Here is a 72,089-nt window from a genome sequence, read left to right on the forward strand (position 1 = left end):
AAACTGTGAATGCACTCTGAAATCAATTTTGTTCGTTTTTTGTTTTTGTTATTCATTGTTTTGGGCGTTCTAAAAAATAAATTTGACAGTTTTACGAGCATGGTTTTTCTTGTTCAAGCCAATTTCTATAGGCGTTGTTTGAAATGTTTTGTTATCAATTGTTCATAAAATATTAATGAATTCCAATTCTTTTTGTTTCGAAGGCGTTGGTAATGTAATTGCCTCACATTACCAACGCCTTCGAAAATGGGTATATTTTTCTGTTGGAAATTGAAATGAATATTCAATTTTATTCTTATTTTTGTGTAATGTTTTGAAACGATAAAAAGAAATAATTTAAAATAATAATTCTAAAAATATATAGGGTTGATGGTTGGAAAAAAAAACCTTCAGATTGGTGGTCTTGAAAACACTCCAAAAATATTCCTTAAAAATCCATGTGTGGTGGTCTGAAAGTCATTGAAAAAATATTCGTTGAATAATGCAAGATCGGTGTTCCGGAAGACCGTTAAAAATATTCATAAAATAATTCATGTTTGGTGGTCTGAAAAGGACTCAAAAATTTTCTTAAAAAATCCAATTTTGGGGGTCTGATTATTAAACATCCACGTTTGATGTTGGACTATTGAAAATAAATAAAGCATAAAAAATAAAATATAAATACAAACATGTTAAGGTCTTATATTGTTTCTTCCCTTTCCTCGTATGGTGTCAATTAAATTAATTAAATAATTGACAAGTTTAATTATATGTCCTGTACACAACGAATTCCCCCTCAATTTTATTAATTCAAAAAGATGTTTGTTCTTTCCTCAGTTCAGATATATAGAAAAAACCCTTTCTAACCCCAAGTTAATCAAAAAACTTACTACCTAACAAAAATCTCATTAAGAAATTAGGCTTCCTAAATTCAAAACAAATCCTATTACATAATTTATAAACACTTGTTTTCAACATAAGAACGAAGTAGGAAAAAAATCAGAACCCCTTGTCACAAAAAAAATGGACAAAAATCCTCAATCAAGACCGTGCCAAAACAAAAAACATAAGATGACATGACATGAATCTTTTGATTTTTTTAATAAAAAATACAGAACACAAACTCGAAACACAAATCACCGTTTAAGCAACATCAAGTTAAAGAGTTTAAAGACAACAAACACAGCCACTTTCAACAACAACATCAACGAGATGTTTTCTTAACAAAAATTACAAAAAGACTAATCTTCAATTTTTGGAGTTGAAGCCAAAAATTCCAAAAACAAAAACACAAACAACAACAATAAACCAAACCTCGACGCAACAAGGCAGCAAAAAACCAAAGATTTTGCAAAAACAGATTGAAGACTGTACTGGCAAAACACACAGCATTAAACGATGCAACGAATTGTCGCAGATTTCAAAACAGGGAAGGATTTGTACGAGGTTCACTATGAGATTGGATTTTTAAAGAATATTTCATGAACGACCTTCACACAAGCAAACGTGAAGTTTTTTAAAAATATTTCTTGGGCGACCTTCAGAGAAGAAAACGTTTATTTTTTATGAATATTTCTTAAGCGACTTCAGGTAGGAAAACGTGGATTTTTGGAATATTTCTTGAGCAACCTTCAACCTTCTTCTCTAAAAAGAAAACGTGCATTTTAAGAATATTTCTTGGACGACCTACAGATAGGAAAACGTGCATTTTAAGAATATTTCTTGAGCGACCTTCAGATAAGAAAACGTGGATTTTTTAAGAATATTTCTTGAGCAACCTTCAAGTAAGAAAACGTGGATTTTTTATGAATATTTCTTGAGCAACCTTCAAGTAAGAAAACGTGGATTTTTTAAGAGTATTTCTTGAGCGACCTTCAGGTAAGAAAAGCCTGTTATTTTAAGAATATTTCTTGAGCGACGTTCAGGTAGGAAAACGTGGATTTTAAAGGATATTTCTTGGGCGACCTTCAGAAAAGAAAACGTAAAGTTTTTAAGAATATTTATTGCACGACCTACAGGTAAGAAAACGTAGATTTTTAAGAATATTTCTTGAGCGACCTTCAGATAAGGAAACGTGGATTTTTTTAAAGAATATTTCTTAAGCGACCTCCAGGTAAGAAAATGTACTTTCTTTAAGAATATTTCTTGAGCGACCTTCAGGTAAGAAAAGTGAATTTTTAAGAAAATTTCTTGGGTGACCTTCAGGAAAGAAAACGTGGATTTTTTTTAAATATTTCTTGATCAACCTTCCGATAAGAAAACATGGATTTTTTAAGAATATTTCTTGAGCGACCTTCAGATAAGAAAACCTGGATCTTTTAAGCATTTTTCTTCAGGTACTTTCAGATAAGAAAAAGTGCATTTAAGAATATTTCTTGAGCGACCTTCAGGTAGGAAAACGTGGTTTTTAAAAAATATTTCTTGGATGACCTTCAGGAAAGAAAACGTGGATTTTTTTAAATATTTCTTGATCAACCTTCGGATAAGAAAACGTGCATTCTTTAAAAATATTTCTTGAGCGACCTTCAGTTAAGAAAACGTGGATTTTTTAAGAATATTTTTTGAGTGAATTTCAGGTAAGAAAACGTGGATTTTTTAAGAATATTTCTTGAGCGACCTTCAGTTAAGAAAACGTGGATTTTTAAGAATATTTCTGGAGCGACTTCAGATAAGAAAACGTGGATTTTTAGGAATATTTCTTGAGTGAATTTCAGACAAGAAAACGTTGAATTTTAAAAATATTTCTTGAGTAAATTTCAGGTAAGAAAACGTGGATTTTTTAAGAATATTTCTTGAGTGAATTTCAGGTAAGAAAACGTGGATTTTTAAGAATATTTCTTGAGTGAATTTCAGGTAAGAAACGTGGATTTTTTTAAGAATATTTCTTGAGCGACTTCAGATAAGAAAATGTGGATTTTTAAGAATATTTCTTGAGCAACCTTCAGATAAGAAAATGTGGATTTTTTTAAAAATATTTCTTTAGCTACTTTCAGACATGAAAACGTGGATTTTTAAAAATATTTCTTCAGCGACCTTCAGGTAAAAAACGTGTTTTTTTAAGAATATTTCTTGAGTGACCTTCAGCTAAGAAAACGTGCATTCTTTAAGAATATTTCTTAAAGCAACTCCAGAAAAGAAAACGTGAATTTGTTAAGAATATCTCTTAAACGAACTTCAGAAAAGAAGACGTGGATTTTTTAAGAATATTTATTGCACGACCTTTAGATAAGAAAACGTTGATTTTTAAGAATATTTCTTGAGCATCCTTCAGATAAGAAAACATGGATTTTTAAGAATATTTCTTGAGTGACCTTCAAGTAAAAAACGTACATTCTTTAAGAATATTTCTTGAGCGACCTTCAGGTAAGAAAAATGTGGATTTTTTAAGAATATTTCTAGAGCGACCTTCAGGTAAGAAAACGTGACGTTTAAAGAATATTTGTTGAAAAGAAAACTTGAATTTTTAAGAATATTTCTTGGACAACCTACAGATAAGAAAACGTAGATTTTTAAGAATATTTCTTGAGCGACCTTCAGGTAAGAAAACGTGGATTTTTAAGAATATTTCTAGAGCGACTTTCACCTTAAAACGTGATTTTTTAAGAATATGTCTTGAGCGACCTTCAGGTAAGAAAAAGTGGAATTTTAAGAAAATTTCTAGAGCGATCTTCAGGTAGAAGAACGTGGATTTTTAGGAATATTTCATGCGCAACCTTTAGATAAGAAAACATCGGTTTTTGAAGAATATTTCTTGGGCGACCTTCAGAAAAGAAAACGTGGATTTTTAAGAATATTTCTTTTACGATCTTCAGATAAGAAAACGTGTTTTTAAGAACATTTCTTGAGCGACCTTCAGGTAAGAAAGCGTACATTCTTTACGAATATGTATTGAGCGACCTTCAGATAAGAAAACGTTTCTTTAAAATATTTCTTGAGCGACCTTTAGGATAGAAAGCGTGGACTTTTAAGTATATTTCTTGGGCGACCTTTAGGTAAGAAAACATGATTTTTATGAATATTTCTTGAGCGACGTTCTGGTAAGAGAGCGTGGATTTTAAAGAATACTTCTTGGACGACCTTCAGATAAGAAAACTTGGAATTTTTAAGAATATTTCTTGGACGACCTTCAGATAAGAAAACTTGGATTTTTTAAGAAGATTCCATATGCGACCTTCAGGTAAGAAAATTTAGCTTTTTAAGAATATTTCTTGAGCGTATGTAGGAAAACGTGGATTTTTTGGAATATTTCTTGAGCAACCTTCAAGTAAGAAACCTTGGATTTTCTTGAATATTTCTTGAGCGACTTTCAGGTAGTAAAAAGGTGGATTTCTTAAGAATATTTTTTGAGCGGCCTTCAGATAAGACAACGTGGATTTTTTTAAGAATATTTTTTGAGCAACCTTCAGATAAGAAAACGTGGATTTTTAAGAATATTTTTGAGCGACCTTAAGGTAGGAAAACGTGCATTCTTTAAGAATATTTCTTGAACGACCTTCAGGAAAGAAAACGTTGATTTTTAAAAATATTTCTTGAGCGATTTTCAGGTAGTAAAAAGGTGGATTTTTAAGAATATTTCTTGAGCAACCTTCAGATAAGAAAGCGTGGATTTTTTAAGAATAATTCTTTAGCTACTTTCAGACATGAAAACGTGGATTTTTAATAATATTTCTTTAGCGACCTTCAGGTAAGGAAACTTTGACTTTTAAAATATTTCTTCAGCGACCGTCAGGTAAAAAACGTGGATTTTTTAAGAATATTTCTTGAGCGACGTTCAGGTAGGACAACATGAATTTTAAAGAACGTTTCTTGTACGACCTTCAGAAATGAAAACGTGGATTTTGTAAGAATAAGAAAACTTTGATTCTTAAAAATATTTCTTGAGCGACCGTGGATTTTTTAAGAATATTTCTTGGACGACCTTCAGAAAAGAAAACGTGGATTTTGTAAGAATAAGAAAACTTTGATTCTTAAAAATATTTCTTAAGCGACCGTGGATTTTTTAAGTATATTTCTTGAGTGACATTCATTTTTAGGAATATTTCTTAAACTACCTTCAGATAAGAAAACGTGGGTTTTTAACAATACTTCTTCAGCGATCTTCAGGTAAAAAGACGTGGTTTTTTAGGAATATTTCTTGAGCGGCCTTCAGATAAGAAGAGAAACTTTCAGACATGGAGACTGTCTTTGAACGTAGGCGTATTCTTCAAGTAAAAAACGTGCACTCTTTCAGGATATTTCTTGAGTGACCTTCAGGTAAGGAAACGTTTATTTTTAAAAATATTTCTTGAGCGACCTTCAGATAAGAAAACGTGGATTTTAAAGAATATTTCTTGAGCGACCTTCAGATAAGAAAACGTGGATTTTCAGAATATTTATTGGGCGACCTTCAGGTAAGAACCCGTGGATTTTAAAGAATACTTCTTGAGCGAGGTAAGGAAACGTTGATTTTTAAAAATATTTCTTGAGCGACCTTCAGGTAAGAAAACGCAGATTTTTAAGAATATTTATTGAGCGACATTCAAGTAGGAAAACGTGGATTTTAAAGAATATTTCTTGATAGACCTTCAGATAAGAAAACGTGGATTTTTGAAAATATTTCTTCAGCGAACTTCAGGTAAGAAAACGTGGATTTTTTAAAGAACATTTCTGGAGTGACCTTCAGGTAAGAAAATGCATTCTTTAAGAATATTTCTTGAGCGACATACAGGTAAAGAAACGTTGATTTTTAAAAATATTTCTTGAGCGACCTTCAGGTACAGAAACGTTGATATTTATAATATTTCTTGAGCGACCTTCAGGTAAGAAAAACGAGGATTTTTTAAAAATATTTCTTGAGAGATCAAAAGCTAAGAAAAACGTGGATTTTTAAGAATATTTCTTAGACGACCTTCATATAGGAAAACGTGGATTTTTTAAGAATATTTCTTGAACGACCTTCAGGTAAGAAAACGTGGAATTTTTAAGAATACTTCTTGAGTGACCTTCATGTAAAAAACGTGCATTCATTAAGAATGTTTCTCGAGCGACCTTCAGATAAAAAAACGTGGATTATTTAAGACTAATTCTTGAGCCACCTGCAGGTAAGAAAACATGGATTTTTTAAGAATATTTCTTGAGCGACGTATTCTTCACTTCCACATGTTACAAATATGGACATTGACAGCGAATTCCTTGATACTGTCGCCAGCAGCTCAAGCTCTTGTGTGACAAAGATAAGTACTGTAGTTATGTGCGGGGACGACATCCCGGGACTAGATGACATGAAAGAGACAGAACAGCAAAGTCTACCAAAGTTTCAATGAAGATATCATTCCGAACGACATTTGGTATAATTTATCACTAACGGATGAGGATGAAGCTACGGACACGACAGCGATCCAGGTCTCCACCTTTCAGTTATGATCCTGCCTCCCAACACATGAGAGTGGATGCTGAACCGACCTGTTCCACTGGACTATTACTTCTTGGGCAGGAAATGTTGGCGGAGCAAAGGGGCAATGAAGAGAAATTCATTAAAAATGCGGATGATTTGCCGACACCCCTGACTTCCAAGAAACCAAGGCAAAAGAAGCAGTGGACAAAAAGTCTCACCGAAGCCCAGTGGCATGCTGCAGTCGCCATTTTAGGGGGGAATTAGACCTGATATTTACTTTTCGCAAATCCTAGAAAAGACACCTGAAATGCAGATCGACACTTTACACCTTTTTATCGACAACAAAAAGACTTAAAGTTATCACAGCCCACAAAACATGGACTATAGAATAAATATTTTGTCCGAAGTTATGTTAAATTCGAAGATGAGTCATATCGGCCCACTCCTTTGGGTACCTCCCCCTCAAAATTTTATCGCTATAATGGTTCTCATAAAAACTCTCGAATGGAGAAACCGGTTTGATTCAAACCGATAAACATCATAACACAGGAATTGGGCATCCAATTAAGTTCCAAGATGGTATATATCGGACATCACCTTATGATACCTCCCTCACAAAAGTTCAAGATGTTTGCTTATGTTTAGTTTAAGGGCTCGAGGAAATTTCGAAGGTCTTTCACGTGTTCCTTCATACATACTTTTTTCCGGGGAAAGTGCTTCCCAATTTTTATAATGTTTGAAACCTAGGACTGAATCACTTTTGTCGTGCTTCCTTTCAATGTATTCTTTGCGTTGGTGTTGTGAAGATGAATAGTACTGCGGTGAATTTGCAGGGCTAATCTGGCGATAGTTTTTGAATTTTTTAGCAATTGGACACGATCTAGGCTTACCGTTATCCTTCCTATTCTATCAGAAGGATCTGCATATTATCTGAAGCTACTTTAGAATGCTTCAGATTGATCTGCACGACCTTAAGTATTATTTTTGTGAGGCTATGATGTGGATAGCCCCTATAGGATGTTTTCAACCATCGTTTTGGTATCGTCGACGTTATCTTCATCGTCTTCTCCATTCAGGCTAGGCAGGCGAAGATTTTGACTTTTGCATCACTTATGCCAAAAAACAGTTTGTTCCTCAACTTCTCTATTGTCTTTAGACCGGCCACTCCTATACGATATTGGAACATACTTGCTCATTTCCGCCAGATATTTACGTATTTTGGGACCGTCGCACTGTATCTAAAACCAAACTCTGACATTAGGTCCCATTGGGATTTTCTCATCATTAGTCTTAGCGAAGCCTGAAGCTTAGCTATGCTTATTTCCAGAATTCCCTCGGAGAACTTGTCGATGGTTTGGATGACCCTGTAGGGCGTAGGAGAATCTTCGTAAGTAAAAATGTATCCAATAACTTGTATAGACAACTTAATTTCAACTTTGCCCTTTTGGGCAGAGGTGATAGATGAGAGTTTTTCCTTCTCACCAGGTTTTTTTTAACGACTTTGTTGAAGGTTCGTTTTGGTGTTGGGCTTTATGTCCTCTGTTTGGGAAGGTTCTCGCTTTTAAGAAGATGAGCGATCGTCAATTTGTGAGATTTTGGCTTTTTCATAACCCTCAATATTTTTTGTGTTTGTGAACTTGTCCGCCTCATCTCATTGGTGAACTCTACCGTTGGCAGCAATCTTGGTAATATTGCCGAGAATTAACGATGCCTTTGGTGAAGGCCTCCCGAACATCGGGCGGACTTATGTTTGTCATTCATGGGTTGTCCACTTTTCTGATGAAGAGGTGAGGTCCTTGTACACTAGAAACGCGAACTTTAAAATGTCCTACATAGGGTTTTAAGAATTTTTCCACATAAGGGCCCACTTGATGCCACTTAAATTCAAATTCGTCTCTGTTCAGATGTAAATGATGTTGTGCAAAAATCAGCAACCGAAGCAACCCGAAACGCATACAAAAAATTCTTCAAGTGATTAAAGTGTCATTGAAAAATATTTCATAATAAATTGAGGACGATACAGCAACAACAACATTTTAACCCCAAAATCACTAAAACCAAAAAACTACAACAAAAAGTCACCAGAAAACGAGAAAAAGGCAACACAAAAACAGGTAAGCAGGTAAAATAACCTGAAACCATTAAAATTGAACAACAACGGCAACTCAAAAAAAGATAAATCTTTTTTCGAATGAAATTTCAAAAAGTGCCACAAGGGAGAGTCGAAAGGATCCTACAATAACAAACGCCAAGATAAAGCATTGCCAAGCAATTTGAAACCCTTAACAAATTGACAGACAGACAAACGAACAAAATATAAAACGAAAAAAGGTCCACTTAAAACTGGTAATGCACAATAACAATAAATCCCAAAAAAGGGACCTGACAAGCAGGTAGAATTCCTTTGCATAACATGACCTGAAAACAGCAACATAGCAGGACAAAGCAAAAACACAAACAACCCCTAAAACTAACTGGCAGAGGGAAAGAGAGAGCAAGTGAAATAACATGATTCAGCAAAAAGGTCCTTTGGCAAGGATCTGGGTATAAATAGCACTCATTGAATACGGAAAAAACATCATTCACTCGTCGCATTTGCAAGCATCAACAGCTCCTGTTTAACCAGCAAAACAAAAACTCTCAAAACTCCAGCAAAATGTCTGCCGTTTACAACACATCCACCAGCTTCAACTCAACCTCATTCTACATCAACAACAAAAGCATGGACAAGTCATCTTTGACTCCTGCCTCCAGCATGAAGAAACTTTTGAAAACTGTACGCAAAATCATTTTCAATAGCAAAAAATCCTCAGGACCCGCACTACCACCCAACAGTGGCTTGAAAGTGACCAGTACACCCATTCGCAAGCCTGTTCCCGCTGTCATCCTTGGTTGTATGACTGAAGAGGAGCACCACAACTGGCTCAATGAACAATTAGAAGCATCTTTCTTGAGCAGTCAACTACAAGAAGAATAGAAGCAGTCCCTTTGAATAGATTTAACCTCAGTTTTCTGGAGGTTTTAGGCGTTTTAACTTCTCATTGCACACAAAGATGAGATCAGCGTTTTAAATGCTCAACTAAACAAATTTTGGCGGGATTTCTACACCAGCAAAATGGCGCATCGCAGTTTGACCTGAAGCAGCTACATTTCTAAAGCAGCAACGGCTTTGCAGGGGCAAAGCACCAAGGGTCTATCTTTGATGGCAGAAAATTAACAACAACAACAAGGGAAAATAGGGCACTGAAATATGTGCAAAAATAGTTACTAAAATGTAATTGTAGTACAAATAATTTAAATAAATACAAAAAATAAATTATTAAAAATTAAACAAATTAAACTGTTATTATTTACCAAGGCTGAAAATATGGGAAACTGAAAAAATGGATGTAGGGAATGCAAAAAAGAGAAAAAAAACAGCATAATTTAGATTTTTTCTTAACATCTTTCATGTCGTCAAGGACTGTTCAAATATTAAGTAAATAAAAATGATAATAGGTCCACTAATTAAATAAATGACATAAGATATGATGATGATATGATGAAGCTCATCATATCTATAATTTCTCATGAGCTACTTTACAGCAAAACTCCTTGCATACTGTTGGGAGCGGTTACCTTTGTATATGAACGAAGAAAATGCTTGCAGGACTAGTAGTATCCCAGAATTTCTTTTCAGGGGATAGAATGGATTCCTCCTGTATGTGTCACAGTGGTGCAATATTAGGCTTGAACATAGAAGGTTTACCTCGGACAGACCACGATTTCATGACCTCATTTCAAGGGGCGCCAATTTGTTCATATGTACATTATGGTTATGACTTTTTTACAAACTCCTACCCCTGTATGATATTTTGATGAGTTTTTACCATTGATTACATAAAATCTTAATTATAATGTGATTCATTAAAAAAGCTTCCGTATACAAATGAAACGTTAACTTTTTGCTGATTCCGACCCCTGCATCTCTAGGTCTCCATCTCCTGCTACATGAAACGTGAACAGGAAATTCAAATGAACACAAATAGCCACATTCACTCAGTTCGTAGAGTATATATGACAAGTAAGAGGGGCTATAATCGGACGGGCCGACCATGTGATACCATACACCACGTGCCTTGAGCATAAATTTTCCACGGAAATGTTTTATATTATTGCGACACGTTATATTTTGTTTTAAATTTGTTTCAGGAAGGGTCTATAGAAGCACCCTTTCTTTCTGAAAGTGTATATAGAAATAACCTTTCTTTCTGAAACGGTCTAAAGAAACACCCTTTCTTTCTGGAATATTCTATAGATCAACACTTTGTTTCTGAAAGGGTCTATAGAAGCTCCCTTTTTTTCAGAAAGGGGGTATAGAAGCACCATTTCTTTCAGAAAGGGTCTATAGAAGAACACTTCCTTCCAGCAAGGGTCTACAGAAGAATACTTCCTCTCAGGAAGGGTCTATAGAAGCACCCTTTCTTTCTGAAAGGGTCTATAGAAGCACCCTTTCTTTCTGAAAGGGTCTATAGAAGCACCCTTTCATTCTGAAAGGGTCTATAGAAGCACCCCTTCTTTCTGAAAGGGTCTATAGAAGCACCCTTTCTTTCTGAAAGGGTCTATAGAAGCGCCCTTTCTTTCTGAAAGGGTCTATAGAAGCACCCTTTCTTTCTGAAAGGGTCTATAGAAGCACCCTTTCTTTCTGAAAGGGTCTATAGAAGCACCCTTTCTTTCTGAAAGGGTCTATAGAAGCAACCTTTCTTTCTGAAAGGGTCTATAGAAGCACCCTTTCTTTCTGAAAGGGTCTATAGAAGCACCCTTTCTTTCTGAAAGGGTCTATAGAAGCACCCTTTCTTTCTGAAAGGGTCTATAGAAGCAACCTTTCTTTCTGAAAGGGTCTATAGAAGCACCCTTTCTTTCTGAAAGGGTCTATAGAAGCACCCTTTCTTTCTGAAAGGGTCTATAGAAGCACCCTTTCTTTCTGAAAGGGTCTATAGAAGCACCCTTTCTTCCTGAAAGGGTCTATAGAAGCACCATTTCTTTCTGAAAGGGTCTATAGAAGCACCCTTTCTTTCTGAAAGGGTCTATAGAAGCACCCTTTCTTTCTGAAAGGGTCTATAGAAGCACCCTTTCTTTCTGAAAGGGTCTATAGAAGCTCCCTCTTCTTCTGGAAGGGGATATAGAAGCAGCATTTTTTCAGAAAGGGTCTATAATAGAACACTTCCTTCCAGCAAGGGGCTACGGAAGAACACTTCCTTTCAGGAAGAGTCTATAGAAGCACCCTTTCTTTCAAGAAGGTTCTATAGAAGCACCCTTTCTTTCAAGAAGGTTCTATAGAAGCACCCTTTCATTCAGGAAGGGTCTAAATAAGCACCCTTTCTTTCAGGAAGGGTCTATACGAGCAGTATTTCTTTCAGGAATCTACGGAGGCAACCTTTCTTTCAGAGAGGGTCTAAAGAAGCATCCTTTGTTTCAGTAAGGGTATCTAGAAGCAACCTTTCTTTCAGTTAGGGTCTACAGAAGCACCCTTTCCTCCAGAAAGGGTCTATAGAAGCACCATTTCTTTAAGAAAGGGTATAGAGAAGAACACTTCCTTTCAGGAAGGGTATATAGAAGCGCCCCCTTTCTTTAAAGAAGGGTCTATAGAAGCACCCTTTCTTTTAGGAAGGGTCTATAGGAGCAGTCTTTCTTTCAGGAATCGTCTACAGAATAACCTTTTCTTCTAAAGAGGGTCTATAGGAGCAACATTTTTCAGTTAGGGTCTATAGAAGCACCCTTTCCTTCAGAAATAGTCTATAGAAGCGCTCTCTCTTTCAGAAATGTATGAAGAAGAGTTCTAGAAGCACATTTTCATTAAGAAACAAGTAAGAACGGCGTTAAGTTCGACCGGGCCGAACTTGTTATACCCTCCACCACAAGTTGTATTGAAGTAAAATGGAATAATTAGTTTCCTTTCGTGTATGAAGAAGACTTAATACTAAATTTCAGCAATTTCGGTAAAACAATGTATGGGGGCTATTTCAAAACGTCGATCTATACCGACAAATTTCTGACGGAAAGTTTTAAGGCTCAAAGAAGACTAAATACCAAATTTCCTATATTTCGGTAAGTGAATGTGGCTAAAACTAAAAAAATACCGAAAATCAAGAAGTAAGCTTCTATGGGGATATAGGAAGACGTGGACCTATACTGATAATACTCTTCTGGAATATTTTATAACTCTTGGAAGACGAAATAACGAATTTCAGCCATTTCGGTTGGATATTGACGTCACAATCTTCAGTATTACGAAAATCCGGAGGTACCGTTCTATTGGTTCTATATGAAGGCGTGGACCTACACCGACAAATTTAAAGAGGAAGTTTGAGTACCCCCAACGAAGTCTAAATACCAAATTTTAGCCATTTCGGTGGAATATTGAGGCCACAATGTTCAAAATACCGAAAACCGGGAGTTACCGTTCTATGGGGGCTATATGAAGGCATGGACCGATACCGACAAAGTTCTGGGGGAAAGTTTTATACCACCAACGTAGACTAAGTACCAAATTTCAGCAATTTCGGGGTGATAATGAAGCTAAAACCTTCAAAATACCAAAAATCGGGAGGTACCGTTCTATATGAAGGTGTACACCGATACAGACAAAATTCTGGGGGAAAGTTTTATACTCTTAAAGAAGACTACGTACCAAATTTCAGCCATTTTGGTAGGATAATGAAGCTAAAACCTTCAAAATACCGAAAATCGGGAGGTACCGTTACATGGGGGCTATATGAAGGTGTGGACCGATATCGACAAAATTTTGGAGGAAAGTTTTGTACCCCTAAAGAAGACTACGTACCAAATTTCAGCCATTTTAGTAGGATAATGAAGCTAAAACTTTAAAAATACCGAAAATCGTGAGGTACCGTTCTATGGGGCTATATGAAGGTGTGGACCGATACCAACAAAATTCTAGGGGAAGTTTTATACCCCTAAAGAAGACTACGTACCAAATTTCAGCCATTTTGGTGGGATAATGAAGCTAAAGCCTTAAAAATACCGAAAATCGGGAGGTACCGTTCTATGGGGGCTATATCGAAACGTGGACCGATATATCCCATTTTCAATACCAACCATCCTGCAAGTAATAAAAACTTCTGTACCAAATTTTGACTCTCTATCTTTAAAATTGCGAGCTGTATCTTGATTTCAACAGACAGACGGACGGACAGACGGACATAATCAAATCGACATAGAATTTTATGCTGATCAATAATATATACACTTTATAGGGTCTCCGATGAATATTTCGATGTGTTACACACGGAATGACAAATTTAATTATACCCTCCATATTGTGGAGGGTATAAAAATGTGTGTTTCAACTTTCTGGAGAAAGGGTCAGAATATGCACCCTTCTCTTTCAGAAGGGGTCTGAATATGCACCCTTCTCTTTCAGAAAGATCTGAATATGCACCCTTCTCTTTCAGAAAGGGACTGCATATGCTCCATTATGTTTAAAAAAGGGCCTATAGAAGTACCCTTTTTTTGAAAGGGACTATAGAAGTACCCTTACTTTCGAAAGGGACTATAGAAATACCCTTTCTTTTGATAGGGACTATAGAAGTACCCTTACTTTCGAAAGGGACTATAGAAGTACCCTTTCTTTTGAAAGGGGCTATAGAAGTACCCTTACTTTCGAAAGGGACTATAGAAATACCCTTTCTTTTCATAGGGACTATAGAAGTACCCTTTCTTTTGAAAGGGGCTATAGAAGTACCCTTTCTTTCGAAAGGGACTATAGAAATACCCTTTCTTTTGATAGGGACTATAGAAGTACCATTTCTTTTGAAAGGGACTAAAGAAGTACCCATTCCTTTGAAAGGGACTATAGAAGTACCCTTTCTTTTGAAAGGGACTATAGAAGTACCCTTTCTTTTGAAAGGGACTATAGAAGTACCCTTTCTTTCGAAAGGGACTATAGAAATACCCTTTCTTTTGATAGGGACTATAGAAGTACCTTTTTTTTTGAAAGGGACTATAGAAGTACCCTTTCTTTTGAAAGGGGCTATAGAAGTACCCTTTCTTTTGAAAGGGACTATAGAAGTACCCTTTCTTTTGAAAGGGTCTATAGAAGTACCCTTTCTTTTGAAAGGGACTATAGAAGTACCCTTTCTTTTAAAAGGGACTATAGAAGTACCCTTTCTTTTGAAAGGGACTATAGAAGTACCCCTTCCTTTGAAAGGGACTATAGAAGTACCCTCTCTTTCTGAAAGGGCACATAGAAGCACCCTTTCTTTCTGAAAGGGTCTATAGAAACATATTTTTTTCTGAAAGGGCCTACAGAAGTAATCATTCTTTCTATAGAAGCACCCTTTCTTTCTGAAAGGGTCTATAGAAGCACAATTTCTTTCTGAAAGGGTCTATAGAAGCATTCTTTCTTTAAGGAAGGGTCTATAGTAGCACTCTTTCTTTCAGAGGGGGTGCTCTTCTTTTAGGAAGGGTCTATAGAAGCACCCTTTCTTTCAGGAAGGGTCTACAGAAGGACTCATTCTTTCAAAAAGGGTCTAAAGAAGTACCCTTTCTTTCAGAAAATGTCTATAGGAGCACCCTTTGGGGTTGTCTTCCATAACAAGGCCAGGAGGTTACCTCAAGGATACCTCCAGAAGACAAGAGGTTTAACTCATGGAAGACGATATTGTTTTTATACCCTCAGCATTTATGCTAACGAGGGTATATGAAGAAAAGACAAAATTTTTTAGTTTTCCATAAAAAAAAAATTAGGAGGATGGGACTCAGACAGCAGCTACACCCACATTTGAGAAATGAATTCTCTTCTCAAAGAAGGTCTTCTTAAGGGAGAATGTCTTCTTGTAGATGACAATCAACATATTTTACAAAAGACCAACAAGTCTCCTAGGAAAAAAATTTATTCATTGTTGTCTTATTAGTGCCAAGGTCATTATACACTCAGCATTTAAGCTAACGAGGTTATATACACTTTCATACGGGCAAAATGTGCCTCATCGAAATAATGGTTTTAGACCCCAAGTATGTTTGGACGAAATGTGTTTCAGACAATTTGGAGTCGATTTAGCAATGTCCGTCCGTCTGTCTGTCTGCCTGTATGGCTGGCTGGTGCGCACTATAACTCTCGAACCCATGAACCGATTTGGTCGTAATATTTTGTGCAAACTTAGTTTAAGTTCGAAGATGGGTTATATCGGTCCACTCCTTCCGGTACTTCGCCCATAAAAGTTAGAAAATGTTCGGGAAATTTGTGCTCACGATAACTCTTGAAGGGAGTAACCGATTTGGTCTATACTGTGCACATCGTGAAATTTCTACCAAACTTAGATTAGGTTCCATTATGGACTCAATCGATCCACGCCTTCGGGTACCTCCCACACAAAATTTCGGAAAAGTTCAATTTAGGACCTGCTCTCGAATCGTTTTGATTTTTGTTGTAACAACTTGTATTCACGACCCCCCATACGGCGGTACCAGTTTCATCAGGGGCAAAACCATACTTCCTGAGAAAATAGCCTGAAAGGTTAAAAAAAACCTATGACACCGTGTGAAGTGGTTGGAGCGCAAGATAACTCTCGAACGCATCTGCCGATTCGATCCAAAATTTGGCCTTCATAATATTTTGTCCAAACTTAGTTTAAGTTCGAAGATAAGCCATATCGGACCACTCCTTCAGGTACCTCCCCCACAAAAGTTCAAAAATGTTCTGAAAAAGTTGTGCACAATAACTCTTGAAGGGACGGACCGAATTGGTCCATACTTTATAATAATTGTTCCACAAACATCCCATACGGGACAAGGGAGACTTCTCTCATATCAATGAGTGCACCCCGATTCATATTAAGCTCAATGATATGGGACCTACTATTTATCGCCGAGTCCGAACGGCGTGTCTAAGACACCACTTGTAGAGAAGTTTTACAAGGCTGAAATACTCAGAAAATGTCGCCAACATTACTGAGGGGTATTTTGCCACCGTTGAAAAGAGTTTGATGTTGACTGGCCGGGGAATCGAACCCACGACCTTCAGCGTGCAAGGCGGGTGTGCATACCATTGCACCAGGGTGGCACCAAGTTGCAACAAACTGTTGCCAAATATCCATTGTGGATAACCTACAAGTGGACACCAGGATGCTGTCAGCCAGTCAACATAATGTGTTGCTGACTGAGTAGTTCCAGCTAGAGTCCTATCTGCCGTGTCATCCCAGCCATCACACTATGATTGAAGATTCACCTCTCGAATTCAAGAAGAGTTTCACTCGCGAGTGAAATTCAAGCGAATTAGAGCGAGTATTCGGAGCTCTGCATCTGGTACTACCTCAAAGACATCCAAAAAGTCATTCCATCGGACGCCATCCGATTGTCGTATCACAATTTTGAAAATCGGATCGAATTTTTATAGCTCCAATATGTATATTTGGTTAATTTTGGGTATTTTGGGCCCTATATTGTTATGTTTATCAAAATCAGATCCGATTTCCAAAATTTGATGTTGAAATCGTTTTTAGCCAAAATAATGAACTGGTAAAGTTTTTTCATTGATCGGACCATATTTGTGGCATTTAGAGAATTTTGGTGAAAATGAAGCTTTGGCCACATAAAAATTACTATGGAAACAATGATCGCTAGGTTGGCAAGACTTATCGTCAACCCATCGTCATAAAAATTTATATATAAGGTCTTTGAACCAAATGAATGGATCACTCTAATGTACATGTATGTTTTGTGTGGTCCCTTTTTTTAAATTTCTACTTTGTTGTCATTGATAGTGAAATTACTTCTTCTACTTCCAGATATTCTTAGAATACCAAGATAATTATTTCCACATTAACATCCTTTTAGATTACTCAGAATTTTGCGCCAATTACAATTAATTTTGTTTTTGTTTAACACTAAACAGGGCCAGTTTAACTGGAAACATAACAAACAACCTTAACAAATAGTACGTGCTACAACTTTACAACACTAACCCAGTTCTTGGATTCGAACTAGAGTATTGTGTCCTCCACATTAAAGACCTAGTTTCCAGATAAATTTTACGGTAACATAAAAAAGAAGTGACAATTTTCAACAAAAAATAAAAGTAAATTTTTGTGTGTGACTCTTTAGTGGAAAAGTGACACAATAAAAAAAAAAAACAATTATTTTTTCTTATAATGAAAAAAAGATTTCAAGTAGAAAATTGTTGCTTGGACAAAAAGTGTCACACGTGCGTAGATGAAAACAAAAAACATAAACTAAAATTCTGGAATTCGCAGAAATCTTTAAGAAAACAATTTAAACAAAAGTAAAGATTTAAATCCAGAGCAGAGAAGGAGATTCCTTTTGACACGCCGCAATTGTAAGATTTAAAGTCACACAATCCGTAAGCCAGCGTGGTGAGATATTGAAACGTTTTATAATTACCTTTATGACAAAATCTTTTGGGGTGGGTGTTAATGTTTAACAAGAATGCCCAAGAATGCCTTAGGGCAGGGCCGAAAGATTTGTATAGGAGATTTAACAAATCTCCACACACATATTTGGGTGTTTTCAAGGCCTGCTTTAGGGTTAGTTTAAGGGAATGCCAAATTAATTGTCACATTCCAAAAGAGGCGAAAATCTTGCAATAACATCTCCGAATGGCTACGTGACATCTTCTTCAGCCATGTCTGTTAAGACATGTTTCTTATAATATGCCATCAGAAAAATGTGTCACTTTTGTATGTCTGTCTGCCTGCCGGTTGTGAAAACATTCCAATTTGCCAAACTGAAAAAAATTTCGTACGATAAAAATTCCCTCATTACGTTCCGTAGCGAAAATTCTTATTGCCACTTAAATTGCGGGTTAATCCCAGCCAGCAACTCACATGTGTGTTAAATATGACTGCAATATGCAGTTTATGAGCGTAACGCATGGAACGTGAGTAGTTTTATGATATGGCGCTTACCAGGAATTTCTTGTTTAGTTGAAGTTCAAGTACTTCCAGACCGGGAGTCTGGCTGGGATGTGTGTTTTGTTATTATTGTTATTACCATTGTTTAGTAAAACGCCTTTAATGAGTCTAATGTATGTGACGTTGTTGTTGTTTAAGGTTTTGATAATAAAATAAGAAAATTACAAACACATTTGGCATACATACGTTGCAGTTAAATAATATTGTGATAATGGCACAGTGGAAGATTTTTAAACATTTTTATCAACTGACCCACTGACAACAAAACGTGGATTTTTTAAAGAATATTTTTCCATCAACCCAAAGTCCACAAAACGTGGATTTTTTAAAGAATATTTTTCCATCAACCCAAAGTCCACAAAACGTGGATTTTTTAAAGAATATTTTTCCATCAACCCAAAGTCCACAAAACGTGGATTTTTTAAAGAATATTTTTCCATCAACCCAAAGTCCACAAAACGTGGATTTTTTAAAGAATATTTTTCCATCACCCAAAGTCCACACAACGTGGATTTTTTAGAAAAATAATTTTATACCGACCCAAACACGGATTTTTTAAAGATAATTTTTTTCCAAACTTGGATTTTTTAAAAATATTTTTTAACAGACGTGGATTTTTTAAAAAATATTTTTCTACCAAACGTGGATTTTATAAACATATTTTTACCAAACGAGGATTTTTAAAAATATTTTTTAATAAACGTGGATTTAGAAAAAATATTTTTTAACAAACGTGGATTTTTTTAAAATTTTTTTAATCAAACGTGGATTTAAAAAAAATATTTTTTAACAAACGTGGATTTTTTAAAATATTTTTTATCAAACCTGGATTTTTTAAAAATTATATTTAACCAAGCGTAGATTTTTTAAAAAATATTTTTAATAAACGTGGATTTTTTACAAAATATTTTTTTAATAAACCTTAATTGTTAAAGAAATATTTTTTAATAATATTTTAACAAATATTTTTAAATAAACCTTGATTTAAAAAATATATATATAAACGTTGATTTAAAAAAAAACAATAATCGTTCCATTGGTTTACCAAACGTGGATTTTTTAAAGAATATTTTTCCAGTGGTCTACCAAACGTGGATTTTTTACAGAATATTTTTCCATTGGTCTACCAAACGTGGATGTTTTAAAGAATATTTTTCCATTGGTCTACCAAACGTGGATTTTTTAAAGAATATTTTTCCATTGGTCTACCAAACGTGGATTTTTTAAGAATATTTTTCCATTGGTCTACCAAACGTGGATTTTTTAAAGAATATTTTTCCATTGGTCTACCAAACGTGGATTTTTTTAAGAATATTTTTCCATTGGTCTATCAAACGTGGATTTTTTAAAGAATAATTTTCCCTTGGTCTACCAAACGTGGATTTTTTAAAGAATAATTTTCCCTTGGTCTACCAAACGTGGATTTTTTAAAGAATAATTTTATATTGGTCTACCAAACGTGGATTTTTTAAAGAATAATTTTCCATTGGTCTACCAAACGTGGATTTTTTAAAGAATAATTTTCCATTGGTCTACCAAACGAGGATTTTTTAAAGAATAATTTTCCATTGGTCTACCAAACGTGGATTTTTTAAAGAATAATTTTCCATTGGTCTACCAAACGTGGATTTTTTAAAGAATAATTTTCCATTGCTCTACCAAACGTGGATTTTTTAAAGAATATTTTTCAATTGCTCTACCAAACGTGGATTTTTTAAAGAATATTTTTCCATTGCTCTACCAAACGTGGATTTTTTAAAGAATATTTTTCCATTGCTCTACCAAACGTGGATTTTTTAAAGAATATTTTTCCATTACTCTACCAAACGTGGATTTTTTAAAGAATATTTTTCCATTGCTCTACCAAACGTGGATTTTTTAAAGAATATTTTTCCATTGCTCTACCAAACGTGGATTTTTTAAAGAATATTTTTCCATTGCTCTACCAAACGTGGATTTTTTAAAGAATATTTTTCCATTGCTCTACCAAACGTGGATTTTTTAAAGAATATTTTTCCATTGCTCTACCAAACGTGGATTTTTTAAAGAATATTTTTCCATTGCTCTACCAAACGTGGATTTTTTAAAGAATATTTTTCCATTGCTCTACCAAACGTGGATTTTTTAAAGAATATTTTTCCATTGCTCTACCAAACGTGGATTTTTTAAAGAATATTTTTCCATTGGACCACCAAATACCCAATAAGAAAACAGCCTTTCCACACATTTTTTTCAAAGTCACCCACTGTTTGTGCCTGTCATACATTCCCGTAGTAATACATGCAAAAACTCTTGTTAATGTGATAATAAGAAAATCACAAATTTGGCCACATGTGGCAGACATGCTGTCAGCATCGGCAGATCATACATCAACAAAAAACTGAAGCAACTAAAAACCATAAAAATCTTCAACAAATTGACAATCAGAAAATTTCAATGGCAAGGAGCACGTTCAAGAGACTAAAATGGTATGGAAATTAAAATAGAAACCCCTTGAAATTCCCTCGAGCAATGGAGAAAGTATTTTCAATGCCAACCCGAACAATTTTATTATCCTTAACATATGATTACCATATTAAAAAAGTTAACGTAAGAAGGATTCAAATAATTATTCCAAGAAATATCCTCAGACTATTATCACGTTTGGTCGTTTCAAAGTGTCTTTGAAGTCCTTTATAAATGCCGTTACAATTCTGGCGAATTTTAAGGTTTCCTATTTTGTATTTACAAAATATTTTTGTTTGTTTTGTAGGCTGACATGCCCTTTGTGCATTTGCGACAATTCTCCCTTTGAGGACGTGTTCAACACAAATTTTGCCGATTATTTTTATGTGAAGCCTTTGTAATGTGAGACAACACAACGCTGTGGCAATGTTGTGTTTTTTATTTTTTTAAGCAGAGTTTGAAAGAGGAATTTCTGCGAAATATTTCGGCACTTCTTTGAGACTTCATATGGTCAACTTGCATAGTATGTGGAGATGAAATTTGAGGTGCTATGTTTTGCATGGGAAAAAATTAAAGATAAGGTCTTCTAAAATAAAGAGACATTTGTAGGGACATCTATTGATAGAGGAACTTTAGAGCGCCCTCTAGAGCCAAATTTGTTTAAAATGTCTGTTAATGTAGACAAAAGGTCTTCTATAAGGGGAGGACCTTAAGAAGGTCTTCTTTATATAACTATACTTTAAAAGGTCTTCTATAGACAGAAAACTTTTGGAACGTCTTCCATAGAAAGGTATTCCATAGACAGAAGACCTTTATAAGATCTTCCCAATACTGAAGATATGAAAAATATCTTCTACGGACAGAAGAGCTCTAACAGGTATTCTATAGGCAGAAAATCTTTACAAGGCCTTCAATAGGTAGACTACATTTAAAATGCTTTCTACAGACTGAATACTTCCAAGAGATGTTCTGAAGATTTTAAAGGTCTTTAATAGGAAAGGTCCGCGAGACTTTTATATGTTTTCTATAGGTGGAATATATTAAAAAATGCTTTCTTAGACAGAATATATTTTGGAAGATCTTTTACAGCCTTGAAATAGGTCATCAAGAAAATGTTTTTTTATACCCTCCACCATAGTATGGAGGGTATATTAAGTTTGTCATTCCGTTTGTAACACATCGAACTAATCATTTGCGACCATATAAAGTATATATATTCTTGATCAGGATAAAATTCTAAGACGATCTAGCCATGTCCGTTCGTCCGTCCGCCTGTCCGTCTGTTGTAATCACTCTAGCGTCCGCAATAATTGAGATAGAGTGCTGAAATTTTGTACCCGAGGGTCTTTTTTCCATAGGCAGGTCAAGTTCGAAGATGGGCTATATCGGTCCACACTTTGGTATAGCTCCCATATAACGGTACCTCCGGATTTGAGGTATTTTGACGATCTTCGCCACATTTGCAGACCGAATTAGCTATAATTTGGCACTAAGGGTTCCTAGTGATCAACAAACTTATATCCCAATGGATATGGGCATAGGTTCATGTTTTGGTATAGTCCCCATATAACGGTACCTCCCGATTTTCGGTATTTTGAGAATTTTAGCCACAATTTTTAACCGAACTATCTGCAATTTGACATTTGAGGTTCTCAGTGGTCATGAAACATCTCCACGAAACATCGTCAACATAGGTTCATGTTTTGGTATAGCTCCCATATATCGGTACCTCCCGATTTTTTGTATTTTGAGAATTTAGCTACAATTTTTAACCGAACTATCTGCAATTTGACATTTGAGGTTCTCAGTGGTCATGAAACATCTCCACGAAGCATCGTCAACATAGGTTCATGTTTTGGTATAGCCCCCATATAAGGGTACCTCCCGATTTTCGGTATTTTGAGAATTTTTGCCACAATTTGTAACCGAACTATCTGCAATTTGACATTTGAGGCTCTCAGTGACCATGAAACATCTCCAGCAAACATGGACAACATAGGTCTATGTTTTGGTATGGCCCCCTTAAAACCGTACCTCCCGATTTTCGGTATTTTGAGCATGTTAGTTACAATTTTTAACCGAACTATCTGCAATTTGACATTTGAGGTTCTCAGTGGTTATGAACATCTCCACGAAAGATTGTCAACATAGGTAGATGTTTTGGTATAGCCCCCATATATCGGTACCTCCCGATTTTCGGTATTTTGAGAATTTTAGCTACAATTTTTAACCGAACTAGCTGTAATTTGCCATTTGAGGTTCTCAGTGGTCAAGAAATATCTTCACTAAACATCGTCGACATAGGTCCATGTTTTGGTATAGCCCCCAAATAACGGCACCTCCCGATTTTCGATATTTTGAGAATTTTAGATACAGTTTTTAACCGAAATAGCTGTAATTTGACACTTGAGGTTCTCAGTGGTCATGAAACATCTCCACGAAACATCGTCAACATAGGCCCATGCTTTGGTATAGCCCCCATATATCTCCACGAAACATCGTCAACATAGGTCCATGCTTTGGTATAGCCCCCATATATCAGTACCTCCCGATTTTCGGAATTTTGAGAAATTTAGCTGCAATTTTTAACCGAACTAGTTGTAATGATCGGTATTTTGGGAATTTTAGCTACAATTTTGTCTATTAAAAAATAATCGTCAATATAGGTCCATGTTTTGGTATATCCCCCCATATAACTGTACCTCCCGATTTTCGGGAATTTTCAGAGGTCACGAAATTTGTTCACTAAAATTTGTCAACATGGGTCTATTTTTGAGGGTCTACATTGTTTTGATGAAACTTCCATCAGTTTGACTCTTGAAGTTCCCTGCAGCTATAAAACTTTTCCGCCAAACAAATTTAAAGATAGGTTGACTATTTGATATAGCCCCGTAGGTGGTACCTTTCACCTAGCTGAACACATTTTTTTAGATTAGATAAAACTGTGCAACAAAATGGAGGTGAACGTCTGGGGCACGGAAAGTTCCTCTTGGGGAAGAAAGTCCTTGGTGACAGATCCGCCGTGAGTCGAACTTCCGCGTTATGGCGTGATTAAATTTTTGTTAGAGATCCTGTGGGCCATCAGGAATTAGCGTTATATCTTTGTTCACTGTTGCTTAAGTGCTCTACAAAAACAACAAACAAAGATATAATCCTAATTCATGATGGCTTACAGGGTCTCTTGCAAAAACTTCATCACGCCATAACGCGGAAGTTCGACTAACGGCGCATCTGTCCTTCGGGGTTTTTAATATACACACAGCAAGGCCTTTCATCTCCAAAAGGAATCATCTCTACCCCAACATTTGTGTTCACAGTGTAATTTAAGCAATAGTGGGAGGCAGTAGGAGTCTATCCATTGTCGAAAAGTTGTTCCACCTAAAATTGTGAAAGGACCTTAATTATTGCACTTTAATTAAGACTATTTTATGGTGGATGGTATAAAAAGTTCGGCCCGGCCGAACTTAACGACTTTTTACTTGTTATTATTTTTAAAGGGTAACGTATAGAAAGAAGAGGTGTACGTGGTCTTCTATTGTCAGGAGAGCGTTTAAAGAACGTCCATTTACTGAACACGTTTAAAAGATCTTCTACATACAGAAAACCGTTGGTAGGTATCAATAAATGGACGACCTTTAACTAGTATTAATTCCTTCCACAGATTCCAAATATTTCCGCAGTCTATCCTTTATTTGACGAAAATTTACGCAGAATATCTTATGGCTACATCACACAATCATGTCTCACTTTACACAAATCCTTGAAGTAGGTGTGCGACTAACCGTTGCCGGCAATAATTTCCTTTCGAAAGAACAAACAAGGAACAAACCCAACATATTTTATAAATACAAAACGAAAAAAGGAATATAATGACAAGTAGAATTCGCAAGAAACTGGGCGGTCAAGCAATGACATCAAAGTCCTGCCTTATCTGGAATTATGAAATAACAATTATTTCACAATTTCAATGAGTATGGAATTCCTGGTGGATATGGTAAGCAAATGTGTGGCGTTGAAATATAAAAAAATGCTTATTCATCTTTTGGATTTGTGGATGACTAAGAACAATGGTTAACTCTTCAAAGAATACTAGCGGATGCGAATTAAAAAATCTTCAAATGGTTACAAATGAGAATTTCCTTCTAGATATCCCCTTGTAGCGATCCGTTTATCGGTGAAAAATATTTGTTTGAAATATAATTGATCAGTGGCCTGAGGAACAATAAATAAAACCATGTTTAGTGGTCGAAGTGGCTGAAAACCTCACGTTACTTTATATGACAGTTCATGAATAAATTGTAAAAATCCTATTTTAATAAATGTCAATTAATAAAATTATTTAAAAACCCAACTTTGTTTACCTGAAGGGTCGTGAAAAATATTTAAAGAAACATTTTTTGCTCCAGTTTAATTATTAATTTTGTTTTTGTTCTGAGACCCACGAAAAAATCTTTTCCAAATCCACATCCTTTTATATTCCATTAGATTTCCTCGTTTGTTGCAACTTATTTTCATTTTTATTAACTCTACATCCCTCCAAACTTAGCCTAATCTGAACCTAATGAAACCCAATAAAATCCGTCACATTTCCTCTGTCCCTCAGTCAATCCAACCGTGTTTCAGATTTTTCCTCGATATCCTCCCTAAGACACTAACAAGTGTAACTTCCCAACTAACAGTCATTGTAATTGAGAAATAATTGTCATTTCATATTTCTCAATAGCAGAAAGAAGGATCCTTTGAAGTCCTTTTACTATGCCGTTTTATTTCTTGCGAATTCAATTTGTCATCGTGTCCTTCCTTTACTATTTACCAAATATTTTGGTTTTGTTATTATTTTTTGTTCTTATTCCGACTCTAATTTCAAAAGAGAGTCATTCTTCCGCCACTCTGTTCTGTTTTGGATTAAAGGATAACAGTTTGTAACAATAATATGTCACACAATTCCTTGGCTACTTTGTGTAATGTGAGAATTATTCGTTGTATTTTAAAGGATACTTGGAATTTGGTTGTTTAAGATGATTCTGTGGAAAAATTTCGGCATCACTAAAGTGGAGTTTTTATAATGCTTTTCATATAAAAAATATCCTAGCCAAATGCCTTTATGTGCCAAGAATTCTCTGGGGACTTCGCTTATCATTGTGGTCCTCCTTAAACAAAAACCATCAAAATGCCCTCTATATACAGGAGACTTCTATAGACAGAAGATTTTTAAAATACTTTTTATAGAAATTAGAACTTCTTTTACAAGGGCGTCTATGTTAAAAAAACCCTTTAAAGGTCTTCTTTATACAAGAGTCTCGTATTGAAAGTAGGCCTTATAAGGTATGTTATAGGCAGCACATCTTTTAGAGATTTTAATGAACTATCTAGGCTACATTCCTGAGTTACTAAAAAAAGGGATCACATACAACGAAACTACGCAACCTAACCCCATTATTCTTCTGGGTAATTTGTAGTCCTTTCCTGTGTTATTGTATCCATAATCTCCTAATGCCAATATTATTAAATTAGTTTTCTATTTTCATATTTGACCTCTTAAATCCTTTGTAGTCTACATGTAAACGATCACACTGGAAAAAAAAACCTTCTTACCTCTGCCTTCATGTTTCTTTGCAGAAAATAATCTTAAAGATTAAGAATTATGAAATTATTAAAATTTGTTATCCATGGAGACAAGGCAAAACAATAAGAAGACAGACAGGTTAAACTGTAATCTGCATTTGGGACAAGGCAAGACATTTGTAGGTAGGCGATTAGGAAATGCAAAATTCATTTTTATTCATTCATTTCATTTTTGGCATCTATGTAGAACAGTTGTACAATTGAAGTTCATCGGACTATTAAAAGCCTCCTGAAATTCTTAAAGAAATTCACGTAATTTGGGTTTCTAGAAGCTTCCTAAAATTCTTTAAAAAACCCATGCCTTTGGGGTTACAAGGAGCCTCCTAAGTTTCCTTAAGAAATCCACGACTTTTGTGCCCATCCTAAAATTCTTTAAGAGACCCCCGCCTTTCGTGCTTTTACAAGCGTGGATTTCTTAAAGAATTTTTTAGAGGCTTCTAGGAGCCCAAAACGCATTGTTTTTTAAAGAATTTTTCGGAGGCTTCTAGAAGACCAAAAGGCGTGGATTTTTAAGACAATTTCAACGGCTTCTAGAAGCCCTAAAGGCGTGGATTTTTAAACAATTTTCAGAGGCTTCTAGAAGGCCAAAAGGCGTGGATTTTCGGAGGCTTTTAAGCCCTGAAGGTGTGGATTTTTTAAAGATTTTTTTCGAAGGCTTCTAAGCCCTATAGGCGTGGATTTCTTAAAGATTTTTATCGGAGGCTTCTAAGACCTAAAGGCGTGGATTTCTTAAAAAATTTTCAGAGGCTTCTAGAAGCCCAAAAAGGTGTGGATTTCTTAAAAATTTTTTCGGAGGTTTCTAGAAGCCCAAACGGAGTGGATTTTTAAAAGATTTTTTTCGGAGGCTTCTAGAAGCCCTAAATTTGTGGATTTTTTTAAACAATTTTCATAGGCTTTTAGAAGCCCAAAAGGCGTGGATTTCTTAAAGATTTTTATCGGAGGCTTCTAAGACCTAAAGGCGTGGATTTCTTAAAAAATTTTCAGAGGCTTCTAGAAGCCCAAAAAGTTGTGGATTTCTTAAAAAAATTTTCGGAGGTTTCTAGAAGCCCAAACGGCGTGGATTTTTAAAAGATTTTTTTCGGAGGCTTCTAGAAGCCCTAAATTTGTGGATTTTTTAAACAATTTTCATAGGCTTCTAGAAGCCCAAAAGGCGTGGATTTCTTAAAGAATATTCAGAGGCTTCTAAAAGCCCAAAAAGGCTTGGATTTTTTAAAGATTTTTTTCGGAGGCTTCTAAGCCCTGGATTTCTTAAACAATTTTCAGAGGCTTCTAGAAGCCCTAAATTTGTGGATTTTTTAAACAATTTTCATAGGCTTCTAGAAGCCCAAAAAGCGTCGATTTCTTAAACAATTTTCAGAGGCTTCTAGAAGCCCAAAAGTCGTGGATTTTTTAAACAATTTTCATAGGCTTCTAGAAGCCCAAAAAGGTGTGGATTTCTTAAAGAATTTTTCGGAGGTTTCTAGACGCCCAGACGGTGTGGATTTTTTAAAGATTTTTTTCGGAGGCTTCTAGAAGCCCAATAGGCGTGGATTTCTTAAACAATTTTCAGAGGCTTCTAGAAGCTAAAAAGGCGTGAATTTTTTAAAGTTTTTTTCGGAGGTTTTTAAGCCCTAAAGGCGTGGATTTTTTAAAGATTTTTTTTCGGGGGCTTCTAAGCCCTAAAGGCGTGGATTTCTTAAACAATTTTCAGAGGTTTCTAGAAGCCCAAAAAGGTGTGGATTTCTTAGACAATTTTCAGAGGCTTCTAGAAGCCCAAGAGGCGTGGATTTTTTAAAGAATTTTTCGGAGGCTTCTAGAAGCCCAAACGGCGTTGATTTTTTAAAGAATTTTCTGAGGCATCTAGAAGTCCAATAGGTGGATTTCTTAAAGTATTTGTCAGAGGCTTCTAGAAAACCAAAAGTGGTGGATTTTTTAAGAGTTTTTTGGAGGTTTCTAGAATCCAAAAGGCGTGGTTTTTTAAAGAATTTTTCGGAGGCTTCTAGAAGCCCAAAAGTGGTAGATTTTTTAAAGAAGATTTTGGAGGCTGCCAGAAGCCCAAAAGGCGTGGATATTTGAAGAACTTTTCGGAGGCTTCTGGAAGCCCAAAAGGCGAGAACTTTTAAAGAATGTTTAGAGGCTCTCAGAAGCCCAAAAGGCGTGGATTTCTTAACGAAAGGCTGTAAGAAGCCCAAAACGGCGTAGATTCCATAAAGCATTTTCAGAGGCTTCTAGAAGCCCTAAAAGATGTGGATTTCTTAAACAATTTTCAGAGGCTTCTAGAAGCCTAAAAAGGTGTGGATTTCTTAAACAATTTTTAGAGGCTTCTAGAAGCCCAAAAAGGATATTACAGTCTTGACCTGCTTGCCTTCTTCTTATATTTCCTGGTCAATATCGAATACAAATTTTAATGACTTCATAATTGCTAATCCGCAAGGTTTGTTTCTTTAAGGAAACACAAAGACAGAGAGGATCATGTTTTACATGATCATTTACATGTAGACTACAAAGGATTTAATGATTTGCAGAGGTTAAATATTAATCCGAGTTATTGTTCGAATATTTTAATAGAAAACTTGTTTAAATATAATTAATATTTAAGTGATTAAACAAGTAAGAGAGGGCTATAGTCGGACGGGGCCGACCATGTGATATCATACACAACTAACCTTGGGTAATAGTTTTTCACTGAATTTATTTTATATAACTGCGACATAGCTTAGCCTCCCGGCCATACGTACATAAGTTATTTCAAAAGGTTAGATCTTTATATCCAGTTTGATTTTTTTGGGCATGTGGGTTAGGCCGTTTTGGCACTGACGCCTCTAGAAATAATTCAAAATTCTTTAAGAAATCCAAGCCTAGAAACCTCCTAAAATTCTTTAAGAAATCCACGCATTTTGGGCCTTTAGAAACCTCCTAAAATTCTTTAAAAAAATTCACGCCTTTTAGGCCTCTAGAAACCTCCTAAAATTCTTAAAGGAATCTTCGCATTTTGTGCCTCTAGAAACCCCCTAAAATTCTTTAAAGAAATTCACGCCTTTTGAGCCTCTAGAAACCATCTAAAATTCTTAAAATAAATCCACGCCTTGTGGGCCTCTAGAAATCCCCTAAAATTCTTGAAAAAATCCTGGTCTTTTGGTCGTCTGGAAACCTCCTACAATTCTTTAAAAAATCCATGCTTTTAAACTTCGTAAAGCCTCTGAAAATTCTTCAAGAAAACTCGGCCTTCTTCTAGAAGTATCCCAAATTATATTAAGAAACACCTCTTTAGTAGTGCCGATATTTTTCCACAGAATCATCTTTAACAACCAAGTTCAAAGTATCCTTTAGAACACTACGAACAAATCTCATGTTACAAAAAGTAACTAAGCAACTGTGCGGCATATTATTGTAACAAAATGTCATCTTTCAACTCAAAACCGGGTAGCGGAAGAATGACTCTCTTTTGAAATAAGAGTCGGAAGAACAAAAAATTATAACAAACCCAAAATATTTGGTAAATAGCTACAGAAAGAGACACGATGACAAATAGAATTCGCAAGAAATAAGGCGGCGGGGCAAAAGGACTTCAAAGGACCCTTAATTCCCATAGAGAAATATGAAATGACAATTACTTCTTAATTACAATGAGTGTTAGTTGGGAAGTGACACTTGTAGGTGTTTTAAAGAGGATATCTAGGGGATAATGCAAGACATACCTATTTTGATTGAAGTATAGGGGAATTGTAAAGGCTTTTAAGGGATTGTGTTGGAAATATTTAGTTATTTTTGGCGAAGAGATAAATATCACCCTCAAATAATATTTTTTTATTAGGAACGACTAGACCAAACCTACAGAAGGCTCAGTACCTATCCAATCCTAAATAGAAGTGGATTCAACATTCATCGAGAAGGATGTATCGACAAAGAGAGGTTTCCCACCGAAAATAAAATATAATAGATCATACCGAAAAAGGTTTGGTCTTATGCTCTCTAAAGAGTAAATCGTTAAAATTGAAAATATTAGGTTCCAAAAAAGGATTTTTAACTATTTCCTAATTATTCATGTGTAGCCAATAAGAAAAATATTTTCCACACATTGTTTAAAAAAGTCGCCCACTGTGTTTCATGTATACATTACTGCGTAGATGCACGCAAAAACTGTAGATAATGTGATAATAAGAAAATCACAAAATCGACCACATGTGGCAGACATGCATACGTCAGTAACGGTGGGTCATACATACAACAACTCGACTTAAGAATCTTTAAAACCATAAAAATCTTTAAAAAAGTGACAATCAGAAAATTTCAAAGTCAATGGGCACGTTCAAGAGAGAGTAACGTGGTATGAATATTAGAATAAAACCCCATTGAGGCAAAAGAGAAAATCTTTCTTAAGGTCAGCAATAACAATTCTTATTATCCTTAACATATGATTACCATATTAGACAATTAACCTTTTTTAAGGATTCAAATAACAATTCTAAGAAATATTCTAAGAATATGATCACGTTTACTCGTTTCAAAGGACCTTTGAAGTAAGCAATCATTGCCGATTTATTTCTGGCGAATTCTATGTTTTCCTTTCGAGCTCTATTTACAAAATATTTTGCTCCGCTCTATAGGCTGACTTGCGTTTTATTTGTCAACACTGGCTGCAAGGATTTGAGACACAAATTTTTGCCGCATCATTTTTATGTGAAGCCTTTGTAACGTGAGACTCAACATTGTGGCAATGTTGTGTTTTAGTTTTTTTAAAGACAGAGTTTAAATGCCAGAATTCTGCGAAATATTTCGGAACTTCTTTTGGGATTTCATTCATATGGTGTTGTTTAGTTCTGAATTTGGGGAGATGCAATATTAGTTTCAGCACTTAGCATGGGAAGATATTTAAGATAAGGATTGAGATTTATAAATTGTGTGTGAAAATAGAAGACCGCTAAAGGCCATTTACAGATATAGGAAAATTAACATTGAAAGATCTTGTTTAAAGTATGAAATAATTTAGAAAATCTTCTAATGGCAAAAAAATATGCAGAACACCCTTACAAGGAGACCTATGAAAGGAACATTAACAAGGTCTGCTATGGATAAAGTTTTGCTAAAGATATAATAACATTAAAATATCTTCTGTAAACAGATGATACTTTAAAGTTCTCCTATTGACAGAAGATTTCTGAAAGTCGTCTGTAGACAACAAACCTAGCTTTAAAGTCTACTACACATAGGAAACCGTTGAAATAAGTTCTAAAAACAGAAGACCCAGGACAGATCCCCTATTGAAATGCATTTATGTGGCCTTTAATAAAATACCAGTTCTATAACTTCAACATCCTTCCACCAAAACTAACCATAACCTCACAGAAACAACTGCATAAGAACCGTCACTTTTCTTCTATCCCTCAATGTATGTCTTACATGTCCTCTTGATATCCTCCTTAAGACACTTACAAGTATCATTTCCCAACTAACACTCATTATAATTGAGAAATAATTGTCATTTCGTATTTCTCAATAGAAGAAAGAAGGGTCCTTTGAAGTCCTTTTGCTATGCCGCCTTATTTCTTGCGAATTCAATTTGTCATCGTGTCCCTTTTCCTTTACTATTTACCAAATATTTTGGATTTGTTATTATTTTTTATTCTTCCGACTCCAATTTCAAAAGAGAGTCATTCTTCCGCCACTCTGTTCTGTTTTGAATTGAAGGATAACAGTTTGTAACAATAATATGTCACACAATTCCTTGGTTACTTTGTGTAATGTGAGAATCATTCGTTGTATTCTAAAGGATACTTGGAATTTGGTTGCTTAAGATGATTCTGTGGAAAAATTTCGGCATCACTAAAGTGGAGTTTTTATAATGCTTTTCAAATAAAAACAAATTCTAGCCAAATGCCTTTATAGGCCAAGAATTGTCTGGGGACTTCGCTTATTATTGTGGTCCTCCTTAAACAAAAACCATCAAAATGCCGTCCATATGCAGTAGACTTCTATGGACAGAAGATCTTGGGAAAATTTTTTATAGAAATTAGAGCTTTAAAAGAAGATATTCTATAGGCAGAATATGTTTACAAGGGCATCTATGTTAAAAATGTCCTTTAAAGATCTTCTTTATACAAGAGTCTTCTATAGAAAGTAGGCCCTATTAGGTATGTTATAGACGGCCGTTTAGGATTTTTAATGAACTATCAAGCTACATTCCTGAGTTACTAAAATAGAGATCACATACAACGAAACTTGGCAACCTAACCCTCTTCTGGGTTATTTGTAGTCCTTTCCTGTGTTACTGTTTGCTAATCTCCTAATACCAATAATATTAATATTTTAATCACTTAAATATTCAACATATTTAAATTAGTTTTCTATTTTGGATTCATATTTGACCTCTGCAAATCCTTAAATCCTTTGTAGTCTTCATGTAAACGCTCATGTAAAACACACACTGAAATAATCATCTTCTTACCTCTGTCTTAATGCTTCCTTACATAAAATAATCTTAAAGATTAACAATTATGAAATTATTAAAATTTGTATTCCTTAAGACAAGGCAAAACAATAGGAAGGCAGGTAGGTCAATGCAATGACATTTGCAGGTAGGCGATTAAGAAATGCAAAATTAATATTTATACTTGGTGTAAACGGTATGATATTCTTCTATGTACAACAGTTGTACAATTTAAGCTAATAGGACTTTTAAAAACCTCCTAAAATTCTTAATGAAATCCACGTCATTTGGTTTTCCTGAAGCTTCCCAAAATTCTTTAAGAAATCCAAGTCTGTTGGGCTTCCAGAAGCCTCTTAAAATTCTTTAAGAAATCCATGCCTGTTGGGCCTCTAGACTTTATTTAAGATTCTTTAAGAAATCCACGTCTTTTGGGCCTCTAGAAACCATTTAAAGTTCTTTAAAAACACGCCTATTGGGCCTCTAGAAACCATTTAAAATTCTTTAAATGGGTTTTCTACAATTCTTAAGAAATCCACGCATTCGGAACCACTAGACACCTCCTAAAATTCTTTAAGAAATCCACTCTTTTTGAACCACTAGAAACCATCAAAAATTCTTTAAAAAATCCACGCCTTTGAGCCTCTAGAAACCATCTAAAATTCTTTAAAAAATCCCCGCCTTTGAGCCTCTAGAAACCATAAAAAATTCTTTAAGAAATCCACGCCTTTTGGACCTCTAGAAACCATAAAAAATTCTTTAAGAAATCCACGCCTTTTGGGCCTCTAGAAACCATAAAAAAATTCTTTAAGAAATCCGCGACTTTTGGGCCTCTAGAAACCATCAAAAATTCTTTAAGAAATCCACGCCTTTTGGGCCTCTAGAAATCATCTAAAATTCCTTAAGAAATCCGCGACTTTTCGGCCTCTAGAAACCATCAAAAATTCTTTAAGAAATCCACGCCTTTTGGGCCTCTAGAAATCATCTAAAATTCTTTAAAAAATCCACGCCTTTTGGGCCTCCAGAAATCATCTAAAATTCTTTAAAAAATCCACGCCTTTTGGGCGTCTAGAAACCATCAAAAGTTCTTTAAGAAATCCACGCCTTTTGGGCCTCTAGAAACCATCAAAAATTCTTTAAGAAATCCACGCATTTGGGCCTCTAAAACCATCAAAAATTCTCTAAGAAATCCACGCTTTTGGGCCTCTAGAAACAATCAAAAATTCTTTAAGAAATCCACGCCTTTTGGGCCTCTAAAAACCATCAAAAATTCTTTAAGAAATCCACGCCTTTTGGGCCTCTAAAAACCATCAAAAATTCTTTAAAAAATCCACGCCTCTGGGCCTCTATAAACCATCTAAAATTCTTTAAAAAATCCACGCCTTTGAGCCTCTAGAAACCTTCTAAAATTCTTTAAAAAATCCACGCCTTTGAGCCTCTAGAAACCTCCTAAAATTCTTTAAAAAGTCCACGACTTTTGGGCTTCTAGAAGCCTCCTAAAATTCTTTAAGAAATCCACGCCTTTTGGGCTTATAGAAGCCTCCTAAAATTCTTTAAGAAATCCCCGCCGTTTGAGCTTCTATAAGCCTCCTAAAATTCTTTAAGAAATCCACGCCTTTTGGGCTTCTAGAAGCCTCCTAAAAATTCTTTAAGAAATCCACGCCTTTTGGGCTTCTAGAAGCCTCCTAAAATTCTTTAAGAAATCCACGCCCTTTGGGCTTCTAGAAGCCTCCTAAATTTTTTTAAGAAATCCACGCCTTTTGGTCTTCTGGAAGCCTTCTACTATTTAGTAATGCCGATATTTTTCCATAGAATCATCTTAAACAACAAGATTCCAAGTATTCTTCAGAACTCAAAGAATAAATCTCACATTACCCAAAGTAAGCAAACAATTGTGTGACATATTATTGTTACAAAATGTTATCCTTCAATCCAAAACAGAGGGGAGAATGACAATGGCGGAAGAATGACTCCTTCCTCCTTTGAAATAAGAGTCGGAAGAACAAAAAATAATAACAAACCCAAAATATTTGGTAAATAGCTAAAGAAAAAGGAATTCGCAAGAAATAAGGCGGCGAGGCAAAGGACTTCAAAGGACCCTTAATTCCCATAGAGAAATATGAAATGACAATTATTTCTTAATTACAATGAGTGTTAGTTGGGAAGTGTCACTTGTAGGTGTCTTAAAGAGGATATCTAATGGATAATGCAAGACATATGTACCTTTTTTGATTGAGGTATAGGGGAATTGTAAAGGCTTTTAAGGGATTGTATTGGGAATATTTATTTGTTTTGACGAAGAGGCAAATATCACCATCAAATAATATTTTTTAAGAACGACTAGACCAATCCAACGGAAGTTTCAGTACCTATCCAATCCTAAATAAGAGTGGATTGATTCAAAAGGATGTACCGACAAAGAGACGTTTCCAACCGAAAAAATCGATTTCATATAATAGATCATACCGAAAAGGTCGTTGGTCGTATGCTCTCCAAAGAGTAAATCGCTAAAATTTAAAATATTCCAAATAAGGATTTTTAACTATTTCCTAATTATTCATGTGTAGCCAATAAGAAAAATATTTTCCACACATTGTTTAAAAAAGTCGCCCACTGTTTTTCATGTGTATATTACGGTGTACATGCATGCAAACACTGTAGGTAATGTGATAATAAGAAAATCACAAAATCAACCACATGTGGCAGACATGCATGCGTCAGTAACGGTAGGTCATACAACAACTCAACTTAAGAATCTTTTAAATCATAAACATTTTCAACAAATTGACAATCAGAAAATTTCAAAGTCAATGGGCACGTTTAAGAGAGAGTAATGTGGTATGAAAATTAAAATAAAACCCCCTTGAAATTCCCTGAGGCAAAAAAGAAAATCTTTGTTAGGGTCAGTAATAACAATTCTTATTATCCTTAACATATGATTACCATATTAAGCAATTAACATTTTTAAAGATTCCAATAAAAATTCTAAGAAATATCCTTAGAATATGATCGCGTTTACTCGTTTCAAAGGACCTTTGAAGTAAGTAATAATTGCCGATTTATTTCTGGCGAATTCTATGTTTTCCTTTCGAGCTCTATTTACAAATTATTTTGCTCCGCTCTGTAGGCTGACTTGCTTTTTATTTGTTTGTATGTGTCGTCAACACTGGCTGCAAGGATTTGAAACACAAATTTTTGCCGCATCATTTTTATGTGAAGCCTTTGTAATGTGAGACTCAACATTGTGACAATGTTGTGTTTTAGTTTTTAAAGACAGAGTTTAAATACCAGAATTCTGCGAAATATTTCGGCACTTCTTTTGGGATTTCATTCATAGGGTTTTGTGTAGTTCTGTTTTTAAAGGAGATGCAATATGAGTTTCAACACGTAGAATGGGAAGATATGTATTTAAGATAAGGATTGAGATTTATAAATTGTGTGTGAAAATAGAAGACCGCTAAAGGACTTTTATAGACAGAGACACATTAACATGGAAAGATCTTGTTTGAAGTACATATAAAATAATTTAGTAAATCTTCTATTTGCAAACGGTTTTTATAAGATACATAATATTTGAAGATTTTTAAATAGGCAGAACACCCTTACAAGGAGACCTTGTAATGGTCTGCTATAGAGAAAGTTTTGCTAAAGATAGAATACCATTAAAGTATCTTCTGTAGACCGATGACACTTAAAACTTCTCCTATAGACAGAAGATTTCTGAAAGTCGTCTATAGACAATAACCATAACTAAATTCATAACCCAGCTTTAAATCCTACTACACATAGGAAACCGTTGAAATAAATTCTATAAACAGGCCTTCTTTAAAACACCAGTTCTATAACCTCACTCCACCTAAACCCAAAATAAACCCATAAGAATTGTTACTTTTCTTCTATCCCTCAATGTATGTCTTACATGTCCTCTAGATATCCTCCTTAAGACACTTACAAGGATCATTTCCCATCTAACACTTTTTGTAATTGAGAAATAATTGTCATTTCATATTTCTCAATAAGAAAGAAGGGTCCTTTGAAGTCCTTTTGCTTTACCGACTTATTTCTTGCGAATTCTATTTGTCATCGTGTCCTCTTTCTTTTGCTATTTACCAAATATTTTGGGTTTTTTATTATTTTTATTCTTCTTCCGACTCTAATTTCAAAAGAGAGTCATTCTTCCGTCACTCTCCTCTGTTCTGGATTGAAGAATAACATTTTGTAACAATAATATGTCACACAATTGCTTGGTTACTTTGTGTAATGTAAGATTTATTCGTTGTGTTCTAACGGATACTTGGAATATGTCTGCTTAAGATGATTCTATGGAAAAATATCGGCAGTAGTAAAGAGGAGTTTTAAAGAATTTTAAGGAATTTAAATAATTTTCTGAAGATTAAAAGGTGGGGATTTCTTAAAGAATTTTCAGAGACTTTTCGAAGACCGAAAGGCCGGGATTTCTTAAACAATTTTGTGAGGCTTTCAGAATGTTAAACGGGTGGATTTTTCAAAAGCATTTTCAGAGGCTTCTAGAAACCCAAAAGGAGTGAATGTCTTCAAGATTCTTTAGATTTTTTAAAGAACTTTAAAATACTTCTAGAAGCCTTAAATAGGTAGGCTATTTAATGAAAATTTAGAGACAGAAGACTTAAATGCGTAAATTTCTTGAAGAGTCTTCTATAGACCGAAAGTACTTATTTGTGCAAATATTTTACATAGCTTAATACCATACTGTTTAACCCAATATGAATACGAATTTTGCATTTCCTAATCGCCTACCTACAAATGTCATTGCATAGTCCCAAAGGCAGATTACAGTTTTGACCTGCCTGCCTTCTTATTGTTTTGTCTTGTCTGTAGGAACACAAATTTTAATACTTTCATAATTGACATTCTTTAAGATTAGTTTCGGCAAGGAACACGAAGACAGAGGTAAGAGATTGAATTTTTTCCGTATGTGTTTTACATGTAGACGACAAAGGATTTAAGGATTTTCATAGGTCATAAATTCTTCAGAAAAGTGAAATAGAAAACTAATTTAAATATAATGAATATTTATGAGATTAAAATATTAATATTATTGGGTTTTAGACGATTAGGAAAATAAGCGGACATGGAGGGATTAGAAAAATAGGGTTAGGTTGAGAAGCTTAATTGCTATTATCTTGAGATATATGTATGTGGTCTCTCTGTTCCTAATTCATATAGAATATTTTTAAAAATTCCGCAATGTTATCAGATGACTCATTATTTTCTTTTTTATTTGCAAAAACAAATTATATTCGCCAATTTGTTTTTGAAAATAAAAAAGAATTTATACAATATTAAATTTTATTTAAAATAAAATAATTGATCGTTTTAATCAATTCGATTTCAAAACTGCAGAACTATGACATCATGAATATGAATATAAATGTATTACATACACACACACACACACAAATATTTCATGATTTCGTGATGAATGACCCAGGCCTGAGAATTGTAAACCCTCAAGTCTTTCAGAGTCAAGATAAGACATTTGTTTTTATACCCTACTACGTAATGTGGAAAGGGCATTATAACTTTGTCTTTCCGAAAGATTCCACCAACATAAGCTACAGCTTAGTATGTAGTAGGGTTATGACTTTTTGAAGTCTTTTTCTCAAAAATGATTTCCTGTAGTGAGAATGAATGAACATTTGTCTACTAATGTCTAAAATAACATTCATTTGATATATATATATTTTTTTTGAAAAAATGCTATGGGATGAATTTTTATACCCTCCACCACAGGATGGGGGTATATTAAGTTTGTCACTACGTTTGTAACTACTCGAAATAATCATTGTAGACCCCACAAAGTATATATATTCTTGATCAGCGTGCAATTCTACATCGATATAGCCATGTCCGTCCGTCTGTCCGTCTGTCTGTCTGTCCGTCTGTCCGTCTGTCCGTCTGTGGAAATCACTCTAACGTCCGAACGGATTGACGTAGATTGATGAAATTTTGGGAAAATATGTTATATTTACGTAGGACTTTTGGTATTGAAAGCGGGCTATGTAGGTCCACGCTTTCGTATAGCCCCCATACAAAATGACGCGTGACGCGTCGTCGTTTTAAGGAATTTTTAAGATATTTGGCCCATTTTACCACCGAATTGGTTGTAATTTGGTACTTTGTGTCTCCAGAGGCCAAACAATATTCCTACCAAAGTTGGGTTATATAGGTCCACGTTTTGATATAGCCCCCATATAAGGCCCCATATAAAGTAAGCGTCGTTTTAAGGAATTTTTAAGATATTTGGCCCATTTTACCACCGAATTGGTTGTAATTTGGTACTTTGTGTCTCCAGAGGCCAAAAAATATTTCTACCAAAGTTGGGTTATATAGGCCCACGTTTTGGTATAGCCCCCATATAAGTCCCCATATAAAGTACGCGACATTTTAACATATTTTGAATGTATTAGACCCATTTGACCACAGAATTGGTTGTAATTTGGTATTTTGTGTCTTCAGAGGCCAGAAAACATTCTTACCAAAGTTGGGTTATATAGGTCCACGTTTTGGTATAGTCCCCACATAAGACCCCTTATAAAGTACGCGTAATTTTAATATATTTTGAATGTATTAGACCCATTTGACCAAAGAATCGGTTGCAACTTTGTATTTTGTGTTTCCAGAGGCTAAAAAACATTTCTACTATAAAATGTTTATATAGGTCCACGTGTTGATATAGCCCCCATAATACAAATCTCCCGATTTTCGATATTTTGAACGTTTTAGCATCATTATCACACCGATATGGCTGAAATTTGGTATTTAGTCTTCTTTAGGCGTATAAAACTTTACCCCAGAAATTTGTAGGTATAGGTCCACGCCATCATATAGCCCCCATAGAACGGTACCTTCCGAATTTCGGTATTTTGAAGGTAGTGGCCACATTAATCCACCGAAACGGCTGAAATTTGTGGTGGAGGGTATAAAAAGTTCGGCCCGACCGAACTTAACGCTTTTCTTACTTGTTTTTTTTAATTATTTCCTGTTGCACGAATTAATGACATTTTTCATATTAATGACTAACATAACTTTTATTTCATATAAATATTGAAAAAGGTTCCGCACAAACCTCTTTCAATTTTTATGATATGTGAAATAATGATATATATAATATAAAATGATATTTAAGTAATAATACGACGACAAAATAGTGAGAAACCAAAAGTTATGTCATATCAGTAATGTCGTGTGCTCCTATACCTTGTTTTCAACAAAATATCTGCTTACAGTGACTTCAATTTTTTTCAAAAGTTCGGAAATATAAAAATGTTAAAAGCTTTTTGCGCGGAATTTTTTTATCGAATCACTTTATAATTAATATTTTATGTAATCTTCTCTAGAAACTCATCACGCTATGATACAGGGATATGAGGTGGTAAAAAGGTCATAAAATGTAGCGTTAGTGTTACTCAGTTCAATACTGACACATTTTTGCAGGAGAAAAAGTTTTGGTCAATGGAATAATTTTGGATGCTGATCGGGACTTAATTTTTATCGCCAAGTCTGAACGACGTTTCGTACGACATCTCTTGTAGAGAAGTTTTTCGTGGTTGAAATACCGAGGAAACGTAAACCAGTATTACACTGAGGGAATTTAAACTGCAGACCTTCTGAGTGCAAGATGGACGTGCCTACCACTGCACCAACTTAATCGCGAAATGTAAGGCCTTCTGTCCGTAGAGCGATTTTCAACGATTTTTTCTCTACGGAAGATATTCCTCTTCTCTATGGAAGGAATTTCAACGCTTCTCTGTGTGTAGAAGGCCTATCTAAGGTTTTCGGCCTAAACATAACCTTTAGATGGTATTTTGTGAATATAAATTTTTATACCCTCCACCATAGTATGGAGGGTATATTAAGTTTGTCATTCTGTTTGTAACACATCGAACTAATCATTTGCGACCCTATAAAGTATATATATTCTTGATCAGCATAAAATTCTAAGACGATCTAGCCATGTCCGTCTGTCCGTCTGTCTGTCCGTCTGTCCGTCTGTTGTAATCACTCTAGCGTCCGCAATAATTGAGATAGAGTGCTGAAATTTTGCCCCCGAGGGTCTTTTTTCCATAGGCAGGGTAAGTTCGAAGATGGGCTATATCGGTCCACTTTTTGGTATAGCCCCCATATAACGGTACCTCCGGATTTGAGGTATTTTGACGTTCTTCGCCACATTTGCAGACCGAATTTGCTATAATTTGGGATTTAGGGTTCCTAGTGATCAACAAACTTATATCCCAAAGGATATGGGCATAGGTCCATGTTTTGGTATAGTCCCCATATAACGGTACCTCCCGATTTTCGGTATTTTGAGAATTTTAGCCACAATGTTTAACCGAACTATCTGCAATTTGACATTTGAGGTTCTCAGTGGTCATGAAATATCTCCACCAAACATCGTCAACATAGGTCCATGTTTTGGTATAGCCCCCATATAACGGTACCTCCCGATTTTCGGTATTTTGAGAATTTTAGCTACAATTTTTAACCGAACTAGCTGTAATTTGACATTTAAGGTTCTCAGTGGTCATGAAATATCTCCACCAAACATCGTCAACATAGGTCCATGTTTTGGTATAGCCCCCATATAACGGTACCTCCCGATTTTCTGGTATTTTGAGAATTTTAACCACAATTTGTAACCGAAATATCTGCAATTTGACATTTGAGGTTCTCAGTGGTCATGAAATATCTCCACGAAACACCGTCAACATAGGTCCATGTTTTGGTATAGCCCCCATATAACGGTACCTCCCGATTTTCGGTATTGTGAGAATTTTAGCTACAATTTATAACCAAACTAGCTGTAATTTTCCATTTGAGGTTCTCAGTGGTCATGAAACATCTCCATCAAGCATCGTCAACATAGGTCCATGTTTTGGTATAGCCCCCATATAACGGTACCTCCCGATTTTCGGTATTTTGAGAATTTTAGCCACAATTTTTAACTGAACTATCTGCAATTTGACATTTGAGGTTCTCAGTGGTCATGAAATATCTCCACGAAACATCGTCAACATAGGTCCATGTTTTGGTATAGCCCCCATATTACGGTACCTCCCGATTTTCGGTATTTTGAGAATTTTAGCTACAATTTTTAACCGAACTAGCTGTAATTTGCCATTTGAGGTTCTCAGTGGTCATGAAACATTTCCACCAAGCATCGTCAACATAGGTCCATGTTTTGGTATAGCCCCCATATAACGGTACCTCCCGATTTTCGGTATTTTGAGAATTTTAACCACAATTTGTAACCGAAATATCTGCAATTTGACATTTGAGGTTCTCAGTGGTCATGAAATATCTCCACCAAACATCGTCAACATAGGTTCATGTTTTGGTATAGCCCTCATATAACGGTACCTCCCAATTTTCGGTATTTTGAGAATTTTAGCTACAGTTTTTAACCGAAATAGCTGTAATTTGATATTTTAAGTTCTCAGTGGTCATGAAACATCTCCAACGAAACATCGTCTACATAGGTCCATGTTTTGGTATAGCCCCCATATAACGGTATCTCCCCATTTACGGTATTTTGAGAATTTTAGCTGCAATTTTTAACCGAACTAGCTGTTCGGTATTTTGAGAATTTTAGGTACAATTTTGTCTATTCAAAAATAATCGTCAATATAGGTCCATGTTTTGGTATATCCCCGCATATAACTGTATCTCCCGATTTTCGGGAATTTTCAGTGGTCACGAAATTTCTTCACTAAAATTCGTCAACATGGGTCCATTTTTGAGGGTCTACATTGTTTTGATGAAACTACCCTCAATTTGACTCTTGAAGTTCCCTGCAGCTATAAAACTTTTCCGCCAAAAAATTTAAAGATAGGTTGACTCTTTGATATAGCCCCGTAGGTGGTACCTTTCCCCTAGCTGAACACATTTTTTTAGAATAGATCAGATAACACTGTGCAACAAAATGGAGGTGAAAGTCTGGGACACGGAAAATTCCTCTTGGGGAAGAAAGGCCTTGGTGAGTATATTATGAACCCCGAAGGACAGATCCGCCGTGAGTCGAACTTCCGCGTTATGGCGTGATGAAATTTTTCTTAGAGACCCTGTGGGCCATCAGGAATTAGCGTTATATCTTTGTTCACTGTTGCTTAAGTGCTCTACAAAAACAACAAACAAAGATATAATGCTACTTCATGATGGCTTACAGTGTCTCTTGCAAAAACTTCATCACGCCATAACGCGGAAGTTCGAATCACGGCGCATCTGTCCTTCGGGGTTTTTAATATACACACACCAAGGGCTTTCATCTCCAAAAGGAATTATCTCTGTCCCAACATTTGTGTTCACAGTGTAATTTAAGCAATAGTGGGAGGCAGTAGGAGTCTATCCATTGTCGAAAAGTTGTTCCACCTAAAATTGTGAAAGGACCCTAATTATTCCATTTTAATTAAGACTATTTTATGGTGGAGGGTATAAAAAGTTCGGCCCGGCCGAACTTAACGACTTTTTACTTGTTTGAACTGTCTTCTGTTATGAATAAAATCAAGTCTTCTGTAGTTTCAATATATGGACTATCTTTAATTCGCTATAAGCAAGGTTTGGACTTAAATTAGGAAGGATGTGCAAATGAAAAAATTATTATATTGTGAGCGAAAATTAGACAAAATGGAGCCCTTAATTTTGTTACCAACAGTCGGGGGCGGGCTCGTGTCCTCTTCTACTCATAAACGTTCCTTCCTGAACACAAAATGAAAAAAAATATTATAGACTCCCATAATTAACAAATGCAGACAGAACTAAATGTATTGGGTGGCCAAATTTTTTGACCAAATACTGTACCCCAATTGGCCATAAACAAAAGGAAACAAGAAAACCAATCCTATGTATTCTTCTTAGTACTACAGGTGTTATTCGGAGTCCGAGCCTCTCACTTCCGTCAGTAGAATGCATTTCAAAGGCAATTTTTAATAATGTTCAATAGTCTTCTGTCTACAGAAGAAGATATTTTAAAGTCCTTCTGCCTATGATAGACCTTTTAAATGTCTATAGAAGGTCTTTTAAAGCGCTTTCAATGGTCTTCTATCTATAAAAGATCTCTCAAGGGTCTTCTGTCTATGGAAGACCATTCTAAGGCCTCCTATTTATGAACGACCGTTTTTTGTCTATAGAAGACCTTTCAAAGGTATCTCGCCTATGGAAGACATTGTAAGGGTCTTCTGTCTACATAAGGTGTTCAATGGTCTTCTGTCTATAGAAGGTCGATCAAAGGTCTTCTTTCTATAGACCTTTCTCCTATAGAGGGCCTGTCAAAGGTCTTGTATCTAAAGAAGGCCTTTTAGATGCCTTCTGTCTACAGAACACCTATCAAAGGTCTTGGATCTATAGAAGACCGGTCAACGATCTTCTGTCTATAGAATACCTATCAAAAGTGTTCTGTCTATAGAAAACCTACCAAAAGTCTTCTACCTATGAAAATCGAAAGCCTTCTGGGTATAGAATATCTTTCAAAGGTCGTCTGTCTATGAAAGACAGGTCTTCTATGAAAGGTTTTCTATAGACAGAACACCTTTTCAAAGGTCTTCGGCCAATTGAAGACTTTTCAAAGGTCTTTTGTCTATGGAAGATCTCTCAAACGTCTTCTGCCTATAGAAGACATTTCAAAGATCTTCTGCCAATTGAAGACTTTTCAAAGGTCTTCTGCCAATTGAAGACCTTTCAAAGGTCTTCTTTCTATAGAACGTTTTTCAAATGTCTTCTGTGTATAGAACGCCACAGTCTGCTGTCTAAAGAAGGTCTTTCAAAGGCCTTTCAGATGTTTTCTGTCTATAAAAGGCCTTCCACATGTGTTCTGTTAACAGAGGACGGTCAATGGTCCTCAATCTACTAAAGACCTTTCAAAGGTCTTCATGCTATAAAAGACCACTCTGTAGAAGTTCGTTCAAATTTCTTCTGTATATGGAAGGCCGCTAAATTAAAATCGCAAAATTGTTGAATTTTTGCAGAGGAGATACCGTCCGAATGAATCGACATAGTCCAACTTGGGACGGGAACTAATTTTGGGAGACATTCCCTTCGATAGTTTTAGTTTATTAGTATTTTATTTAGGATATTTTAGAGCTCACGAAAAATTGGACTTTTCGGCGAGCATTTCAAAACTATCCTCGATCAGCTCTTAAAGTAATCCCAAAATAAAATTTTAAAATAAACAAGTAAACAGTCGTTAAGTTCGGCCGGGCAGAACTTTTTATACCCTCCACCATAAAATAGTCTTAATTAAAATGGAATAATTAGGGTCCTTTCACAATTTTAGGTGTAACAACTTTTCGACAATGGATAGACTCCTACTGCCTCCCACTATTGCTTAAATTACACTGTGAACACAAATGTTGGGACAGAGATAATTCCTTTTGGAGATGAAAGCCCTTGGTGTGTGTATATTAAAAACCCCGAAGGACAGATGCGCCGTGAGTCGAACTTCCGCGTTATGGCGTGATGAAGTTTTGGCAAGAGACCCTGTAAGTCATCATGAATTAGCTTTATATCTTTGTTTGTTGTTTTTGTAGAGCACTTAAGCAACAGTGAACAAATATATAACGCTAATTCCTGATGGCCCACAGGGTCTCTAACAAAAATTTCATCACGCCTTAACGCGGAAGTTCGACTCACGGCGGATCTGACTCCGGCGGATCTGTCACCAAGGCCTTTTTTCCGTGCCCCAGACTTTCACCTCCATTTTGTTGCACAGTGTTATCTAATCTAATCTAAAAAAAAGTGTTCAGCTAGGTGGAAGGTACCACCTACGGGGCTATATCAAAGAGTCAACCTATCTTTAAATTTGTTGGCGGAAAAATTGTATAGCTGCAGGGAACTTATAGAGTCACAGTAGTTTCATCAAAACAATGTAGACCCTCAAAAATGGACCCATGTTGTCGAATTTTAGTGAAGAAATTTCGTGACCACTGAAAATTCCCGAAAATCGGGAGGTACAGTTATATGGGGGGATATACCAAAAAACATAGACCTATATTGACGATTATTTTTGAATAGAAAAAATTGTAGCTAAACTTCTCAAAATAACGATCATTACAGCTAGTTCGGTTAAAAATTGCAGCTAAAATTCTTAAAATACCGAAAATCGGGAGATACCGTTATATGGGGGCTATACCAAAACATGGACCTATGTTGACGATGTTTCGTTCGAGATGTTTTATGACCACTGAGAACTTCAAATGTCAAATTACAGCTATATCCGTTAAAAACTGTAGCTAAAATTCTCAAAATACCGAAAATCGGGAGGACCTATGTTGACGATGTTTGGTGGAGATATTTCATGACCACTGAGAACCTCAAATGGCAAATTACAGCTATTTCGGTTAAAAATTGCAGCTAAAATTCTCAAAATACCGAAAATCGGGAGATACCGTTATATGGGGGCTATACCAAAACATGGACCTATGTTGACGATGTTTGGTGGAGATGTTTCATGACCACTGAGAACCTCAAATTTCAAATTGCAGATAGTTCGGTTAAAAATTGTGGCTAAAATTCTCAAAATACCGAAAATCGGGAGGTACGGTTATAAGGGGGTCATACCAAAACATGGACCTATGTTGACGATATTTTGTGGAGATGTTTCATGACCACTGAGAACCTCAAACGTCAAATTGCAGATAGTTCGGTTACAAATTGTGGCTAAAATTCTAAAAATACCGAAAATCGGGAAGTAACGTTATATGGGGTCTATACCAAACAACATGACGATGTTTGCTGGAGATGTTTCATGTCCACTGAGAACCTCAAATATCAAATTGCAGATAGTTCGGTTACAAATTGTGGCTAAAATTCTCAAAACACCGAAAATCGGGAGGTACGGTTATAAGGGGCCATACCAAAACATGGACCTATGTTGACGATGTTTGCTGGAGATGTTTCATGACCACTGAGAACCTCAAATATCAAATTGCAGATAGTTCGGTTACAAATTGTAACTAAAATGCTCAAAATACCGAAAATCGGGAGGTACCGTTATATGGGGGCTATACCAAAACATGGACCTAGGTTGACGATGTTTGGTGGAGATATTTCATGACTACTGAGAACCTCAAATGGCAAATTACAGCTAATTCGGTTAAAAATTGTAGCTAAAATTCTCAAAATACCGAAAATCGGGAGGTACCGATATATGGGGGCTATACCAAAACATGGACCTATGTTGACAATGTTTGGTGGAGATATTTCATGATCACTGAGAACCTCAAATGTCAAATTACAGCTAGTTCGGTTAAAAATTGTAACTAAAATGCGCAAAATACCGAAAATCGGGAGGTACGGTTATAAGGGGGCCATACCAAACATGGACCTATGTTAACGATGTTTGCTGGAGATGTTTCATGACCACTGAGAACCTCAAATGACAAATTACAGCTAGTTTGGTTAAAAATTGTAGCTAAATTTCTCAAAATACCGAAAATCGGGAGGTACCGTTATATGGGCACCATACCAAAACATGGACCTATACCCATATCCTTTGGGATATAAGTTTGTTGATCACTAGGAACCTTAAGTGCCAAATTATAGCTAATTCGGTTTGCAAATGTGGCGAAGAACGTCAAAATACCTCAAATCCGGAGGTACCGTTATATGGGGCCTATACCAAAGAGTGGACCGATATAGCCCATCTTCGAACTTAACCTGCCTATGGAAAAAAGACCCTCGGGTGCACTCTATCTCAATTATTGCGGACGCTAGAGTGATTACAACAGACGGACAGACGGACATGGCTAGATCGTCTTAGAATTTTATCCTGATTAAGAATATATATACTTTATAGGGTCGCAAATGATTAGTTCGATGTGTTACAAACGGAATGACAAACTTAATATACCCTCCATACTATGGTAGAGGGTATAAAACTTAAAATTTCCACGACGTAGTTGAACCAAAACTACTCTGGTCTGTGGTGGTAGTTGACGTTCTTCAGCTGAGGTAGATGAGAGATGTACTTCGAGGACACGATAGTAGTTTATGGCATCCGCGATAGCATCTGTGTGAATGGAACACAAACCTGTTTGATAAGCTTATTGATCTAAATCATGATGATCCTTCCTACCATGCCTGTGTTGGAGGTTGAAGCTTTTGGGTCATTATCTCAAGAAATATTTTTAAAATGTTGTGTCGGTTGAACTCGAAAATGTTCACCGATGTAGACCGTGTTCGAACATGATATATGCCTGAATAAAATATCCTAGCATGGAAAGTTTGTACCTAATTGGTTACTCACTTGGAGGGTGTGTGCACCATAGGTACCCGAAAGAGTGAACCGTCGAACTTGATCTTAGTTTGGACAAAATATACGAGGTATATAGTTCGGTTGTTTACTCCAGACTGACCGACGAAAAGGACCAAACATATTTGGGGTGCATGTACGCTCGATAGTCTATAGGTTGAGATTCTCTTTGTTAAAAAACCTACTCGAAGGAGATCATTGCGTTATTTGGTAACAGTTGAAGCTGCACAGAACACCGATACTTTCGAATGTCTATTCTAGGTTTCACAACAATACGAGGGTAACTAGAAAACTTTCTGGCCTAGGCAACACGAAGTGTCGCCAGACCTCATTCGAAATTTTTTAGGAGATAACTGCCGATTGTTCTATAAAATTCTGCATCTACATCCAAAAGAATTGGCAGCTGAAGAAGGCGTATCCATATAAGTATAATAGGGCCACCCAATTTATACAAAGACCTTGATATTCTCTTTCACATGACTCCTAAATGTGGTCTTACTAAAAGATTTTCTGCAGCTGTCCTAAGCTAAATTATTTGGTTCCATACAAAATTCTAATTTTCTCCATAAATTATTTTAATTTGAATTTTGTAAAGGATGGATCCTATGACTGTCGTTCAAGGTATAAAAGACCTTGAAATTTTTTTTAGATGACCCTTTAGTTGGGTCCTATTGAAAGTTTTTTTTCTGCAGCTGTCCTAAGCAATCTAAATCAGTTTAGCATTACTAAATTATTTGGTTCCATATAAAATTCTAATTTTCTTTCATACGCAATTCTAATATGAAAATTCTAAAGGGGATCAATGGCTGACGTTCAAGGTTTCCCTTAGAAATTCAACTGAGATTTATACAATTTACAGAGGTTTTAAATCGATTAGTTTCAATTAGCAAAATATTTTTCCTCGAAAGCACCACTAATCGCATTATTAACACCTTTAGCCAAACTAATGGAATTAGCAGCAACATTTGTAGGGCAAGGATAATAGATGCCCAAGGTAAGCAAGGTCAAGAAAACTATGTTGTAAGGTTATCAAGGTTATAAAATAAAATATGGAAGATATGTATGCCACTATTGTTTCTATTAAAGAGAATAACTGAGAGTTTTTTGTTCAATTTCATAATAATTTGAAATTTCAAGGAACAAATTGGAATGTCCTTCATGCTGCTATTATTTAATGGCAATATTTGGCCATTAATGTAATTATTTGCAAAACATTAACACCATAATTAAATAAATGTTGATGTTAATGGCATTTTGATAAACCATAAAACTGGCCAAAACCTTGAGGACAAACAAAAGCTTCAAGGTCCTGGCAAACAATAGGCTGGCTGGCAAAAAAGGAAGGCACTTGCTGGGCTCAACAAATCACTTGTTCGTTGCAGGATAACAACAAGTTTAAGTTGATAAAACAAATTTCTTAGGGATGAGAGAGAGTGAGTGAGAGGTGTACAAGACTGTGGCCAACATTTCTTAAAGTTATCTTACTCCTACTAATGAATAGGCAAAATCTATCAATCCCTCCTCCTTCTGGCTGCTTGTAAAAAGGACAACATATGTGTGACAAGGGTCTAACACTTTCTAACGATGCCTTTTCGTTGAAGACCTCTAATTTTAAAGCAATTTTTAACGGTCCGTAAGCAAAATTTGCCCTTCACAAACAATAGGCAATTCTGATTTATAACCTAACATTTTAAAACCTATACCTCATTGATTTGTTGTTGCCTCCACAGTAGGAAAGGGGATCATATATTCATTAACAAACGATCCTTTCCTACTTCGACAAACAATAAAATTAAAAATTGTTCAAAATTTTGTTAGCATTCCCACGGTTTTAGGGATTTTACCCAAAATTACAGGTAGTCTAGACACATTCACCAACCCAACGAAGAGGAAAATCCACTGCATGTGCAATGAAAAAAGAAATTTCCAACTACCTGCCTGTCAGCAGACACAAAATTGGGCGCAACAACAACAAGCAGCAACCACCAAAACGTGCTTAGCACAAGAATTTCGTTGCTACTAAAAATCACAAAATTTTAAACCACCTGCCTAGAACTCAATGCTGATTGGCCAAACCAAACAAGGGTTGTTTCTGGCGCACAGTATAAAATACCACACCAAACACCACTCAAACAGCATTCTCTCGACAACTCTTCAAGTGTTAACATCAACAACTAAATTTAAAACAAATTTCCAACTAAAAATGGCTTACGAAATCTTGGTCAACACTTCATTCGCTGTCGCCATGCCCACCAACAAACCCCAATACTCACCAAGCAAACTGCTGAAAAAGGCCCTGCGTTCAATGCGCCTAGTTTTCACGAAATCCAATCGTCACCAAAGATTCCTCAATGAAACCATTGCCTCCTTTGATTTGGATGACGACTACTCCAGTGAGGAAGAGATTGACAATCACGAAAATGAATTGAGAGAGGCTCAATTGCAACGTTACTGAGAGGTCCCCCAGGCAGCAACATGACTCTCAGGAAAGAGAGTGTGGAAAACACACCGTGAACACATGCAGTTAAGGCTGAACCAAGTGAAGTCACATTCCGACTAAGGCCCAAATTGCAAAGGAAAAAAGGCCACGACCTAGGCCCAGCTGAGTAATAGAGCCTGCAGTGAATGGCTCTGCAAGAAGAAGACGAAGAAGGCGATTTCAACAATTCCGTCAGAAGAAGAAATCAATCAAAAACTTTTTTATGCTATTTTTAAAAATAAAACAAAATATTAAAAAAAAATCCTTTATTTTTTATTTGTTTACTTTTTTGAGGAATTGGGATAAAATATGAGAAACTAAATTAATAAAATATTCTTGGGCATTGAATAAGAAAAAACAAGTAAGAACGGCGTTAAGTTCGGCCGGGCCGAACTTGTTATACCCTCCACCACAAGTTGTATTGAAGTAAAATGGAATAATTAGTTCCCTTTCGTGTATGAAGAAGACTTAATACTAAATTTCAGCAATTTCGGCAAAACAATGTGAGGCACCATTCTATGGGGGCTATTTCAAAACGTCGATCTATACCGACAAATTTCTGACGGAAAGTTTTTAGGCTCAAAGAACACTAAATACCAAATTTCCTATATTTCGGTAAGAGAATCAAGAAGTACGCTTCTATGGGGATATAGGAAGACGTGGACCTATACTGATAATACTCTTCTGGAATATTTTATAACTCTTGGAAGACGAAATAACGAATTTCAGCCATTTCGGTTGGATATTGACGTCACACTCTTCAGTATTACGAAAATCAGGATGTACCGTTATATGGGGGCTATATCGAAACGTGGACCTATACCGACGAATTGTAGTCAGAAATCGGGCAATATGAAAGCGTGGACCTGTGCAGACATATTTCTGGTGAACAGTTTTATATCACATTGAAGACTAAATACCAAATTTCAGCCATTTTATGTGAAATATTAAAGACACAACCTTCACAATACGAAAAATCGGGAGATACCTTTCCATGGGGGCTATATATAGGCGTGGACCGATACCGACAAATGTAAAGGGGAAGTTTGAGTACCCCCAACGAAGTCTAAATACCAAGTTTCAGACATTTCGGTGGAATATTCAGGTCACAACGTTCAAAATACCGAAAAGCGGGAGGTACCGTTCTTTGGGGGCTATATGAAGGCATGGACCGATACCGACAAAGTTCCGGGGGAAAGTTTTATACCACCATTTCGGTGTGATAATGTAGCTAAAACCTTCAAAATACCGAAAATCGGGAGGTACCGTTCTATGGGGGCTATATGAAGGTGTGGACCGATACCTACGAAATTCTAGGGAATAGTTTTGTACTCCTAAAGAAGACTGCGCACCAAATTTCAGCCATTTTGGTAGGATAATTAAGCTAAAACCTTAAAAATACCGAAAATCGGGAGGTACCGTTCTATGGTGGCTATATGAAGGTGTGAACCGATACCGACAAAATTCTAACGGAAAGTTTTATACCCCTAAAGAAGACTACGTACCAAATTTCAGCCATTTTGGTAGGATAATGAAGCTAAAACCTTAAAAATACCGAAAATCGGGAGGTACCGTTCTATGGGGGCTATATGAAGGTGTGGACCGATACCGACAAAATTCTAACGGAAAGTGTTATACCCCTAAAGAAGACTACGTACCAAATTTCAGCCATTTTGGTAGGATAATGAGGCTAAAACCTTAAAAATACCGAAAATCGGGAGGTACCGTTCTATAGGGGCTATATGAAGGTGTGGACCGATACAGACAAAATTCTGGGGGAAAGTTTTATACCCGCAAAAGAAGACTACGTACCAAAATTTCAGCCATTTGGTAGGATAATGAAGCTAAAACCTTAAAAATACCGAAAATCGGGAGGTACCGTTCTATGGGGGATATATCAAAAAGTGGACCGATATATCCCATTTTCAATACCAACCATCCTGCAAGTAATAAAAACTTCTGTACCAAATTTTGACTTTCTATCTTTAAAATTGCGAGCTGTATCTTGATTTCAACAGACAGACGGACGGATGGACGGACGGACAGACGGACATGGTCAAATCGACATAGAATTTTATGCTGATCAATAATATATCAAGCTTTTTGTAGAAAATTAACTTATGTTGAAACTGAGGTATGGAGCATTGTAACTCGCGATCAGTTTTACTATACCATAACTTTTGACCGCATTTCGGTAAAATAAACTGTTTTAGCCCGATTCACCGAGGGGTTTCTTAAAATAATAATTTGAGCGGAAGCTGTGGTCGTACTAATGTAAAAAAATCGGAAAAAATCGTTGCAAAAAACGAGTTTTATTATGTTATTTTCCAATTAGTGGTTTTACAACACAATGTAGAGCTTAATGCTCAAAGGAGAAGTTAAAGAGTACACTTCAGAGTTGATGTTTCTAATGTATGATTTTTTAATATATCTACTGTATCTACCTCAAACGGATGCTGACATTTTGAAACGAGAAAAATGGGGTTTTTTGAATTTTTGTTCTAATCGGGACGCGCAGCTGGATTTCCCTAAAAGCTTATTATTTGATTGTAGTACTCGCGATTTCGCATTTTTTAATGTATAACATGAGGGTGTAGCCCTCACAGGATCACAGTAATCTGCGCCCAAACACGAAATTTTTGTGCGTAAATTTTTCTCAAAAACCTATTTTTTTGGTTTAAAATTTACAAACGTCAATCGATTTCCGTGGAAACCCGCGTAAATTTAGTTTTTTTGCGTTCTGAATCTAACAAGCCACGACGCGTAAAAATCCACCCACTAGATCGGCGGATATGATACCCCTCAAATTTCGAAAATTTGCAAAAAACTATTTTGAAAATATCGCATAATAAAACGCGTTTTGGATGTGTCAGTTCTACTCAAATAAATAGATCGATACGCGTGTTTAAACTGCGCGAAAACAGATATTTAAAAACTCTCGTAAATCCAGAGATATAATAGATTTTTTCTAAAAATTGAGTGAGATGCTACATCCACGGTTCTTGATGGATCGCATTGAAACGGCATAGAAGGATGTATTTTTTAATGGTCATTATTGAAATCGGATGCGCATAAAATGTAAATGAACTTCGCGGAAATTATGACCATTTTACTGTATTTTGCACCCTTAAATGCAGCAGGTGCTACATCGTGGCCGCCAAATAGAATTTGACAAACTGTACATCAAATAAAAGGGATTGATTCGCTGTGTTGGAAAATCGGATGCGCATCATGTCATTTTCATAATTACGCGGTTTATATGCGTCTCAAATGTTGTAATATTCAATATAACATTATTTTAGCGTTATGCCACAATTGGAATTCCTTGTGATTTAATATAAGGTTCTAATAATATTATCCAATAGGAAAACTATAAGCGAAAAATTTGTTACAACGGAATATCATCATTATTGCGTGAAATTTTGACGAAAATGCCGAAGAACTCAAAAATTTTTTCTCCAACTTTTCCTATAAAACCATAAAAAAATAAAATTAGAATAATATGACTTTAATTTTTTCGTAATATTTTCTTCGTATTTTTGCAAATAACATGAATACTATAGCTCCAACCTTCACAACTTGGGTTTCATTTTATTCCTCAAAATGTCTGGATGCTGTTATAATTTTTTTTTATATATTTTTCGTAACTATGAGCGCTATTGTTTCAAAAATATGTTTGTAAATACGTGAAATTATTTAACAAATTTGATTTTTCGCGAATCCACTGAGACTTCGCGATTATTTTTTTGCATCATCGCAAAGGTTACGAATTCAGTTAACGATAATAGGATATAACTGCTAACTATATTAAGCCGCAATTTTTTAGAATTTTTTCTAATTATCATAATTAAAACGGTCATATCTTTTGCGCGCAACGATCAAAGTTAGTAACGAAAACAGATTTGGAATGCAGATTTTTTTCTTAATCTATGTACCAAAAATCATTGATGTAGTATCAAAAATTTTTTTTGATTTTTTTGAAATGGAAAAGACAATTTTATACATTTTTCCTGATATATACTTTATAGAGTCTCCGACGAATATTTCGATGTGTTACAAACGGAATGACAAATTTAATTATACCCTCCATATGGTGGAGGGTATAAAAATATAAAATCAGTCCACTCCTTCGGGTTCAAAATTGTTCTGTAAAATGGTGTGAACGAACTCTCGAAGGAAGCAATCGGTTTGGTCCAAACTTTGCACATCGTATTATTCCTTCCAGATATAGATCGGGATCGAATATGGACTATAATGGTCCACACCCTCGGGTACCTACTACACAAAATTCGGATTTGTCGATTTTGAGTCGATTTAGCAATGTCCGTCCGTCTGTCTATCTGGCTGGAGCGCACGATAACTCTCGTACGGATCAACTGATTATGTACAAACTTTGGCTTTCGTAATATTTTGTCCAAACTTAGTTTAAGTTCGAAGATGGGTTATATCGGTTCACTCCTTCCGGTACCTCCCCCACAAATTTGTGCGCACGATAACTCTTGAAGGGAGTAACCAATTTGGTCCATACTTTGGACATCGTGAAATTCCTACCAGACTTAGGTTCCAATATGGACTGAATCGGTCCACTTCTTCGGGTACCTCCCACACAAAATTTCGGAAAAGTGCAGTTTAGGAACTGCTCTCGAATCGCTTTGATTTTCTCTGTAGCAACTTGTATTTACTGTCCTTCATTCGACGGTACAAGTTTCATAAGGGGAAAGTCCACACTTCCTGAGAAAATAGCCTGAAAATGCAAAAACCCCCATGACACCGTGTGTAGGGGTTGGAGCGCAAGATAACTCTCGAATGGATCTGCCGATTCGATCCAAAATTTGGCCTTCATAATATTTTGTCCAAACTTAATTTAAGTTCGATGATAATCTATATCGGTCCACTTCTTCAGGTACCGCCCCCACAAAAGTTCAAAAATGTTCGGAAGAATTGTGCGCACGATAACTCTTGAATGGAGTGGCCGATTTGGGCCATACTTTACACATCCTAGTATGTCAACCAGATATAGATCAGGTTTGAATATAAACTATATTTGTCCACTCCATCGGGTACCTCCCACACAAAATTTCGGATAAATTCACTTTAAGGCCCGCTCCCGAATTACTTTGATATTTGTTTGAACAACTAGCAAATCCATACATCTTGAGAAAACAACAGGTGTAGTGGCTAGAGAGCACGATAACTTTTAAACTAATCAACCGATTTGGACCAAAATTTTACCTTCGTCATATTTTGTCCAAACATAGTTTCTGTTCGAAGGTGGGCAAAACCGGTCCACAACTTCAGGAACCTCCCAAATAAAATAAAAAATGTCACTTAAACGTTACACGCTATATCTGTTGAAGGGAGCAAACGATTTGGTCCAAACGGCCCATATCGGTCCTCTCCTTAGGGTACCTCTCCCACAAAATTGCAACATTTGGTTCTAGGTGTAGTTTAGGGTCTGTTCGAAGATCCTTTGGAAGTATGCTGTTTGTTGTGGTGCTGTTTACAGCGATATTATGTTTTCCGTGGACAAGTCCATGCTCGCTGGCATACTGACTAGTGCGCGCTATATATATCGAAAATATATGACCCCCAAAACAAGATCCACTTCCAAGTCGGTACATTTCCAACACTTTTGAACTTTAATCCTAATCAACATTTTTGTCGGCAAGTTCAAATGTCCAAAAGTTGTGAAATACATTCGATCTGTCCGTAGATGAAAGTTTAAATTTACATAGGTTGAGGGTATATCTCTGTCGGCAAACTGACTGACACTTTTTTACTTGTTTTGAAATTATTTTCAGAAGATTGTCCTAGCGGCCCGCTTTATGATGGTACTATTTTTTTGGGGCAAAATAGCTCCAAGAAACCTTGACGGCACCAACTAAAATGGCAAATCCGCAAGATAACTCCAGGGAGTTTCTGATTGGTCCCAACATTGCACATCGTATTATTTTATATAGTAAATTATCAGTTTTGAATAGAGTCAGTACTTCGGGTATTATTTCTTCCAACATCTAATTATTTCCTAATATCGACTACATCGGACCACTCTTTCGGGTACCTCTGACACAAAGTTTAAAAAGAGTATATTTAATGAGTCGTCTGGAAAAAATGATATGGGACCTACAGTTTATCGCCGAATCCGAACGGCGTGTCCTGCGACACCACTTGTAGAGAAGTTCTACATGGCTGATATACTTAGGAAATGTCACCAACATTACAGAGGAGCATTTTGCCACCGGTAAAAATTTGATGTTGCCCTTCCGGGGAATCGAACGCTCGACATTCTGCATGGAAGGCGGGTGTGCATACCATAGCACCACGTTGGCACCCTGGTCCAACAACTCAATAAACCCCTATAGACTCCAGAAGTATTGTGTTTGTTTCTTTTTTATTTCAGAGGCTGAGGTTATATCTCTGAAGGCACAGCTGACTAACACTCCCTGACTTGTTCTATAGACCAAACAACTCTTGAGCTATAGACAGAATACCAATTGATGATTTTATAGACAGAATACTTCAGAAGACTTCTTGGGATATTTTATGAGCAGAAAGCCACCTGATAAGAACTTTTCAGACTTTTATGCACAGAAGAACTCATTAGGTTTTCTATAGACAGAAGAACCCTTAAGGTCTCCTGTAGACAGAAGAGCCCTTAAGGTCTCCTGTAGACAGAAGACCTCTTGAGGTCTCCTGTAGACAGAAGACCTCTTGAGGTCTCCTGTAGACAGAAGACCTCTTAAGGTCTCCTGTAGACAGAAGACCTCTTGAGGTCATCTGTGGACAGAAGACCTCTTCAGGTCATCTATAGACAGAAGACCTCTTGAGGTCTTCTATAGGCATACGACTTCTTGTGGTCTTCTATAGACAGAACACTTCTTGAGGTTCTATAGACAGAAGAACTCTTGAGGTCTTCTATAGACAGAAGACCCCTTGAGGTTCTGTAGACAGAATACCTCTTAAGGTCTTCTATAGACATAAGTCTTCTATAGACAGAGGACCTCTTGAGGTCTTCTATAGACAAAATACTTCTTGAGGTTCTATAGACAGAAGACCTCTTGTAGTCTTCTATAAACAGAATATTTCTTGAGGTTCTATACACAGAATACCTCTTAAGGTCTTCTATAGACAAAAGACGTCTTGAAGTCTTCTATAGACAGAAGACTTCCTGTGGTTCTATAGACGGAAGACCTCTTGACGTCTTGAGATCTTCCATACACATAAGACTTCTTGTGGTCTTCTATAGACAGAAGACCTCTTGAGGTCTTCTATAGAAGGAAGACCTCTTGAGGTCTTCTATAGACAGAAGACCTCTTGAGGTCTTCTATAGACAGAAGACCTCTTCAGGTATTCTATAGACAGAAGACCTCTTGAGGTCCTCTATAGGAATAAGACTTCTTGTAGTCTTCTAAAGACAGAAGTCATCTTGAGGTCTTCTATAGACAGAAGACTTCTTGAGGTCTTCTATAGACGGAAGACCTCTTGAGGTCTTCTATAGACAGAAGACCTCTTGAGGTCTACTATAGACAGAAGACCTCTTGAGGTATTCTATAGACAGAAGACCTCTTGAGGTCCTCTATAGGAATAAGACTTCTTGTAGTCTTCTATAGACAGAAGTCATCTTGAGGTCTTCTATAGACAGAAGACTTCTTGAGGTCTTCTATAGACATAAAACTTCTTGAGATCTTCTACAGACAGAAGACCTCTTGAGGTCTTCTACAGACAGAAGACCTCTTGAGGTCTTCTATAGACAGAAAGCCTCTTGAGGTCTTCTATAGACGGAAGACCTCTTGAGGTCATCTATAGACATAAGACTTCTTGAGGTCTTCTACAGACAGAAGATCTCTTGAGGTCTTCTATAGACAGAAGACATCTTGAAGTCTTCTATAGACAGAATACTTCTCGAGTTTCTATAGAGAGAAAACCTCTTGACGTCTTGAGGTCTTCTATACACATACAACTTCTTGTGGTATTCTATAGACAGAAGATTTTTTGAGGTCTTCTATAAACAGAATACCTCTTGAAGTACTCTATAGACAGAAGACCTCTTGAGGTCTTCTATAGACAGAAGACCTCCTGAGGTCCTCTATTGACAAAACACCTCTTGAGGTCTTCTATAGACATAAGACTTCTTGAGGTCTTCTACAGACAGAAGACCTCTTGAGGTCTTCAATAGACAGAAGACCTCTTGAGGTATTTTATAAACATAAGACTTATTGTGGTCTTCTATAGACCACTTGCGATCTTATCGTCTGTCTATATAGGATCGCAAGAGGTCTTGGTGGTGGTCATGGTGAGATCTTCTATAGATCGAAGACCTCTTGAAGTATAGAAACTGCTTGTCTAGCAAAGACCTCGATGTAATAATCTTTTTAAGTTGGGAAGTCAAATTCCAATCGCGAACTTAAAACGCGTTTTTCTCGAAACTGGATTTTTTGAAATGTGCTACTCTTTGAGTAAATGAGCGATATGATCACCAGAGGTCTTATATAGACAGAAGACCTGGTGAGATCTTCTATAGATAGTAGACCTCTTATGGTATAGAAGATGTTTGTCTAGAAAAGACCTCAAGGTCTTCTTGGGGTCTTCTCTAGACAGAAAATGTCTCCCATTGGCAGAAGACCTCCATAGGTCTTTTATAGACAGGTCTTCTATAGACAGACGACTTCTTTTTGAGGGCTTCTCTAGATAGAAAACTCTTTAAGGTATTCTATAGACAGAATTATTTTGAGATTTTTGTAGGCCAAAGAGCTCTTAAGATATCCTATAGGGAGAAGACCTTACAGGGTGCTCTCTTGATATAACCTCTATGGATTTCTTCTCTGTACAGACGACCTCTGGAAATTTTTTACAGATAGTAGATATAGTTTCTATAGACAGAAAACTTCTTGAGCTATTTTATATAGGGAAAACCTTTTTTGAAGACTTCTATAGACAAAAACTTCATGTAGGTTTCTATAGACAGAAGACCTCTTGAGATGTTGTATGGATATAAAACCATTTGATGTCTCCAGAATTACTCTTAAAGCATTCTATGAACTGACGACCTCATGAAGTTCCTATTGACCTCGTTAGGTACTCTTTAAACTGAAAACGTCTTTAGGTATTCTCTAGAACCTCCTGAACTCTTCTTCATATTCATTCATTCATAGGCAGAAGAACTCTTGAGGTATTTTATGGAGAGACGATATAGTTTTGAAGACGTATTGAGGTCTTCTAAAAACAGAAGTACTTCTGAGGAAAATAAACAAGTTAGAGAGGGCTATAGTTGGACGGGGCCGACCATGCGATACCCTACACCACACCAGTTTTTCCCATAATGGTCAATTTCACCCGTTTCCCATTTTCCTTGACCAAACCTCTTACTTTCTTCGAAAATTTGTCACTACTAAAATATAACGGCACTTCTATGTCGATTATGGTTACAAAACACAAGGCCAATATCAAGAGTTTCTCTTCTAAATATGACTTACGGGGTGGAACATATCTTCCAGGAATAAAAATATGGTCTTTAGACTAAAAAATTAAACCCGCTAAATAGTATCTCTTCATCATGTTAAATTTCAAGCCTTATCTTTATCGTAAATCCAAATCGTACTTAAAATTTCGCGCCGATCAGACCATCATTGACCCTAAATATTTTACAATTACCTCCAAAATCCAATCGTTTCTCTTCTGGTGGGAACCAGACCTCCATACTAAATTTCGTGACTATTGGACGCACGGACACACCTCCCACATGGGAGGTCGACGACGAATATTTCGCGGCGTGGTCTTTAGTGACTGCCGGCAGTCTTTTTAGAGCATTTAAACTATTATCTCAGGGAGTATTAAACAATCTAAAAAGATCAAACAATCCTAAACATATTTGAAAGGAATCTCGTCTAAACATACTTGGGGTCTAAAACCATTATTTCGATGAGGCATAATTTTTATCGTTTCCCTAAGGGCTGAGGGTATAATCATAAAGATCATTCCTTAGTCAGTTTTTTGTCAGACCTATTGTCTCTGAAAACAGTCTCAAATTTTTGAAAAAATTACGTTTGATTTCGAATAACCTTTTTTGCACCCATCGATGGAGACTTTTAGGGCATTACATGTAAAAACCTTACTCTCCACCAGTTTTTTGGAAATTTTTGGTATTTCATTGTGTATTTTGTGAAGTTATCAGGTTTTGTATTCTAAAAGGTCAAGTATAGGCCTACATTTCTAGGCGTTTCATAACTTCTGAACAAAACTAACTTAAACAATTGAAGAGTTGTTTATTGAAATAGGAAAACAAAGCTGTTCGGATGCGTTTATTCACCCACTGCAGTGCCTTTATTATTAGAACTGGCTTCTAATTAATAATTCTTATCACATTGCTGTAATTCGTGTCCCTTGTTTTCATTGCTTAATTTCCCACCAAATTTTTACTGTGCTTACCAGCAGACAATTTGTAACCTATAGGCAACTTGTCAGTAATAGGATTTTTAAACGCCTCTTCTATTACCAATATTCTAATGAGAATTTGTATTTAAATTCTTTTTTACAAATGCACACGATTTTCAAAACCGTTAGAATTTCCTTCAAATTTTTTCCCACAGAAAAAAAACGTTTGTTTCGAATTTCCTCATATTGTGAAATTAGGAACGTGATCGGAATAATATACCGAATATCAAAAAAGAACTTTCATTGAAAGGTATGCTCTGTTCCAGAACCTGCAAGATCCTAATATCTTTGAAATTTTTCCTTTATGCATTTTTTTAAAAAAATTAAAAAATACAACATGTCAAAAAGTTTTAAAGGTTTTCAAATGAGATAACCAAAAATACAAAATGTTAGCTAAATCAGTTGTTAAATTTGTGTGGACGCTGAAATGATTGCAATATATAATATACAAATGAACTGATTGATGTAAGGACTAATATTTGAGAAAAAAATATTTATTAAATGTGAGTGGATCACAGAATAAAATGTTGTAGTTTATTCCCCTTTTAAGGGTATCTACCCATGCAAGGTAAATTGATTTAACATTAGATAGCAAATATTCTGGTAAAGTTCATTAAAGGTTGAAGTTTGTAAACTTCGCCACTGTCTTATGGTAGAGAGTGACCACTTATCATGATAATAGTCACTAATGCCAATGAAGTCTTACAGACATTGCTAAATCCGCTTAGAACTTTACGCTAATACATATTATGGAGTTTGATATTATTGTGTTGAGGTTTTGCAAATGGTAATTCCTTACAGGAATGAATCCATTTTGTAGTCATTTCAGCATCCTTTCCAATAAGTAGTGAATAAGACTTCATCACATAACAAATCTTATTGGAAAGGATGCCGAAATAAATTATTGTTTTATAATGCAACTAGATGGCGCTAAACATTCTAAGATTTATTCTTAAATAAACCCTAACGACCACACCGTTGAAGACATGTATAATAATTTCTACTATTGAATGATTAAATATTCATTTTTGATCCCTGTCGATCATGTAGGGCTTATTCAAAAACCAATAATAATGAAGGATAATATCATAACATAATTGTGAGTCATTCACAGACAGTTCCTTCACTACCATAATTACATACCATATCAAACCACACATTATTGGAATGACTCATTCATCATATGGCCAGAGCGAGAGCGAAACCACCATAATTATCGTCAATATCCTCATCGCCTAAATGAAACGAAATTAATTTGATGTGTGAATGAAAAAAAGAAGTTTTATTGTTAAAACGCATCACATCAAGGACAATGACTCATTCCTAAGGCAATATGATGATGATGATGCAAGAAAAGAGAAACAAGACTCAAGGATACAATTAATTATAGGGGTGAAGGAATGTTATTACTGAACAACAGAAAAATAGGGAAGTGCTTTGAAGAAATTACAAATAATGAGTACATACATACAAACATCCTCGATCTCATATCACATTAGCACCTAATTTCATATTGGTATCTACTTTTTATCGCCGTCTCCTAACGGCGTGTCTTAAGACACGACTTCTAACGATCGTTGAGAGGTATTTCTTGCCACTGTTGATGTCGTCTGACCTGGAAAATAGTGAATATTTATTGACCACTACAATCCTCGATTTGGCATAGCCCCATGGAATGGTACGGACCCTTTGGAAATATTTTGTATATTTTAGTCACTTTTTCTTAATGAGTAGAAATCGTTCAAGAACAAAATTGCAATGAGAAATGTACATTTTCTCATCATTGTCATTCTAAAACAGAAAGTTTTATTTCAACAGGAAGGCAGCATCCTTTTCTAATTAGAATACAATTAGAATTCCCATATTAATCTGAATATTTTTAAGGAAAAGAGCAATGTTACTTACTCATCGTCACTAGATGTCACTTTTGTGTGCGTGTTTATTATAGATCAGTTTTCTGGCTACATAGCGCATTTTGCGTCATTGAAAAAATTGTTTAGACCTCATATATGTACAGATTAACTTCGTTTTAGACTTCCTGAAAAATTCCGCACGGTGCTCTTGAAGCAAATTTAAATGGAAGGTGCTTACACCTGGAAAGTTTTTGCAGATTTTGAAAGTACAATGTTTATAGATGAGAAAAATCAAAAAACAAAAAAATCGCCGGGGCGCTTTTTAAATAAATCGCGATTCAAGTTGAAATTTTTAGGGGTTGTTTAGGTTTTTGCGATGTTGCTTGGAAACCGCAAGTCCTATAATAATGGGACTAAGGAAAATGTTGTAGCTATCAAAATTCTCTACAAGATTGACCTGTAAGGTATTTTCGTAGGTTTTACAATTTTTGAGATATAGAAGTTCAAATTGGGTCAATGCACTGACCCTTATAAAACAATGTCATGAAGGGTGCCCCTTAACCAACTTTTAATGAAAAACGCTTACACAGGGGACGTTTTTCTGAATTCTGAAACAGCAATGTTCATAGATGAGAAAAATCCAAAAACAAGAAAAAATTGCTGTTGGGATTTTGAAATAAATCGCGGTCAAAATTCACATTTTAGGTTTTTTTAGGATTTCACGATTTTGGAAACCGCAAGTCCTATCGGAATGGGACTAAAGAAAATGTTGTAGCTGTGAAAATTCTCTACAAGACTGACCTTTAGGTTTTTTCGTAGGTTTTACCATTTTTGAGATATAGAGGTTCAGTTCAAATTTTTAGGTTTTTATCTTAAGTCTTCAAGATTTTGCTTGAAAACCGCAAGTCATATCAAAATGGGACTAAAGAAAATGTTGAAGCTGTAAAAATTCTCTACAAGACTGGCTTATGTAACTTTTCCTAGGTTGTACCATTTTTAGATATATAAGTTTAGGTTGGGAATTTGCAGTCATGACATTGTTTTATAAGGGGGCGATACAGAATTGAATTTGAATTGTCCCAATTTGAACTTTTATATCTCAAAAATGCTAAAGCCTACGAAAATGTTATAAGGTCAATCTTGTGGAGAATCTTTACAGCTACAACATTTTCTTTAGACCCATTTACATAGGACTCGCGGTTTCCAAGCAACATCGCAAAAACCTAAACAACTCCTAAAAATTTCAACTTGAATCGTTATTTATTTAAAAAGCTTCCCAGGTGTTCGAGTTGTTGTTGTTGTAACAGTGTTTTATTATTATGTATGTATGTTCGTTCTCTTGTTCAATCTGGCTCTGGGTCTATCTCCAGTTCCAGGAAGGTGGCTATTCGATGGGATGTAACCACAGATCCACTGGAGTCAGATGAGTAGGCTTGGCGGGGCAGTTGAAAAGGTGCTTAGTATCGTGCGGGCCCATGCCGCATACTAGCCAGATGTCTTGCACGGTGCGATCGATTCTCGCCCAATAGGAATTTAGGCGACTGCAATATCCCGAGCGAAATTGAGGCAAACACTACCCTGGTTTGTCGTGGCAGCTGACGCTCTTCAGCTGCGATAGATGGGGAATGTACTCCGATGACTGCATTCACACAATAATTGCTTATGGTCTTAGTAACTGTGTCCGTGTGAATGCTGTTCAAACCTGTCTGATATGCCTGTTGATCTAGAGGTTCTCTCCTATATTGTTGGACCGCCGTCTCTAAAGCATGAATATCCTTCTTGATATGCCTGGGTGTATCGGTGGCCAGCAGATGGTGATTGGGATGGTAACACCCGAGCAAGTACTGCAACGATAGCATCTCATTATGTTGTCGTACTGGAAGAATATTTGCCTTTGAATCTTTCACCAATTCGTATCACATAATCCGGGTACGTTGTATGTGGTCAACAAGGTTTCTTTATCTGCACCCCAAGTGCTGCCGGCTAGGGACCTGAGGACCTTGTTCCTACTTTTCAGTTTGTCGGAAATAGCAGTGGCGTGAGCGCACATCTTGAAAGTAGTGTCGAATGTGACCCTTAACATTTTGGGGCAGTTTGTGGTCGGAATTCTGCAACCGTCGACCACGACAGTCAATTCTCTTCCAAACTGCGCTGTCCATGGTTGATTTTGTGGCGGAAATATGCATTTTCCTCGAATGGAAAACGGTGGTAAGATCGGTTAAATAGTTGTTCAGTCTCTCACAGATGTCATCAGGATATGTACCTGACGCCAGCATCGTACAATCATCCGCATACGTTACGATCTCAAGGCCGTCTGGAGGGGGCAGGATACAGGAAAGGTATAGGTTAAACAGTTTCGGAGATATCACCCCTCCTTGGGGAACTGCCTGTTTCACTCTACGGGGCTTGGATTTCTTCCTTCCTGAATTCCACATACGACTGGCGACCACACATATAGTTGATTATCCAAGGTTTCTGACTTGGCCGAAGGGTTGTCTGCTCGATGTCCTCGAACAACGTGGAGTGCTTGACAGTATCAAAAGCTTTTGATAAGTCAAGCGCCACCATCACTGTTCTATCACACGGCCTCTCCTGGTTGAGTTCTCGACAAATATGTGCGGAGATGGCGTGCAGCGCTGTTGTCGTGCTGTGCTGCTTACGGAATCCATACTGATGATCGACAACTTGATAGCTATTTCTAATGCTGGGGAGGACTATGGCCTCAAGGGTCTTCGCTACAGGTGACAAAAGCGAAATCGGCCTGTACGATTCACCTAGCTGGCATCCTTGCCGGGCTTCCGTAATGGGACCACCCTGCCCATTTTCCAGACTTCGGGAACAATGAGGGTGGATAGCGACAAGTTGAGAATTTTAGTGAGCTGCTTCAGCATTACCATGGAGATTCTATCAGGGCCCAACGCTTTGGATGATTTAGCGTCCCTGATGCCATTGGCAACATCATCCATTGTAAACTGTGGTGGTTCCTCCTCGGCAGGAAGAGATCTGATGCGACGTAATACTCTTCTCTTCGTCCTGTCACTCTCGGGGTGCTCGACAAACTGTCGATTGAAATAACTTGCGCAGCTCTTCGGGCCAGTCAACGTAACGTCGCCAAACGTGACTGAGGTCCTATCTTCCCTTCCTTCAGGGTTCGAGAGTGACTTAACCGTTGCCCACAATTCACCTATACCGGCTCCAATGTTGCAACTTTTCAGATGATTTAACCACTTGTTCCGCTTATGTTCGCCGACCAGCCTGTTAACTTCCAGTGTAAGCTCCCTGACTCTGGGGTCGTCGGGGTTGGTTCGACGAAGCTCATCACGCTCATTTGCTTATTCCCGCGCCTTTGCTGTGAAGTTTGGTCTTACTTCGGGCAATTGACCAGCAGGTATATGGCGAGCGACTGCAGCATTGATGACGTCTCGGAACGTCCTTTCCGCTACCCGAACATCAGAAGGATTGGGCAATTCTTTGAAGCGGTGATTGGTGAACTCTCTGAAACTCGGTCAATCAGCTTTCCCATGATTGACGAAAGTGCGGCGTTCAGAGGTGATGAAATCGGGTGGTCTGCTGATGGAGACAATCATGGGGAGATGGTCTGATGCAAGGGAAATGACGGGTTGCCAGGTATCGGCATTTTTCAGACCAGGTGACACGATGGTTATGTCTGGCGAACTGTTACACGCTCCTCTAATTTTGGTAGGGGCGTCCTCATTGACCGAGCAAAACGTAGAGCTATCAATCTGCTCAGTCAGCGCTATACCTCTCTGGTCGTTTCCGAGGGCCGAATGCCACATCTCATGATGCGCATTAAAGTCCCCCAGGACCAGACGATTAAGACCTTACAAAAGCTGTCTAATATCAGGCTTATAATCTGAGATACAGCTATTTGTCGGCGGGATGTATACGTTCAGCAACTCTATATCGGCAGTTCCACACCTGACTGCTACCCCCATACATTCCATGTACGGGATAGGTCTGTATTGAACAGACTGGTGCAAAAGGAAAGCTAATCCCCCACCTCCACATCCGGTGCGATCCTGCCTTATTACGTTGTAACCATCACAACGTACTGAGCTGTGTTCGTTCAGCATGGTTTTCTGCACCGCCGCGACCTTGATCTTCTTCCGATTCATAAAGTCCACTATTTCATCGATCTTACCTCGGAGGCCATTGCAATTAAATTGCAAAAAGGATGAATTTTCTGGGATTGGACCAACAACGGCTAGTGTTAAATGCTGCGCGTGCGGCTGCTGTTGGGGGGACTGCGGGGGAGTTTCGTAATCCGACGACGAAGGAGTCTCGTGATCTGACGACGACGACTCACTGGGGCTGTGTTCTAGCAGCATGCAGCAACATAGTCCCTTGCGTGGGCAAGTCCAGAGCAATCCCTTAAATGCACCCACTCCTGACATCTATTGCATCTCACCGAAGATTGGATATGGGTGAAGATGCGTTTATGACAAACCGAGCACAAAAATATTGATCCTGGGTTTTTCTCCGTCCCGGCACGGACCAAAAGAAACCGGAGCAGACATTTCGGGATATGCCGCTCCCAGCACAGAAAAACGTAACAAATACAAACACATGTACACTGAGGTGGCAGCCGCTGGCCGGGGTTGTGTACACTTACGGCTTATTTAACTGTCAGAGTTCCTTCTTTAATTGCTCCCTGTCACGAAAGACTATTTCTATCGTCCGATAGACCTAACTTCATAAGGTTATCTGAAGGTTATATCCTCATAGGAATCGTGGTGGGACAATTTGGGAGTAATCCATATCCCTGCCTATTCCTTGACTTGAGACCCCATCAACTTCCATATATATGAACAATGCTATCAACAATCTCCCTAAATCCTGCTTATTCAAATCCACGGTCGTTATAAGAGAGTTCTCTCAATGGGTGCACTCCGACTCATATTTGCTCAATGATATTGGACTTACTTTTTATCAGCGATTCATTCAGTGTGTTTTGGGAGTTTTGTCGGTGGGATTTATACCATTGTAGGCTATGCGACTTGGAATAGAAGATGGAAACGATTGACTATCTATTACTTATGTTCGATTTTCACGTAAAACAATTTTGTTATGGATGTTACAAAGGACTTTTAATATTCCTTCACAACATTTCTTAACAAAAAGTTGTAACGTATTTTTTCACACTTGTTACCATCCCTCAGAAAACGCCCTCAAAGAATTCCAAGAATATTCCAAACTAACTACCACCACTACTGTTTTGTTGACACAACAATCAACAAAAAATCTCCTTCATTGTTTTTCAATCAACATCAAGCAAAGAAATTAAAATCGAACAAACAAAAAATCAAGAAAAAGGATCATTACAACAGGTATTCCAGAGAAACCTGTTACGACCCTTTTTATGATTGTTTATTCCTTCTATACAAAAATAAATTCCTCCTTTTTTTTCCAAATCACTTCTTTAAAACCAGTTTATCAACAAACATCAACAATCAAGGCGAAACAAAAATAAATGACAATCATGATTTTTTTCATATAAAACTCGTTAAAGAAAAAAATAAAAGGAGCAGGAGAACCAGAAAAAGGAGCAATTTAACTCAAAGCAAATAAGAGACGGTCATTCATAATCATAAAAAGAGATCCCCCTAGCAATCAAAAACATAAAATCATGGCATAAAAACTGGCAAGAAGGAACCCTTCTTTGCCAGCAATAATTCCTTGACAGGTTTCTCTGGGTAGTTTTTTTTGTTGGGCAGTCTTTCTTTGTAGTCCCTTTAAATTTTTCTCGGTTTTTAATGATAGTCTTTTGTTGCATACGATCGGGGTAAAAATAAAAAAAAAACAAAAACTCATTAAAATTTTGAAATTTAATACAACGTTAGACATGTACATATGAAGAAAAAAATGGGGAACGTAATGGTACACCATTATCATCACCAATAATAAATCAACAAGAACAAAAAAGTGATCATAAACTTAAAAGAAAAAAACAACAAGAAGAACAGTGGATAACCTTCATCTATCTATCCCATCTTTTGTAGGCCCTTCATAAAAAAGAAATTGCTCAAATTGTAAATCCCTTTGCTTGTGGGCACGATTGACTACTATTTGAGGGTTTGCAATGGGTTTGTTCTTTATAACACATTCGACATGATTGATTGCCGCCGTAACTGCAGTGAAATAATTGTTCTGTTTTTAATTGTTACCATAGAACACAAGTGTTAAACGGGTTTTAGATCTACAGCTCAGTTCTTTTTTTATAAAAAGAGGATTTTACGTGGATTGCAGAAGTTTGTAAAAATCATAAACCAGAGAGCCAATGTCATAATAATTTATTGGAATATGGAAGTTGTAATCAGAAGGCGTTTTCAAGATAGAAAAAACTTTCAATGGGTATTTTATAAAATGAATTTTATAAAATGAAATTAAGAAGGTCTTCTTCACATAGAAACCTGTCCCAAGGCGTCTTCGTTAGATAGAAGTCCCTTTAATGGGATCTTATTTATTTAGAAGTCCCGATAAAAAATTTTCTTTCGACAGAAGGGAAAGGGATCTTTAAAGGGGTTCCTATAGTAAGTAGACCTTTAAGGTGGTATTTAAAGCGGTCTAATATTGTTAAAATTCATTTAAAGGGGTATTTTATAGTAAGAAGCCCATGTAAAGGGGCCTTATATAGTTAAAAACCCTTTTAAAAAGGTTTCTACAGTTAGAAGCCCCTTTAAAGGGGTCTTCTATAGTTAGAACCCCCTTTAAAGGGGTCTTCTATAGTTAGAAGCCCCTTTAAAGGGGTCTTCTATAGTTAGAAGCCCCTTTAAAGGGGTCTTCTATAGTTAGAAGCCCCTTTAAAGGGGTCTTCTATAGTTAGAAGTCCCTTTAACGGAGTCTTATATAGTTAAAAGCCCCTTTAAAGGGATCTCACATAGCTAAAAGCCGCTTTAAAAGGGTTTCTAAAGTCAGAAGCCCCTTTAAAGGGGTCTTCCGTAGTTAGAAGCTCCTTTAAAGGGGCCTTCTATAGTTAGAAGCCCCTTCAAAGGGGTCTTCTATAGTTGGAAGGCCTTTTAAAGGGGTCTTCTATAGTTAGAAGGCCCTTTAAAGGGGTCTTCTATAGTTAGAAGCCCCTTTAAAGAGGTCTTCTTTGGTTAGAAGCCCCTTTAGAGAGGTCGTCTATAGTTATAAGCCCATATAAAGGGGTCTTCTTTGGTTAGAAAGAGGTCTTCTGTAGTTGGAAGCCCTTTAAAGAGGTCTTCTTTAGTTAGAAGCCCATAAAAATGGGTCTTCTATAATTAAAAGCATCTCTGAAGGGGCATTCTGTAGTTAGAAGTCCCCATAAAGGGGGCTTTTTTGGTTAGAAGCCCCTATAAAGCCCCGTTAAAGGGGACTTCTATAGTTAAAAGGTCCTACAAAGGGGTCTTCTTTATTGAAAACACTTTTAAAGGGATCTTCTTTAGTTAGAATTCCGTTTAAAGATGTCATCTCTAGTAATGAAGACCTTCAAATGGATCTTCTATAGTAAGAAGGCCCTTCAACGGGGTCTTTTATAACTAAAATCCCCTTCATAGGGTTATTCTATAGTTCTTAAGATCCTTCAGAGGGGTCTTCTTACTTACTTACTTTACTTACTTAGCTGGCCCATTACAGAACATTTGTTCCATAGACCGAACTAAGAAAAGATCTCCAATTCTCTCTGTTTCGTGCTTCGCTTTTTGGAATACCGCGCCTTGTCATCTCTTCATCCACTTGTTTGCGCCTTCTATTCTTTAGCCTGCCAATTCTGCATGCACCGCCGTGTGGCTCGAATTTATACGCCTTTTTAGCGGGATCATAATCGCTCATTCTTATTATATGGCCTAGCCAACGCAATCGCTGCATCTCTATACGTTTAACAATATTGATGTCGTTGTATAGCAGATACAGCTCGTGGTTCAACGACGTCGATATTCACCGTCAACGCAGATCGGTCCGTAGATTTTTCGAAGAATTTTGGGTGACGTAGGGGATGGAAGATAACAAGGAACGGTCCTGACCGGCTTTAACATGGTAAAGCCCAGGATTTATCTAGGGTCCCTCTTTCATCTCAAGTGGACACTAACCTCCCCGTGGTGTCACCTGGAGAACTTCCTTTAACACCCGTTAAAGGTAGTGAGCTAACATGTGCCGCGCGTTCACCCATTAGAACGTTAAAAACTTGGGTTTGGGCGTCGGGTTAGTAACCCTCCCCTAGAAAAAACAGCCTACTTTGAAAAAACGAAAGAAAATAAAAACAAACCCCTCTAAAGTTGACGAACCCCGCAAACGTTTTAAGGACCATGCTCTGCGAATCTGCACCTGGAATGTTCGCATTCTTTATAGGGAAAGTGCAGTTTACGCATTGGCAGATGTACTTGAAAAGTACAACGCCGACATTACTGCCATACAGGAAATACGATGGAACGAGAAAGGCGTCACAACAACACCTAAAGGTGCCATGGCACAAAGCATGAGTTTGGTTACGGATTTGTAGTTGGTCGGAGGTTAAAACATCTGGTATCCAGCTTCACCCAAGTAAAAAAAATCGCTGCAATTAGATTAAAAGCAAAATTCTTCAACATCAGCTTTATTTGCGCTCGATATTCATAAGGGCACCTGGCTGTCGATCAAAGAACAAGAATAAGTTAGAGGGTAGCGAAGCCGCCCCACAGTCGATGTGTCTGAGGAGCCTTCCTAAACCAAAGGCGAAACATGCATGTCACACAGTGGTGATTGTGTGGGTTCGTATCGTCGGCTTTCCTTTTTCAAAAAGCATCTTGGTCAGTAAGCTCGTCTCTAACGAGGAATTAATTTAAAAAAAGCAAATTTATTACGTTGTGATATATGGAAGACATGCAGCAAGAGTGTTGGATGTACGATCGTTCCGAGGTGCAAACATAGACCCGGACCACTATCTTGTTGCAGCATAGGTACGTACCAGATTAAACGTAGCAAACAAAATGCGAACAGATACAACACGGAAGTTGGACATCGGTAAGCTGCAATCCCAACAGATAGCCACAGTATATTCCAGTCAACTGGCCCAACTGCTTAATCAAAGCACTCCTCGTTCCGACAACATATCAGGACAATGGAAAAACATTGCCCAATCGGTAGCAACGCGTAGCGCACGAGAGAGATATCGGGAGAAAAGGAGAGAGGAGAAACGTCTTTTCCGCAGGACAAATGGAACAGCGGGAGTGTGAACAAATCGAGATGTACAGGGGACAGAATGAAGTCCGAAAATTCTACCAAAGAGTGAAACATCAAACTGATGGCTTTGGAACTGGCACATCCTCCTGT

The sequence above is a fragment of the Musca autumnalis genome, unplaced genomic scaffold (genome assembly GCF_047663935.1).
Source record: "Musca autumnalis isolate F117 unplaced genomic scaffold, ASM4766393v1 scaffold_4, whole genome shotgun sequence".
Classification (NCBI taxonomy): Eukaryota; Metazoa; Arthropoda; class Insecta; order Diptera; family Muscidae; genus Musca; species Musca autumnalis.